Source organism: Gadus chalcogrammus, chromosome 19 (assembly GCF_026213295.1).
Source record: "Gadus chalcogrammus isolate NIFS_2021 chromosome 19, NIFS_Gcha_1.0, whole genome shotgun sequence".
Taxonomy (NCBI): Eukaryota; Metazoa; Chordata; class Actinopteri; order Gadiformes; family Gadidae; genus Gadus; species Gadus chalcogrammus.
In genome coordinates, this window is record NC_079430.1 from 1,946,952 (window position 1) to 2,004,389 (window position 57,438).

A 57,438-nucleotide genomic window follows, 5' to 3' on the forward strand; every position below is an offset into this window, starting at 1 on the left:
TGTACCAAAGAATGGGGCATGGCTTTAAATATTGCTGCTGCAAGGAGTTGTGGGATTTATCTCCCATCCTCCAGTTAAGGATGGTCCAGAGTAACCAAGGCTGAATGAGATGGACTGATCTCATAATCAGCTCTTATCATGGCTGCCACTCGGATACTTCTGGAACCTTTCAACTCAGTTAGTAACCTTATTTAACATAAGGCTATCCCACCGCCGCCTGTAACGTTTGCACTGGAACCATCCGTTTTCTCCTCAGACCAAATTGAGAGAAAAAGACCCTGGGTTTAATGAGTCAAGCCGGATCTTTGAATGAGTTTATGGAAATGAATAAACCATTACATACACAGAAATAATATCAACATTCTGAGCCCATATTGAATGCATTAAATACGCCCCATTATGTCCCCCAGGTTTCTGGTTGTGCCCTGCCTCAGCTCTGCGACGCTACAATCGACTCTCCATTCCACCACACTGGATTTTCCATAGAATCTTTTCACAGCACATGAACAAGTCAAGCCAATCTAGACCAATCAATAACCACTTAACGAAAAAAAAGAAAAAAAAAAAGGACTGGATGGGTCCTATGAATGAAAGGATTTTAAAACATACCAACCTATATCTCGATATACTCACAGCAGTCACTCTCAGTTTTTATGGCTGAGTATCAACATAATTTCTGCAAGATCAATGTTACAGGCAGTCAATATAGATCTACTATGAATGTACATTTATACATTTGTGAGGCAGGCTAGTGTAGCCTAAATAGAGCCAGACATCAGCAGGGTAATGTTCAGTAGGGCCAGGAGGAGCAGGGAGGGGGTAGGGACATGGAAGCTTCCAGAGTTGTGGGGGTCATGTCCACACAGAGCGTGCTCCAACAGAAGATGGGTTTCTTCACTGATGCCTGTCAGAGAGGGGAGACAGAATAAGAACTATTTTAGTAGCTTGAGTTAAGAGTCTCACTGAGATAACAGACACACTGATCCATAACACTGCGGGAGGCACAGTTGGCAGTTGGGTGGGGGTCAGGGAATGGTAGAATGGGTACCAGATGATTATGCCAACTTGACCTGAAGATGAATACAAAACAACCATACAAACCATTGAGGTGCTACAATGTGGAGCATTGAGGTACTGTTTAATGAAAAAGTAAAATACTAACAACTTCTCCTTTTGGTTGCAATGCCACAGTGACCCAAAGTGTTGGCCATGTAATCAATGTCGGCTAATGGCGAGATTGGCCCTGTTACACAACTTTCTATTGTGTTCAGTGAGTCTACGTTAATTATGGGGCCAAGCACAAAGAGTGAGGCCCCTTTTTGTGATAGGGGGGGTTATTGCCAGAAACCCCTGCCCAGCAATCTCCTGAACCCTTTGACCTACAGTCATGACATGTTGTTATACATGAGTGACACATTTGCCTCAAGAACCTATGATGTCCTGATAGATTTACTGAAAATACTAAAATCGCTAAGGATGCTACGCTTTAGACTTAAGGTCAATTCTTTGGTGTATGGAATCTATGGACCAATATATACCATATTGAGAAGGTACGTTTGTATGTTAAGAAGTGCGAATGATGCATGGAAAATTTAAATTCTAAATTTAAAAGTAAAATCACTCATATCAGGACCGACTCATAGGATTTTGAGGGACAAAATTCTGAAGATGTAAACAAGCATTGGTCATTCGGGGTGTGGCATCAAAATGGGCGTGGCTTGTGACAAAAATGACAAAAGTTCCTTGGCCGAATGTTCGATTTTAGCAGAACTAACTTTTTGACGGTTGGGGAGAAGGCTAATTGCTCAGTAAGATGATGTCTATTGACCCAAGAACATGGTCAAAAGACCACCATTTTAGAAGACAAATGTGGGATTAATTTGATCCAAATTACCATAAAATTCAGTGCATTTAAAGTAACATGGATTAAGATTATAATCAGTCCCAGACGTATCCTGATTGGACCATAGGGGGCGCTATAGCAATCTAAAGAATATGCAACCATTTTACAAGAACATCTCCTGACCTTTGATCTACAGTAAGTTAATTAAAGCTGCCTTTAGCTTATGGTTTTGGTGGTAGGCACGGGGCAAAATAATACTCACCATGTGCTGACCATTCATTCCACATACTTCGAGCATCCTCATTATGGTTGTCGCTATGGGGGTCGCTGTGGTGGTCGCTATGGTGGTCGCTATGGTGGTCGTTATGGTGATTCTCATCTGGATGAAAAGCAGAGCTAGCTTGAATAACAACATAATTAAGTTAGAAATAAAGACAGTACTTTAGGGACCATCTATATGCATTAGAATGTGTTAGGAGTAAAATGTTAAGACTAAGATGAACTAAAACTGAGCCAATGGGGAGACTCTTAATGAAATATTTTAGATATGCAAAACAAGCACGAAATTAAGAAAAAAACGTGTCACACCAATTCATTAGAGATGTTGACAAGGGAATTAATTTTGAATAAGCGTTATTCAAACTGTTTCAAACTGAAACAAGTGATGTTCATCTTGCAACAATAAATACAAATTTAAATGAAATACTTAATAAAGAAAATAATGAATTAACTGGATTACATAAATACATAAATCCAATACTCATGTGGATGTCTGTGGTAAATTGAAAATCCCATATATGTTTGGGCTGTATGCACGTTACCATTCGAGTGGTGCCACAGCATTCTCTTGAGCTCTCTGAGGGATTGATGTGAGGTTCTCCAGCTGGTCGTGAAGGTGGATGTTCTCTTCTATCAGAGCATGGATGGTGTCCTGCAGCTCAAAAGTAGACCTTTGTTTCACCAAGCAGAACCAGAGTTAAAAAAAGCAAACACTGGCCTAAATCCTCCCATGGCGCCCACAGCATTGAATATCCCAAAGAGGGGAAAAAAGCATACATCTTCACAAATAACTAGCTATCAATCCCAGGTACATAAAGAATAGAGAAGAGCTGGGTGTCAGCAGAGAAACCATGGGCTATCTCATATCAGCCTCACTCGGGGAGGAGTAGCAAACACGGGTTTTTCCTACAAAGCGTGACAGGGAAAGCCGCCAGTGGCGACTCTGGAATAAATCAAAGGTTTCTTCACCATGGTCAGTCTCTGACCATAAACTGAATCGTTGCCCTTACTAGTTTTGATCCATATTTAATATACTTACAAACAGATTTACAATAAATAACTACCAATGACACGCGAGTCACCTCCCCTCCTATTGATCGATGGTAGCAGAGGGGCATGGCGGCAGATACGGAACATTGTCCAATAGGTAATCGATGGGGACATCTGGATTTAATTAATGGGAGCTGATGTTGGCACGTGGGTCAACGTGGAGGGGAAAGTCAAACCCAACCCCAAGAGTACACATCTAATCATGACCTATCCATATATAGCTTGTAGATTCATATTAATAGATGGCATGCACTGAAAGAGTATATTTAACAGAAGCCATGAATCAGAACGGTTGTATAACTCCTGTATCTTATTAGGGGTCATTTTAGGACAAACACAAGCCAATCATAAAACGGGTCATGGGTCTGTTCTTCTATGTACCTGGGGAGTAGTCTATCTTCTCTAGTGTTACACTTCTATCCGTGCCCTCGGTTACAAAGGCAGACACTAAATGGGTGTAAGAGTGGAGAGAGCTTAGCCAGTGAGGATGTGAGTTTCAAAACATGTCTCATGCTCAGTTAGGAGTTTCAAGTTTTTGATAATGGCTGTGACAGTGCAAAATATGGCAATAAATATGGCAATACTTTAGAAAGGTAGATTGTTCCCCCCTCAAACAAAACTAAACAATTATTTTTTAAAGGTTGAAAAAATGAGGTAATGAAAACATTTCAAGGGGCTCAAACATATATATATATCCTTCTGACCTGTAAATACGTTGTCCCAATCATTTCAGACACACTATATTGGACCATACCATCTTAACCGCACAGTCCCAGGCGCGTGCGCAGGGCACGTTACTCTCACTCACGCCTGGTCCATGGATCAGGTCTTGTCAACCTTGGCCCAATCACCACTAGGCCATCTGTACCGTGCCCTGAGTACGTTTGCCCCCAACGTCTACTCTAGATCATTTGGTAGTGTGGGCACGCCATCCGTACCTACTTGATGCGGCCATGCTGCGGAAGTCCAAGTGCCCAGGGGCCCGATCAATCTCATAATCCGTCTATGTGGCGGGCTGTGCCACGTTCCCAGGCAGGCTCTTGGTTGGCCTTAAAACGCTGTTTTTCCCGACCCGTTACCCCTGGCGAGTTAGCTAGCTAACATGAGCTAGCTGACGTTTGAGTGGTAATGACGCATTTACCGGTAACGTTATGACAATGGATCGCTCGCTAACATCGGGGGCAGCTGGAGTGATACTGCTCTTTGGACTCTTTTTATGCTCTTAACATGGAATATCTCCCAGGGGTTCAGGTTCACCTTTGAGGCTCTTAAGAAGAACCTGATGGAGCTTGGTTCCAACAAGATGAGCTCCAAGATTCGCAAACTGAATGGTGAACTCCAACTGCACACTAGTGTGTGCCATGTGTACAATTAGGCTTTGTGTGTGTTTGCGGCCTGCAGAGTATGGGCACCTGTGCTTTTGTGTCTGTGTATTAAAGGAGACATATTATGGTGTGTTTTCCCAACAATTAAACATAGGATTTGAGTTCCAGAAACATGTTTTTAAAGCTGTTTGCTGGAAATAGCTTTTACGAAAAAAAAAATTGTTCCTACTGCTAAGTCTGCTATTCCCCCCTGTTCCAGTCCCTTCAGAATGAGCTGTTTCTGGTGTCTGTAGCCTGATGCAATGAGCTGCTGCCCATTGACCAATGAGCTGTCAGACTAACCCTACGCATGGAGGAGAAGGGATTGTTGCCGTTTGCTGACTCCTAGAGATCTATATATATATAATGTAAATAATAATAATATTATATACAGGTATTTATATAATCTATCTAATATCACGGCCCAAAAGCTATGTGCGCCTCGGATGATATTATGAATAATAAAGGACTGTCTGACGTCTCTGGTACTTCCAAAAGTAAAGACTCGTAGTGGGGGATATCTCGGCCATGGTTGAGAAGAATTGGGGGGGGAAAGGAACTTTTGCATTGACTCTCTGAAGTCCATGAACCGCGACATGGAGAAGCAAAGGATTGTACTCCGGGAGCTGAGCTGCCGGACTGCCGCACTGCCCCGCGCCGGAGCCTGCCGGCCGCTGTCAAAGCTGTCCGGCCACAGTCCGGCAGATCCGGACCGGCGGTGTCCTCCAGCCGATGAGCAGCTCCGCCTGGGGAAGCCTCGGCGGCAGTCCGGCAGCTCAGCTCCGGGAGGGAAATCCCTTTCTACTCATGTCTCCTCCCTCCCGACTTCCCTTCGGCGGGGTGAGCTCGGCGCCAGAGAAAGGGATTGTACTCCCGGAGCTTAGCTGCAGGGCTAGCGCCCGAGTTCCCCCCGACGGAGCTGCTCGTCCGCTGGTCCACAAAATCTTAGCGATGCTCTGATTGGAGGGGAGTGGGGAAGTGGGAGCTAATATTCAACTGTGCCCCCTTCATACGTAGGAGGGGCGCCGAAACTGACTCGCTCGTTTGGTAGCTGGAGGCGGGCTGCTTCCAGAAATGCGTATCTCACTCAAAAAATCATGTACAGACTGATTTCAAAGTTTGTATGCGTGTGGGAGCACCATCTACCCATAACAACACCCCATATCCCAGGAAAAGTGCTGTTTTCATAATATGTCCCCTTTAACCTGCTAGCCAGCACTTTACGAGGGGGAGAACCTCAGCAGCACTTAGTTGCACCTAGCCACAGGTGCTGAAGCCATTTAAGACTCTTATATTGTTGGGCTTTGAGTGAATGTTTTGAATTTAGTCGTTTGAGGGTCAATACTGCTTCCAGAGAGCAATATTTTTAATTACAGTTCAGATTTGATAGAGCCTGTGTATAGGCTTATTACCATGTGTGTGTTTGTTCTGGTTCATTTGCTTGGTAGGCAATCTATTTTTTACTTGACTTGCATTTCTTAAGATCATTACAGTTTATATCCGTGCTGAAAACACAGCAGCAGATTCAGATGCCGTCTTGATAAAGACTGCCCTTTTAAGGGTAGTCTTTATCAAGATCTGCATCTGGACAGGGAGATTCCAGTCACCAGAGGGTGATAAAGCAGTATACCATGTTGGTTTTTAGAAAACATAGCATCCTGCCCTCATGGCCCTGTCCTGCTCTCTATCCTCTTCTCTCCCGCCTCTCATCCTCTCCATCCTTTCCTGTTCCCCTCTCATCTGCTCCTTTCTCATGTTAAATATGTTACGGTTCATATGTTAAAGATGAATAAATACATTTTAAGTTTGATTGCCCAGGTGTCTTTTATAGTTTGGTTATATGTAAATAAATTAACATGTCAATGCAAACTTTAATTAATGTTAATTTAGTTGAAAGTAAATATAGTTTGGTTCAATAACTGAAATGTTGAGAAAATCATTTGGATCAAGGCTAATAAGGTTGGGTCAAGTACAGTATTGCTGTTTACATCAACATAAAATAATCAGGTCATAACGAGTGACTCAATTTAAATTCTGGTGATAGTCAAATTTATCAGATGTGATATCTGGACATCATTTTTTTTAATTTGAGCATGGTTATACTTTTCAGTGTATATATATATTTACGATCAGTACAGTCCCGTTATTATTAGTAATTCAAAAATTGTAAACATAGCCAAATTGCTCCTACACATAGCAATCTTCGAAACGGCTTGTAATAAAACACAAATGACCAAGCAGTGTTTTCAAAATGTTTTATTTCAGAATTATGACATTTATGCGGTCTTGGCACAGGCCCTGGTGCGCTTTCTTCCTGATCACCACAGGCTTCTGGCTCTTCAGGATGGCACTGGCACGACGCAGAGCGCCTGATGGGAGAGCAGATGTTTTGCATACAAAACACATTTCTAAACTAGAAAAGGGGGCGGCAGGCGAGTCAAATGTTTAAGTTCTTCACTAGCAGGCGGAAGTCTCTTGGTTCAAACCCCAACATCCAGTCTACTGATTTAGGCCTCCTTGAGCCAGTGAACCGTACTTGATCAATAAAGTTGCCATGAATGACATTTCAACTTGTGTCTGGCTTAAAACTACCTGGACATATACAAGGCAGCATTAATTACAGAATACCTGATGGAACACATTTAATACAGATTTCACAGCCCAACGTGTATAGTCTGATTATAAATCCTCCTGAGGGTTATAGTAAACATAGTAAAGTAAACATTTATTTGTGTTTCTGATTATGTTATTTTCTCTCAACTGGATAAAAAAGTAAAATCAATATTTCATTTGCTGGTTTGAAATTCTTTATCCTCTCCCGAAAGCGTCAAATATTTACGACTCATGAAAATTTGATTCAAGACTTAAAAACATATGAACTTGTCGTCAAAACCACAAAGTAAAATATAATAATTTATCTGGTTGCAAATATATTAAGATAACTAAAAAAGTGTTGACAGATTACTGCATGCAATGTTAAAGCTTTGATAACACTGGCCGTGATCGAATTATTTACAATAACGAAACAAAGAAAGCACATTAACCAAAATTGTATTAAACAGGAAAATAATAAGTCTCACTTCATGGGGAATAGCATGCACACTACAGTAGTGCTCTGAAGCACTGAACCCAAACTACTCCCTACAGCTCGATGGCGGAGCCCTGCACTCCTGATGGAGGCGTTCGCCATGGGATCAATTAAGTATCAAGATATTTAGGCAGGTATCCTACTTAGAAGAACTCAAATTGTTTTCACCAATGTTTACATATCAAAAGTCAGTTGAACCGTGTTGGTGTTACAGCCACACTTGAGTTCCATTGGTCAGTTTTTTACCTGCATTTCACTCTACGTTTAAGGACTGGGTTCGGCTTGTTAGAATGTATACCTAATCTCTTTATTTCTGCCTGTCCTTGTGTATGGAAAATCCTAACTATTGAATAATTGTGAATTCTTGAGGCGTTTTATGTTTCTCTGAAAAGGACCACCCATATCCTAATATTGGCCAAGTGTGGAGTCGCTCACCATGCGAAGGTCTCTCCTGTAGTTGTTCTTGCCGATGATGTGCCTGACACTGCTCAGGGTGGCACGGGAGTTCTTGTTAATGGTGATCTTCTCGTATGTGCTGACAGGCTTGCGTTGACCTGTTCAATCAGAAGCAAGTATTGTAGTGTCAACATTAAGAGACAATCTTCAGGATGATAAAAGCCCCCCCCGAGCCTTTCTGGAAAGGACTGCTCACTTACTATGTCTATACTGTCCAATGAAGCCATAATGATTGATAACTGTTTAAAACCCCATATTAGCCACATCAGCTCAGTTTTCAATAGTACATAGTGCCGCTGGAAATAGCAAGATGGCACGAAGCCACCATCGCATTGTCAGGGAAGAACTATATACTAAAGGGCTGATTATGGTTCCAAGTACACGCAACACAAGGACCACGCAGACGCTTCGAGGCAGTCGTGAACCTGTTTTGGTTGTGTCTGGTTTTAGTGAACGGACCAATCACAGCCCTTGCTTCTGTGTCGCCTCGACGGATGGTTACATTTTTGAGAGGCGCATGTCAGGCCCTTGCGGTGGACGAAAAGAGGGTCCGTAACCCCCTTGCGTTGCGTGAACCTGGGACCATCATCAGCTTAACTTTCTTTCAGGGTTGTTAATTTGATTTATATGGCAACAATTTATAAATATCACTGGCTACATGCTGGAAAATCCAGATTCTAATCCTAACCTGCACGCTTCTTCAGGACAACCATGATTCCTTTGCCGTCAGCAGCCGGCTGCACACCCACAGTCTTCCTGTGCACCAGGCCATTGAAGCGGAACGAGTTCTTGGACTTCAGGTTGTTTGGCTCCTGTTCAACAAATATACAGGGAGATAAATATCACAACAGATATAATACACATCAGAATTAAGGTTATAGGTATCATTTTGAGATCATTTATGAATATCCGTCAGAAGATTTTCTAGAAATAGCAAGAAAGGGTTTACAGTAGTAACTAATATACCACTCACGGTGCTGTAGGTCTGTCCGTTCCTCTTGATGAGGAAGCTGGAGCAGTTACGAATAACCATCCACTGCAGGTGAGAAGACATGGCGAATCTAGAGACATGGGAGGACGGCAGACGTTTATTTGTGAGGCTCAGTTGAACAGCACATCAAATAGTCAACCCATCAACTAAGCTGACCAGCGCATGTGTTTATGAATACTAGAAGACAGCGAGCAGCGAGTGCCGTTGTCCACGGACATGAGAACAGATCGGTTGAACCATTTCCTAAAATGATGTATACGGTCATGGTCACATCGAATAAAGATAATCGTTGGTTCAATGTTAAATGCCAGCACTAAATTAAGCAATGCTTCACTCGTTGCATTCAATGCTAACCAATGCTAAGGCCCGACCAGCTCACAGGTTATCGCACATATTATACCATCTCAACGCTTCAGTGTGACAGATGGCACACAACGTCAAAGCAATAATAATATACCCATCAAAAAACGCCTTACTTATAATAGCGAAGTACCAAAAATGGGCCGTAAAGTAAAGGTTTAGAGGTGAGCCTCAAACACACGGAGCGACCACGTTACCTTAGCGCGGAGGGAGAGGAAGAGAAAGGGCGGAAGCCGGATAAAATGGACTCTTGCAAATAGCCCTCCGCATGGACCTGAACCTCTTTCTCGTCATCTCAACCAAACATCGTTCTCTAATGCACTCAAACGTGATGCTGTAAGTGGAATAGTTTGGTTATTTTTAAATGCACATTTTACGAAAAATGGACATTTAAATTATTCATTGTAATGTGGGACTATATTATCGGTCAATTGTTGGAGGAATGTTATTTGACTGCTAGTATTACTAGTGCGCCCCCGGTTGGCCTGGAGTGTGACAGGAATCATAGAGTGGCGAAGTCACGCCCGTTCCGGTAGAGCCCATCGATCTCATAGGACCTATGAGATCGAAAAAATATGAATGGGTTTCAATGGAGAGAAAGTAATTATTGGACCGGGTTGAATTCACTGCGGGTCTCTCTTCTTATATCCACCTCATATCCTTCTCAACACTCTCTGATCTCACTAAAAGGCTAGCAGCACGAAATCAAGGGATATTTAGAATAGAAAAAAAAAGTGATTAATCGCGAGTTAACTATGACATGAATGTGATTAATCGAGATTAAATATTTGAATCGCTTGACAGCAATATATATATATATATATATATATATATATATATATATACTCAACCCATAAACCATTGCGAATATATATATATAGGCCTATGTGTGTAAGGTCTGTCTCACTTGTATTCATTTCACTCTGAAATAACTTGAATGGACCTTTAGATGTCTGGGGATAAGCAGCACTAGCCTGGCACCTCCCACCTACCTACTTCCGCTAAATTTTCATTTCACTTCAGTACTAGGTCTGGGTCTGCTTAATATGAATGCGTTCCATGGAAACCAGATTTCTGGCGGTCCAATCAGCGAACAGAGGGAGTGGCTGAGAACGATGACGTCTAGGTCGCGCGCCAGTTTCAATTGTAGTCAGAGGACGACAATGGAGAAGGATACGAGAGAAGCTATTCGGTCTGTTGTGGGATCGCTTCCGAAAATCGATCAATTAAAGCCGGAGCAAGAACAAGCTTTGCAGGGTTTTGTTGGTGGCCATGATGTTGTGGCGCTTCTCCCCACCGGGTTCGGGAAAAGTTTGATTTTCCAGCTGGCTCCGTTAGTGGTGAAGGAGCCGGTCCCGTCGCATGACATACGTCACGACCAAACGCAATGCGGTTGGTTATGGCAGATCCAGAGTGGCACTTGGCAGATCCAATCATTTTAAAACTTCTACAGACACCCGCCTCCAAGTGAGTAAACGTTTGTCAATTGAGCAGTTCCAGACCTTCTGTACAAATGAAATGAAGTACGATGGTCTGGTAGGACCAGGCTAAAGCAGCACAGCAGTCAGGAAGCTATTTAAATCTATAATAAACGGTTCATTTTGTATACTCATGTAAAGCATTATGAAAAAATTTGCATGCACAATAAAGCGTTTTTTCTTTTTTGCATTTTCTCTCTGGACTAAGCCCCGGAAAATTTCAGAAACCCAGAAACACCCCTGACAGAGATCAACAGAATAGTGACTACAGCCCCCACACCAGGACCACACTCAACCCCACACTCAGCCCGCACACTCAGCACCACCCAACCCCACTCAGGCCCCACACCCAGCACCATTCAGCCTCCACACTCAGCCCCATCAGCCCCCACACTCAGCCACCACACTCAGCACCACGCCACCTGGGTCGCTGCGCATTATTTAATAGCTGAACTGAAATGGGTTTTGTTTATGTTTCAATATTGGCCCGTCCTGCGTGTGGTTCCCACGGGACCGACAGTAACGTGGTGACGTCATCCAACAGACTCCTCCATTTGCGTAACGTTGACCACCCCCTATCTGAACCGCTCTGGTCCCGGAGGTAAATGTCCCATTATTTTCACCATTTACTTTTTGTAAAATTGTTTTATAAAGAGTTTTAAGCTTGGAACAAAGCCAATCGTTCTTCATGGTAGTCGTGACCATAAAACGTTTGATTCAGGGCAAAATAATTTGGAAACTGAAGAAAAGGCAAAGGTACAAGACTGTGTACACTATTTTTCACTATTTGTGGAAGATATTGCCGAGGGGAAGGAGGTAAATGATGAAGAGTAGGGGCCCCAGGACAGAACCCTGGGGAACACCTGAGGAGACGGGGGAGGGGATGGATTTAAAAGACTTTAGTTGGACAAATTGAGTACGGCCAGAAAGATAAGATGTGAACCAGTCAAACGGAGTGTCTGTGATGCCAATGGAGGATAGTCTGTTGAGGAGTGTGGTGTGACAGATGGTATCAAGGGCTGCTCCAGGAGGATGAGGATGATGAGTAGTCCAGAATCAGCTGCCATAAGGAGGTCGTTGGTGCTTCTGATGAGTGGGCGGAATCCGAACTGTAACTGTTCGTAAAGGTAATTGTCAGATAGGTGAAAATGGAGTTGGGAGGCAACTGTCTTTTCCAGGATTTTGGAGATGAAAGGCAGATTGGATATAGGACGGAAGTTGTTGAAGTTGGAGGGGTCTGCACCAGGTTTTTTCAGAATTGGGGTGATGGCAGCAGTTTTGAAGGATGTAGGGACAGTTCCAGTAGTAAGAGAGGAGTGGATGAGTGCAAAAATTAGAGGAATTAGGGAGGGGAGGGAGGACTTAAACAGATGTGTGGGTAGGGGTCAAGTTGACAGGTGGATGGCTTGGATTTCCGAATGAGTTCAGTGATTTCTGAGATATCAGGGAGCTGGAAGGAGGAGAATGAGTGTGTGGAAGGGTAAAAGTCAGCTGAGATATTGAGATGAGGGGTTGATCCAAGGTGCAGGTGAATGTTCTTGATTTTATTGATGAAAAAGAACATCATGGAGTTGCAGAAGGAGGTTGTGTACAAGTGAGGGGGGAGAGAATCCTGGGGTTGGGTAATTTTGTTAAGCAGGGGAAACAGTGACTTAGAGTTTCCTTTGTTGGCCGTGATCATATTGGAGTAGTAGTGGGTTTTAGTGCTGGCAGCAATGGAGTCCTTATAATGCAAGATGTGGTTCTTGTACATCTCTTTGTGAATACTGAGACCAGTTTTCAAATGAAGACGTTCAAGTTGCCGACCTTTGGCTTTCATTAAACGGAGATCGGGAGTGAACCAAGGGGCAGAGACGGAAAAGGAAACAGATCTGGTTTTTAATGGGGCAAGGGAATTAAGGATATTATTGAGTCCATTGTTGTAATGAGAGACCAGATCATCAGGAGTGGATAGATTGTGAATGTCAGGGAGGCAGGGGGGGGGGGTGGATTCTTGAAGTGAGAGTGGCAGGGTCAATATTCTTTATATTACGAAATTAAATAGGGCGGGGATCCTGAAGCCAATTATACATCATACCCTGAATCCCCTTTCTCTGGGGTATCAGCAGCAGGCCACCATTGCCTATAGATTAACGCTCAGGCCTTCAAATAGTGACTAAAACGACCTGCCTCCATGCTAACAGCAGGTCCCCCAACTCTCACACTGTACTCTGCCTCCCTCTGCGGTTTTTAGATGGAGAGAGTGAGTTTAAATGTAAATGAGAGGAGAAAATTGTCAGTTATGGGGAGTTCATCAGCTGTGAGATCAAAAGGGGTGTCACCAGAGCAGCAGATTAAGTCCAGAATGTGTCCTTTGGAGTGTGTGGGGAAAGTGGTATGTTGTTGACATCCAACACTCTAAACAGGAAGTAAAGTCTTTGGTGAGCGGCAGATTGATATTGTCCATGTGAATGTTAAAATCACCCAATATAATTATGCTTGGTGAGAGAGAGGATAAATGGGTGAGAAAGGCAGCAGTCATTTAAAAATTCACTATTCGGTTTCGGGGGGCGGTAGACGGTAGCAATGATGGTTGAAGTGGGACCAGACAACTCGCATGGTATGTATAGTGTTTCATATAGTGTGTAGCGTTGTCCTCGACATGGTACGTTCCTTCGTTCCTGACTGCAGTCACTGCGTTGCTCATTTTTCCTGGTAACATCGAGCTCCGCCAATCAAAGACGTTGTGTTACACTTTAGGATTATGGGTAGTGTAGTGGTTTCAAAGACATCGCGAATAAAACGTGTTTTTCTCAAACCTCGATTTTTACGTCTTTAACTTGTGGCTTCTGCAGGAGCATATACCATCGTTTCACAATATATTGGCACGTGATAAGTATACTTTGGATGGTTACGACATTATGGCTTTCAATCAAAACCTCTATGGAGAAAATTAATGGAACTGTTTTACTTCCGGAACCACACACAGTACGTCGTGACGTCACATCGCAAGGCCCGCCTCCATGTCGGAAACCACGTCGGAAGCACCGGAGCGGATGGTGTGTTGACGGTAGTTGCTGCTGTTGCTTTTTTAGTCACTGTTTAGTCATTCATCGTGAGATTAGTTGTCATTAGGTGGTAATTGTTGTGTTTGAAACTACCACAGTCATTCTCATGCAAGGACTAAGCCAAGAATACGTTGTATATATACGTTTATTTATGGTTTGACGTACAACTCCACTGAATTGAATGGAAATGGCGGAGTGTGGACTAAAACAACGAAACACACAACACACAACCCCATACAAACCCCTGGTGCTCTGGTATGTACCAGCTCTGTAGTGACGAATCCATGTGGACTGTCAGACATGGAAGGTGAGGGAGCCCTGGAGGCACTTGGTGAACAGTTGTATAGTTTGATCTATCTCAAACATGCAGAAATCGCTGGGAAACTCACAGGTGAGTTTGTTTGTTAAGCTCTGTTCAAAGTGAGTTTATATTTTATTTTATGTTTTGTTTGTAGAGGTAGAGTTGTAAACCATGTAACAATCAGGCTATTAACATTCAAACATTAACATAAACATTTAAAACGTGGCTTCTAGTCGAAGACATGGATAAAGGAAAGTGACTACATGTCATGTGTATTTATTCAAGGCATGTTGTATTGTGTGTTTAAGGCAAGTTGTCTTGTGTCTTGAATGCATGTTGTCTTGTGTGTTGAAGCATTGTTGTCTTGTGTGTTGAAGCATTGTTGTCTTGTGTGTTTAAGTTATGTTGTCTTGTGTGTTGAACGCATGTTGTCTTGTGTTTTTAAGGCATGTTGTCGTGTGTGTTGAAGGCATGTTGTTGGAGCTTCCCGGGCCGGCTCTGAGCCAGATGTTGGAGGACGAGGCCCTCCTGGCGGGAGCCTTAGAGAAAGCCCTCAGCGCCTTGGACAAACAGCTGGTGCCGAGGTAGCTATACTCAATATTGATAGTATATGAAGATTTCTTGGGTATGGCGGTTTGCAACATGTTGTGTACAGAATCATTAACAAATGTGAATAAGTATCCAACTTGTTGAATGTGAGGGATGGATTTATTTTGCAGTAATTACAATGATGAAGAGAATGTTTCTGGGTCTTCAGACTCCCTTGGAGATCAACTGTTTGAGCTTGTGGACACCTACAACACTGGGCACTCCCATAAAATAACCGGTGAGCACATCTCCCATGCGTCTGTATGATTGAATCAAAGCAAACTGTTTATAACTCTGATTCTTATGATGACTGGCACGGTTTTACTCAACGCCTTACTTCTGATCTTAAACAGGTATGCTTCTCGAGCAGCACAAAGAAACCGTTTTAAAACTGTTCTCAGAACCTACACTGTTACAAGAGCAGGTGAACCTCTCCCTGAAGACACTTAACGAGTATGTTATCATGCTATTATTACAGTTATAGCTCTACTAGTGTTACTGTGTTCGCAAATGATGACTGAAGCATGAGTACGTCTCCCCCCCCCCCCCCCCCCCCCAGGCAAGAGTTGGAGACCTGTATGAGTGACCCATCGCTCATGGAAGACATGGATAGACTAGGAGAGAATCTGTTCTTGCTGGTGGAGAGGCTGGATTCAGTCCACGCTACTGACATCACAGGTTTGTTATAACAACAATGGCAATGTGATTACAGTGAATTGATATCCCATCTCAAAGGTCCAATCCCTTTGTAGGTATGCTGCTGGAGATGGACCCCTCCACCCTCCCACAGCTACTGAGAGATAACAAAGCGCTGGAAGGGGCGGTTCGGAAAGCACAGGCAGCACTGGAGAATTTCAAGTCCTCTGTTTAAAAAAGGCATCATGATTGTGCACGTTCTTCAAACAGATGAGGATCTTAAGAGATGCTGGGAGCAAGAGAACGGTAAAGGGTGGACCACCGTGGCTGCAGATCATGTGTTTCCAACCAAAATACGTTTTAATTGTATGGATGAGATGATTAGGATCCACAGGGATCTGGGACTCTTAAACACTTAGAGGATACACCCTGTATGCTAGACTGACAAACCCCTTTTAGAAATAGGACATTTGTTCACCTTCGAGGTGTAAGCTGGAATTGTGCAATTTCACATGACTCAATGCAAGTTGAAACTTTGTTTTGTTTTCTCATTATTTCACCAAAATGTTGCCAGAAAAAGCAATTTAATCAATACAATGTGTTTTAATGGAATGCTACAGGCATGCCACATAACATTTGCTCCTGTCTGACTTACTATATTTAATTAAATGTGTTACACGCAAAATACTTACAACTTAAATTGTATGACTATGTATTTACTATTACTCTAATGTCCCTTTTTCCTACACCCTCTGTTTGCGCTCCTTGACTTGTGTTCATGCATACAAGTGCATTAGAGGCATGCATTGTAGATATTTCTATTTTCAATCATTTAATGATTCTCTACACATGGATTCTGACATTTTCAGAAACATTAAAGATCAAGAGTAGGCCACAGACAGGTCTTTGAAAGTGCTAAAGAGCGAAAAATATCTTTATTTAATTTCGTTTTATTCTTTTGTATAGAATCTTACAATAGGGATTTTTCACTTTGGGGTAAATGACAAGTTTCTCTCAAAGGGAGGATTAAAAAAAAATCTGTTACACTGGTCTAGGCCTATTACCAAAGCAAGCCATTTAAGATCATCACAAACTATTGGTCTATCGGGTCTTAGGGAGACGGGACAACAGTTAGCAAAGAAATGTTCTGGGGAAATTAATTTGATGCAATAAGTTTTCATTTTTGCAACTCAAATTAATATGCATAAACTGCAATTGAACAATCAGGGATGCGAATCAACCACTAGATTATGACTAAAACAGATTTCATTCAAGCCCATCAGAAAATAAAATTAGTTGCTCTCAAAACACACATTCAGGACTACGACTCGATAAATACAATCAATCAGATTTACACATTTGGATGGATTTGTTATACCACATTTAAAGAGGGACTTGTATTCTGAATCCTGGTGTTACTGAAGACCAATCCTTGTTTCTCTGAGCTGAACCACCACTTGGGGGGCCGTGTGATAGCTCGAGATCTTGGAGTAAACATCTCAAAAGTTGGAATAACAATCGACAAAAAGGTGCAGAGGTCAAGGATGTGACGTCCATCCTGTGGGTCTGACATCGTCACAGTGGAAGATGCAGTCTGCTCCTTTTCTAATTGACCCTCCACGTCCAGTGCACAGGAAACCACGATATGCACAATTTACATGAATGGTTCAATTCTATTCCTCTACAGTCCAGACTCTGCCCAGACACACACACAAACACACACACACACACACGCTTGCAGTCAAGAAAGCCTGGACAAAAGGACCATAGACATGATACAGGGCCGGTGGGGTTCAGAGTTGAATCTATAATTGGTAGTTCATTTTAAGCATATGGTTTGGTGTGTAAATGCATCCATATTAAAATCTGACGCATTAAGAAAGCCCTCTATAAAAATAGATTGGGAGGAATAAGCCCTTTCAGTGACAGCATCTTTCCTATATATATACACAAAATAAAAAAGCAATGGACTTCCAGTAGGAAACATAAACCAGAGAAAACAAGAGCGGGTACGATGTCAGAGTAGGATGAAGACGGTATTGGTGATGAGGAGGATTAACGAGAGGGTCCTTCAGATGAAAGCAATCTGTCCATGTGCTTCAGTCACTTGCGGACAGGATGACTACCAGCTGTGATGAGTCTGTGGAGAGGGGTCTATTTCACCACTGGGTACTGCCTCTGGCCCCCGAAGCGGCCTTGCCCCCGCGGCCCTCCGGACTGTGCACTGGGCTGCAAAAGAGAAGACAAGGATATGAAGGACTTCCAAAGAAAGAACACCAACAACGACAGTCTGTATAGGTTACATTTAATTACATGAGTTACACCACCCCATTCTTTATAACCAATATGTTTTTCATTGTCGCTTTCCTGGGGTCTTCTCACCTGTGCAAATTGGGCGGGGTTATAAAAGGTCACGCCTCCAGCGGGTGGGGCTTGCTGTCCCTGAAAGGAGACGGCAGCGTTAGACGGTACAGCCCAAATATTCAGTTCACACTGGAGTGAGGATGTGCCATTAAACCCTACCACTAGCTCTTGTGTATCCTGTGTGTATCGTCTGATGTATTTTCTCTTTTCCCAATAAAGTAATGAACACTCCAGATGCAACAAAAATCCTTGAGGCCCAGCAAGCACCGTTAGAACACGACACATTAGTGAAGCATGCAAAGCGTTGTGGCGGTGGTTAGTGTTAGAATGCTGCCATGACAACAATGGGCTGGTCTTTAAACACATGTCTCCAGCAGAAGTCACTCCATGAGCAATGCATGACCAGGCTTTTTGATTGAACTACTTCAGTGTTGTAACTGTACATAACTGGTAGGTTTACAGCTACAAAGTATGAAACACCCTGGTTTCAGATACTGATGGACACTGATGATGGCAGATCATGTTTTGGATCTCCCCATGTCTGAACCACAGGCCTGCTGACGATGGTCATGTTTAATGACTTTAAATCAGAGCTGGTCGGTCAAATCAAAGAGGAGGGATCTATGCTGGAGACCGCAAGAGGGGCAGCTGGTGGCTATCTGGAGTAGCACAGATAACGGAGCCAGATGCCATCAAGCGTGCGATGTGGTGGGCAGGACGGGGTGGGTGGAGGTGCTTGGCAGGGGGGTTGGGTGGGGTTGGGGCTGGTTGAGACTCAGCTATAGGTACCTGGTTTAAATGCTGACTCACTTCACGTGATAAAGAGCTCATTGAGCTAGAACGTGACAGCTACAGACAGAAAGAGGCCACACAGAACAGACAACACCACAGAGCCAGGTTAATTAATCAGAGAACCTCCTTCACTGTAAACCCATTTAGAAAGTACATTAGAAGGATTTCAAAATTAGAGCATAAAGAAAGCAAATTAATGAACAGACAATGGAATTAGCTCATTTGTCAATTTTACTTCCCCGCATGCAATATATATTAATGTTAACACCCGCAACGCAATCCAGAGGCCCCCCGCAGGGCAGCGGGCTGATGGGAGCAGCAGCTCATGTGGAGGGCAGCGTCCTGACGGCTGCGGTCGTTACAGAGGGACGAGACCCTGGATGTGTTCTTACCTCCCCAGACTCAGGCAGGCCATCTCCCCCTGGAGGCATCAGCGTTGGGTTGAACATCTAGAGGAGTTGGATAAAACATCATTTTGTATTCTCTCCGTCCAATAACCTTTTTCTTCCCGGTCTGCACCGCCCCAGCCATCGCATTAGGGGCCCATCAGGTCAGTCTGCCATTGCTCGTCGCCTTTGTTCCTTGTGAGGCGATCCGCCTCCCTGCTGTGTGATATCTCTCCTGGTCAATACTGCTAGTCCTGCCCTGTCATTTTATCAAAACTTTGCACATTGTTCAAACCCCCCATTTGCTCTGTGATAATAGGGAGTACACTGGAGTGTGTGTGGTTGATGGACTCTGGATTACATGGTGTAATCAATGCACACAGTTTAAATCCCTCCATTAGCGTACACACACGTCGAGAGAACTCCTCCATGAATCACCCTCTGCATTTACCACTGTCCTGCAAACGCTATAATGAACAGGTTTCCACGTCATCCCCTTCTGTCCAGGCGCTGGAGTAGCCAGTAAAAGCTACCGGTATAGTGTGAGCAATGCTACATAGGCCTACTCTCATTATTGGGAATTGTGTCTTTGAAACTTTGAGGCTACATTGAAGGTCTGCACTAACCGAGTCAGACTCTGACCTGTGAGCTGACAGCCACTGGTATCCGCTCAGCAAACCTGGGATACTGTAGTATGGCTTTTTGTTTACAGTATAACAATTTATAAATGAAAAGGAATAGGATCAGGTGTTAAACTGATCGATAGATTGCAGCAGTGGTCTCTGCAAGCTCCGGTTCAGGCAGGGAGAGTTACGCACCATGAAGGCTCATTTTATCCTTCTCATTCCAGATTGTTGAGAAGCTTTTTTTCCTCTGGATTTCCTCTGGCTAGCCGTAATGGATAAACAACAACCGAAATGGACTACACTAACACTCTTTCAGCACAGCACAACGCACACATCCAGATTTTAGACACCTACTATACTAGGGGCATCTTAATTGTGGGTATTGGCTATTTTTAGCCATCCTTTAGCAAGCATGCCGACCTATTCTCTTAATCTAATCCAATCATTCTGTGAAGACTAAGACTATACTACTATTATTGGGTTCTACATGTTGTCCACCAGTAGAAGGTTGTCCTCGTTACCTGTGGTGCAGCACCTGCACTGGGAGCAGCCTGCTCCTGGGCGCCTCCTTCACTGGCCTCCATGGGCTGCTGATCCTCTGGGGCTTTGGACCAACAAAAACATTAGTTTGTCCTTCAATTTGGTAGTGGAACTATATATAACTATAAATATATAACTATATCTATATCTCTCTGTGTGTCTGTGTGTCTGTGTGTGTGTGTGTGTGTGTGTGTGTGTGTGTGTGTGTGTGTGTGTGTGTGTGTGTGTGTTTCTCTCATATGTTGTTGCTCAAAAATGCTTTTTAGGTTCGGGCACCGCTCGAAAATGCAATAATTGTTGTGCAAAAAGTGTCATCACGTTGCAGTGTATTACACACACCTGCCCCCGGCACAAACAGGTTGGTTGGCATGGGAGCCAGCGGAGCAAAGATGTCTGCCGGGGCGGGCCCCATCCCCCCGGGCCGCGATGTCTTGCTGGGGTTCAGGATGTCCACATAGCGGCTCTTAGTGCCTGAGGAAACAACCAGCCAGTCAGGCATCAACATACTCAGGATCCCACATCCCTCATTATGATAGCTGAGGACGGTTTCATCTCTCACCTGCTTTCCTGGAGAACATGTTGACCGGGGGCCCCCCTCCAGGGGGCCTGCCGGGCCCTCCAGGGCCCAGCATGGGAGGACCAGTCTTGAATCCAGGAGGAGGTGGCGGGAGGGGTTTACTCTATACATAAAAACAATTCTAATGTCATTTTGATCCAGATGAGGGATGACCTCGTCTCTTAGAGGTTTCAAGTTGTCGATAGAAAGACATTGCTGGGGTAAGTTTAGTTTTTCCGTCAACTACTCAACTTAACAATACTAGAAAACAAGGTAGTAGTACTACTATTTATTGTGGCAAAACATTAATATCATGCAAAAGTAAAAAAAAAAAATAGTTGCCATTAAGCACCATACATCCAACATGCAATGTATGAATTGACGATATTTAGACAATGAGTCCGGCCTGATGGATCAGAATCTACCGTGCCAAATCAAAGTGGAGGAAAGTACTACATCCAATCAAGAATCCAAACTGGATGACCGGCGAGAATTTATTTTGAGATAAATTCAAGTTAAAAGAAAGAGCAAATAACAAACCTCCTCTTCTGGTTCATTCTGGTCCACCCACTTCTGCCTCTTCTCGTCCCACACGATCTAAAACACCATCAGTTACATGTCATGTGAGGGATGCAGACTCCCGTCTCAATATCTTAAATTAAACAAACAGTATGTGGTGCTAGCAATGGTCTAGCTTTATCATGAAAAGAAAATAATCCAACTCACAGATTTGTTCTTGTCATCGGGCAAGTGAGCCTCATTCTTGCCCTTCCTATAGAGCCAGTTCAACCAGCCGCCCCCACCGCCGCCGCCGCCGCCGCCTCCACCCTGTGGGGGACAGAGAGTGGCCGTGTTAACACCGAGATAAAGGCCCAATCCCATTTCTACCCCTTACCCCTTCCCCTCACCCCTTCAAAACAAGGGGGAGGGGTAAGGGGTAGAAATGGGATTGGGCCAAAACCATCAGCTGGAGAGGGAGATGGGTCGGTGGGGGGTACCTTCTTGGGGGAGTGCTTCTTGGCCTTCTTAGGGTCCTCCATGCGGGGCTGCTCAGGGATGGAGGGGGGCGGCGACGAAGACATCTGCATGGCCGAGGAGTTGCTGCGCTCCCGCCCCCCGGAGTGGGTGGAGGACTCGGAGGTGGTCCGGGAGCGGCGGCCGGAGGCCTGGGCAGGGAGCACAACAGGAGAGCGCTAAAGCAACAGCATCTTCTGTCAGGTCAAAGGTTACCTTTTCAATTCGGAGGTCCATATACACACAAACAAACACCCATTTTTGTAAGGTTTTGCCAAGAGAATGTCAACATCCATATCAGAATACCTTTTTCTCAGTCTTGTGCTATTATAAAGTTAACTATAAATAATGCCTGCCTAATACGGAGTATACATTATCATTACATAATTAGCAAGACAAATCATTGCCATAAATCAGGACATAGATTGCAGATTTGCAGGCGTGCAGGTGTATCCACCATATCCTTTAGTGCAGTGGTTCTCAAACTATGGTAAAGAGGTATGCAGAGGATTTAAAATTAATAAAAAAAGTTACGATTAAAAACAGTACTATCAAAATACTATTATGAATGGAAATACATTTACCATGAGTTCATGTTCTCACTTGCTGTGTGTTTATGTGTATGTGTTTCCGTGACTCTGTTCTAGTGCTACCACTTTGTACAGCTGACAGCTAACAATGAATAATATTATATTTAAGAAAAATTGTGCCTCCTGCATGAGATGTGCATAGCTGAATAGGGCCACAGACCCACACTACTGTATGTTGTTATATTTTATAACATCTGTCATAACGGTGGTAGTTTGGGAGAATCTTTTTTTTCTGTGGTGGTACGCGGTATAAAAAGTTTGAGGACCACGGCTTTAGTGAACAGAAAATAGTTAATGTGAATTGAACAGGCAAGTACTCTAAAGCACCCTCTGTAGGATGGTACTATTCATTTACGTTTTTGGTCCTTATTTCTACTTTTAAGTCAGTATGAGGATACAGGCATTGTGGAAGCAAATAATCCAGATACTCTAATTCATAGATTCCCCCCGCCCCCATCTTAATCTTAAAGGTTGGGTTAGATACAGCAGCTTGATTATCTACTAAACTAACCATCTATTTCCCCTTTGTTTGTTTTGTAGTTTCAATATAGTGTAGTCGTCATTAGCGCATCATCATTAGGCCAAAAACAGCTTCATAATGTGGTAGGGGGACGGATCCAAACTGTAGCAAAGGTCTCCTATGAACGCACATTACCAGAAATAATCACTAAAGTCAATTTGAAATAAACCAATCTTACCATGTGCATTGAAGACTGTGAAGAAGTTCTCGATCGTCTCCCGGCACCCTGGCATGAACACAGACAGGGTGATCATTATCATCCCTATCCATGAATCCATGCATTCTGAAGGTAAGGTATTGAGGACTTCAAATGGAACCAAAGCTAGCTTAAAGTGTAAGTGAACCCCCAGTTTCAGCTCAAATTTGAACACCGACATAAAGAGAACTCAGGGAAGGTGGGGGAGAGGTGTATCCCCGTGTTTTACGCCCACAGCCACTTCCTGATACTTCTTTAAGCTAGTGCACATCGTTAAGTCAGAGTGATATAATGAGCCATATGATATTCGCCACACACCGTGGCGTTAGACAGTAGGCATATCCCCTTCTCGGACACAGCCATTAACATCAGCACTGCCCAAACTGAGCTCCACACATCCACACCACCATGGTAGTAGCATCGCTCTCAGAGTTAGAAATCAAGTGTCATCAAAGTGCCACCGAAAAGCCATTTTAACATCACTAAAGGAACAGGACCCAAGTTTGGAGTAGAGTAGAATGCTCAGAGCTCAGAGCAGAGTAGAACTGGCAGGAACATTTGATTTGTCACCAGGTTTTTCTGAAATAACGCCATTATCTTAGTAACGATGACAAAATGGCATTGTGGTGGTACGTGCGACGTCTGGCCTGCAGGGGGAGTATGGGCAGGTTGGGAGCGCACCGGATTGGCTGTGGGGGGGTTGGACCCGAGTGCGAGCAGGTGTCAACAGCACTCAGGCCAATCAGGGAGTGTTTGTACTTATGTGCCTGCTTTGTGTTGTAGTGGGAAGGGGAATCCAGGACGGATCGGGAGCGGAGAGACAGGGGCGATCGCCGCCAGAGATTGCATTGAACGCACCCTGTGACCGCTTTGAGCGGAGTTATCATTTACCTTTAACAGAGTTATGTTTTGATGGACTTTGTTGGAGAGAAAATAAAATGACTTTCTGTTCAAAGAGCAAATCTGGTGTCCAAGCGCTCTGTGAACCCGTTACAGGCATTATTACTATTTTGAAAATCATTGAAGACATACTACACAATTTGGGTATATATATACATGAAATATGGATTCACTGGCACTTTAAGGGCATGAGGTGACACAGCCGTGCATATATCAGGATCTCGTTGCTAACCATGTGAGCGCTTTGGTCGTAAAAGTCCGTCTGCGGTGTGAAAGAGTTCCTGCGCATGGCGTTAGACATCGGAGGCAGGGGCTGACCCTCGGGCTGGCCTAGGACATGCTGATCCATCATGGGCATGTGTCCAGGGGAGGGGGGCGTGTGTGGGGACGGCTGACTCACCGGGTGTGGAGGCATCGGAGTCATTTGATGGGGAGAGGGCTGGTTTACCGGATAAGGGGCTTGGTTCGTCAGATGGGGAGGTTGTTGGTTCATCAGATGGGGAGGTTGTTGGTTCATCTGATGGGGAGGTTGTTGGTTCATCTGATGGGGAGGTTGTTGGTTCATCAGATGGGGAGGTTGTTGGTTCATCTGATGGGGAGGTTGATGGTTCATCGGATGGGGAGGTTGTTGATTCATCTGATCGGGAGGTTGTTGGTTCATCTGGGGGGGAGGTTGTTGGTGCATCTGGGGGGGAGGATGTTGGTTCATCTGGGGGGGAGGTTGTTGGTTCATCTGGGGGGGAGGATGTTGGTTCATCAGATGGGGAGGTTGTTGGTTCATCAGATGGGGAGGTTGTTGGTTCATCTGATGGGGAGGTTGTTGGTTCATCTGATGGGGAGGTTGTTGGTTCATCTGATGGGGAGGTTGTTGGTTCATCTGGGGAGGCATGTGAGAGCCCATGTGTCCCGGGTGAGGGGGCGAGGAGCTGGGCTGCTGCTGGAGAGGTGGAGGGTACATGTCCGAGGGCTGGGGCTGCTGAGGCTCGTAGGGAGAGGGGCCGGAGTCGGGGACCTGCGGTAGGTAGCCTGCGGCCGGGCCGGGGGGCACGGGGTAGAACTGGTGGACCTCTGATGGGTGGTGCTGTGGAACCATGCCGTCTTGGAGGATGGTAGTTGGGGCTGTAAGAGAACATATAGTGTATTTATAACACATATTTAGATTTACATGAAGAAATAACCAATAACTCAATAACTTGCTAACTTCAGTTATATGTAAGATACAGATGGTGGATTTTAAGTATAACACAAACACATACCTCATGATGTGTGCCCATATGAGAAAACGACTGCATGGATTTTGTGTATCATTTTATCCTAGCTAGCTGTGTTGTATATGGGGAAGTGTTGCACGATACCAAGATTATGACTTTGATACGATACCTGCCCGAAAATACCTCGATACTCGATACTGAACTGATACCACGGTGAAAACCTAAAATATCTGGAAAAGAGATGAATAATGGTCCAGCTCGGTCTCACTATGGTTTAACTTCTAGCAGCTTGGTCCTTTCCTGCTTTTTGAGCAAATTACATATTATTAGGCGTATTAATATATATAATACGCCTCAAATCGGAATAGAATTCCATGCGGAATAGAAGAGGTGGTGTAGTCTGCTATAATCAACATGTATAAACTTAACTGGGCTGCCCAGTTCAGACCAAAGATTCCAAACGACTTGCAACAAGATTGTTTTGGAACGTTGCAGGGGAAAAGTTGCAGCAGTGTGAACTGGTAGTTGCAGCGCGGCTGATGCCGTTGCAAGGAGTCGCCAGAGATTGAACATGTCAAATCGCCAGGTCCAGTTTTAGAACACAACGATGTAGCTATTTCTCTTCAGCCAATCAGGACACAGCACAGAACAACTTGTACGTCACGGCCTTACTCCGTCCCGGTCCCGCACTGTCCACAGTAGGCTACACGTTAGCTATAACCGTTGTTATGGTTACATGCGGCCATTCCAACGTGCCCCCATTTTTTAGTTGGCCTACCGCCATTCCGACTATCAGTCTACCAATCAGTGACGGCAACTTCAGGTCAACATTGGGGGATCATAAATATTTCGTTCAAATGTGTCCAACCAAAAAGTAGCCGTTTCAGTATTATTTATCTGTAATTTGTTTGATTAATTCCAAATTTTGGTTGTGATGATGTATGACATAACCCATTCCATCAATTGACAATTGCATTTTACAAGTGTGTTACGAGTGGCGGGGCATGCACTCATTTAACATGCCCTGGGAATGTATAAATATTCTATGAAACTTAAAACTGGACCATTTATTCGTTAGGGTTGGAATTAAACTCAATGCAGGACCACTATTGGAGTGGATTGGACGAAAATTGGAACGAAATTAATTGTTTGGAGTGCTGCGGCAGAACGAATCAAGGAATGGACGCAGTAGCCTATAATATCGGCCCAAAAGCAATAGGCATACAATGCACTTTACAAAGGAGAAAGGTGAGAATATAGCCTAGACCCGTCCCTTTACACACAAATTCTCAAAGGGGATCAATAAAAATAAACCAACAGTTTTTGCCCGTAGAAATCTCCCTACAAAGATCGGCGTAGGCACCCTGTTTCTGCCGCTGAAGTAGGCCTACCCAACGGCTCCATATTCTCGGCTTTCTAACTCGCCGTCTTCTCCTCTTCATTAGGCCTTTTTACATTGTCAAGCCGTTTCGGTTTTTGGCACGCCCGGCGATTTCACCTTCTCATCTCAAGTTTCCTGTATAAAACCGAGGGGCTAAAATCCCCCTTTCGTCACCGCGCAAGCGAGTTAGGCTACTTTTTAGCGGGATGCTGATGCTGTTGCGGCTCTCAGTTGGGCCAGAGCGTTCAGTTGCTATGGAAACCACCTGAAGTCGCCGCCTGGTGCAGCAGTGTGAACTGCCCAGTTTTTAGAATGTCGCAGCCCGTCTCGTCGCAAGGAGTTGCGAGGCGAATCTTTGGTCTGAACTGGGCTCAAATGATTAGCCAGCTGATCAACTGCAACTATCCACTGATCGTGCGCCTGTAATCTAAACAGAGAGGTGTGGCGGGAGTCGCGTAACCATGACAGCAACTGTTTATCAAAATCATTTCAGTGTGGAACGTGGATGCAAAACATTCCGAAAACGATAGTGTGGACGGTAGTGATGCGCGGGTTACCCAATTACCTGCGGGCACCCGCAGGCCGGGTGGGTTGGGTCAAAAAAGTCAACCACGCATTTGTTAACAGTTCTTCAATAAATAATTGCGTAAAGCTGTCGTTGTTGTTGTTGTTTGATGTAGACCTGCCGTTGAAGTTTCACAATAATGCGAATTTAGCGCAAATCCTTCTCATTTAGTTACGTGTTAAATTAGGCATAAGCCTCAGCCCCAGGCTTTTTATTTTATTTGTTGTTATTATTATTTTTATTTTTTTGCGGGTCAAATTGGGAGGGTCGGGCGGGCCGCTTCAGAATTCCCCACGGGTCGGGCGGGGCGGTTTGGAAAATGTCTTGGGTCGGGTTGGGGCGGGTGTTAAAAAAACGCCCTCTCGCGCATCACTAGTGGACGGAGATTGTTTTCAATGCGAATGTGCGTTTTTTATATTTACCCGGGTTAGTGTGGACAGGGCCTCACTCTCACTCGCTCAGTGAACGGCCTGCTGCTGCTGTGGCTGAGTGCGAGCTGAGGGGCACGCCCACTGACTAGCCTCTGTGTGCCAGGACTATGACTGAGAGTTGATGCTTGTTGTGTATGTGCAAGTCCTTTCGTTCAAAGTATTTTTTTTTCATTTTTTCTTCTTCTTCTCATTTTTTTTTTTATAAAAGTATCAATGCTAAAAATTAGTGTATCGTATCGTTTTTTGCATACCTTCTAGCATCGGTATACCGTGCAACACTAATATGGGGAAAGGCTTAACGCAGCGATTGTAAAGTGCATTGCACTTACAATCGCTACGTTAACCCACTGGTTCTATGAACATCCTTACTGTATTGACAGCAATATGTTGTTTCTCCTTCTTACAAATGTACTTAAAAGCATCTGCTAAATGCACTTATTTGTACATTTCTCTGCTCAATGCAGATATTCATGATAGAGTCCAAATGATGGGGGAGCAAATGCAACTCTGGATAGAAGGCTTCTATGACTACGGCCCCACAGACCTGGAGGCATCAGCTGCACGGCCTGGGGCGGCGGCCCGGGCAGCAGGGAGCTCATCAGGGGGTTGTCTGAGGAGGCTCCGTTCATCTCTTGAGGCATGGTGTTGTTGTAGGGCTCCGCTGGAAGGGTCTGCTCCAGCTCAGAGCTCGGGGAAGCACAGTCGTACTGCGTGGGTGTGGCCCTGTCTGCATTGTAGGCTATCGCACCCATCTTAAACAGGAACAATGATAGGAAAAGGATTTAGGTATTAAGAGAAACGGTTTGGATCCAATTAATTTATCAGAGACGGGAGATGTAGCTCATCAGGCCCGTTCCTATGATTGGCTCTTCTAATGAGACATATTGCTGACCGTGTTTTATATTGTGTGTTGGGTGGTGGCATGGTTCTAGGTAACACTCCCTACCCTGATCTGTCCATCCAACTGTCTGAGGTGCAGCAGCCAATCTGGCTCAAAGAACAGCTCCTGCTCCGGCTTCTCCTTCAACTGGGGGTCGTAGAACCGCAGCTTCTCCGACAGCTGGGTCACAACGGTAGAGGAAGGGAGAAGAGCATGAATACAAAGCAAATACTGAAAAATAGAACATAAATAACATAAAAGTATTTAAAAACACAGGATGTATAAGCGATGTAGGAGATGGAGGTAAGATGCTTAAGGACCCAGTGAGGGAGTGATGGAGAGAATGAGGGGTTGATATGTACCTGTATCAGCTGACTGATGATGACAGAGGAGTGATACGAGGGCTGCGTGAGGACACTCTTGGAGATCACCTCACAGTAGTGGAAGGCCTGTGCGCTGAGGCCTGCTTCAGCCAGGCGGCAGGCGTAGATCAACTTGAACACCTGGAGACCAAGGAGGAAGAGAAACAAACAATCAATGGGCGGGAAGGGGCTTGACATCTAAAGGACAGGTCAACTGCAGACATTTAGGTTGATAATCCAGGATCTTTCGGCTTAACCACTAGATAAAAAAATACATATATCCAAAATGCAGAGACACCGTATAAGTATTCACAAATATTGTACAAATAATAAACTACATTTTCAAAGAATGATGAATAGTCCAGCTTGCAGTCTCTACCCCCAGGACAGAGCGGCCAAGAGACAGGGTCCTATTCCCATTAGGAGACAATAGTAATCCATGTTCATTTTGATTGAAGTACCAGTCTATCCCCTTATCTCATATAAATACTAGGAGCGTACCTGGAAGTTGGGCAGGGAGCAGGGCTGGGAGCCCAGGGACTGGGCGTACTCGTAGGCCTCCGTCCTCTGGATCGCCTCGTTGGTCGCAAACTGGTAGAAGGTTAAACTGGAAGAGATCCACAGGAACACAACGGGGAATAGGGTTAACATTGGTTCTTCAACTGTTGAGTGAAGTGGACGGGAGGAACACTTTGTTAAAATACACGCACATTGATGCTTTATATTTACAACATAGCCAATTTACTTTATTCAGTCTGGTTTACAAAATCCACCCGTTAAAGAATTATAGTGGTTACGAATAAATGTGAGTGAGTGATTGTGAGTGTCTAACCTGTGGTTGGACCCAACTAGAACCATCTTGGTGCTCTTCTTGGTGTAAACCCCAAGTCCCACCTGGGCCATCAGGTAGCAGAAGTGAGCAGCATCGACGAGGCCCTTGGAAGCTGACCAAGAAATGAGCAGTATAACAACTTAACATCATGATGACCATCTGCATATAGTTCTGTCCATTGAGTTGGCGGGGCCCCTACCCAGGGTGTCCCCCATGGTGGTGATGGTGCGGGTGTCCAGGTCCGGGGTATGGGTGAGGTTGGACAGCACCATGGCCAGATGAGGGCGCCAGTCGCCCCACTTCTCCTCTCCACAGGACTATAAATAACAAGATCAGACAGAGACCCAATAAGACAGAGACAAAGAGAGGAGGAGACAATCAGACAGCTTTACAAGTCATTTAGCCCGAGAAGAAGGGAAGGAGGAGTGCGTCATACGATGGCGGAGGCGGGCATCCTCCCAGACATCAGCTGGTAGACCGTCTGCAGAGGGTCGTTGATGGGCAGACTGTTGGCAAACCTGAGCACCAACAAACATTTCTAGAGTTAGTCCTCTCTATTAGCGAGGTGTTCATTTCTCTCACTAGGACATTTATATCACATGTTAAGCTCTCTTAAGGGATTGTTTTGGCACATGGTATATATAAATGAAACATTCTGTTTGTATCTGAGGGAAGCTTTAAACCAAATGGTCTATGTCTCAGACCCTGTGTACCTGGTCATGACACGGGCGTGCGTCCGGTTGTCCATCTTACTGGCCAATAGTAGCGCGTGTCCCCACAGACCTCCCTTCATGGCCGCTTCTAGAGCATCCTGTTAAAAAAAAGAAAAAAAAAAAGGTTTCACACTTTTCACACTTACCGCTAGGAATAAAACCCCTCCCTCATCCAGCACTATCCACCACCCAGCGGTGGACCGGTTCCCTGCCTTCTTGCGGCCAAACAGCAGCAGCTCCCGGAAGCGCTCCGTTTCCTTGCCGACGTTCTCGGGCACCGTCATGAAGGTGTCCGACAGGAGGGACAGAGGCCCCGCCCCCGGCTCCTCCTCCGCCCGCTCCAGCGGCTCGTTGTTGAAGTCGATCAGGTTGGCCTCGTTGGGGCTCTTGCCAGGCAGCCACACCGAGCGGTGCTCCTTGAGCAGCAGGTCGGCGATGTCCGTCCCCACCACCGTCTGCAGGGACAAGGGTTGGAACAAAGGTCCTTAGTCATCATGGAGGCCCCTTGGTTTGATGAATCAACTTCTCTGTTTATACTAGGGCTGCACGATATGGGCAAAATATGATATCCCGATATTTTTTGGCTGAATGGCGATATACGATATATATCTCGATATTTTCTATAGATTGGGTTAGATGTTTTTTTTGTAAGTCAAAAGCCAAATGTGAGATGTTGCAAGCACTTTTATTAAAACATAGGTCAGTATTACTGCAACATATGATTTTTTATAGTTATTTTCAACAGGATTGAGTGAACATGTTTAAAAAAAAAAGGGAGGTTTTTCACCTTCTTCACAAAATAATCACCTATGCAAAACAATATAAAGCTGTAGGTTACACACATTAGCTACCATTAAGAGCATTGGCTTCGTCGCATTGTCCTGCGTACTACGGTGAGGGTTTCAGTGCGCCGTAACTTTAATCCCCCGCCCCCTCCCTTCTCCGTTCCATTTGGGAACATGTTTGGTTTCATTTCGCTTGTTTAGTATATTTTAATTAATTAATTAAGAGCGTCACCAGAGGGCGCCCCCAACACATCTGCCGAGCGCCGGCCCTGGTTTCGGTGCAGAAGAAACTATCACGGAGTTTTACGCACGCCGCTGCTGTAAATGGTGGAACAGATTTGTCGTGCTTCCACTTTTAGTCGCAACGGTTTTGCTACACTCTCTACAGATGACCTGCAGCTGCTGCTCATCTGTTTTTTTTTAAACCCGAACTATTTCCACATTATGGAGCCGTTGTTTCTCCTTTTTGAAACAAATTCGTCTCCCGCCGCCGTCTCGTTTTCTTTACGGGTATCATCCATGCTTGTTGTGTTGTGAGGGGGCGGTGGGGGCGGGAATGAGGCGTCTTTGCACACGGCACGTTCGGAAAGACAGAGTGGGAGGGGGAGGGGTCGCGCTCACAGTCTCCAAGGCAAGCGCTGCAGACGCTTGAGGGGGAAACTGACCATTTTAACGCATATCGATATAAACGATATTGTCAAATCTTGTATCCCCTTGGAAATTATATCGATATATCGTGCATAGCCGATATATCCTGCAGCCCTAGTTTATACCCAGGGCAGGTTGCAGATAACACTGAGATAACTCCACCATCATTTCATGAACGCTGTCAAATAAAGCGCTTTAAGTCAAATGTATTTGTGTGGTGCCTCCATCAGGGTCCTGAGCCACGTTACGAGGGAGGATGTACGTATTTAGTGGTACCTCCAGAGAAAAAAAAGAGTCACATGGGAGGAACCAACCCTCCATTCTGCCTACTAAAGTAAAACCTCAGTCCCAGTATGGTCTTAATCCTATTATTCAGCCTTCATTGAAATCAAGGTGTGCATGTAAAGGTGGTCATGAACCTTATTTCTGATTAATAATGAAGTGTGCAGAGTCTCCCTCCCTTGAGCCTACCCCGTTCTGTCGGCAGAGGAGCATGATGAAGTCCCACAGCAGGCAGGCAGAGTCACGGTCCAGCAGGTCCTTGTTCCGCACGCACTCCAGGGCCTTGTTCTGGGAGAACTTGATCACGTCTCCCTTGTGGGTCTCCTCCCTGACAGACAACAGACGGGCATCAGACAGGACCACTCCAGGCTGGGGTCCGTTTCAGGGTGAAGCGGACTCCAGGCTGGGGTCCGTTTCAGGGTGAAGCCGCCATGGCAATTCAGAAGGCATCCCGAGTTCAGAAGTACAGATTAGACTAGTCTGAGTTCAGTTACCTGGTACATAGCAGCAGGTCACATCTTCTTATCGTCTAATTGGTTTAGATGATGGCAACGAACACTTTATATGATATCCAATAACTTCTATTGCATTCCAAGTAGGGGTGTGCCAAATAATCGTCATGACGATGCATCGCGATTCTAATTTTCACGATCTACTGCATCGATTGTTGACGCCAAGAATCGATTATTAATTAAAAAAAATGAATAAAAAAAATAAAAAAAAAGTTTTATAAAGCCTATTCACTTTTTGTGGCATCAGTTTCTCCTCTTATGTTTATGAAATGATATTGTTATTATAATGGCAGCTACTTCCAAAAGGGGAAATGTTTGAATGTTTTCATTTCATTGGTTTAAAGGACCACTGAGGCCATGTAAACGGCACTGATTATCCTTATTTTGTTATTTTAAGTTTTATAGATCCTTAGCACTTCTTGTCAGTGTATCCAGTAATAGTCGTTTCAATAAATACAGCTATGTATGAATTGAGTTGCTTTGAGTTATCAATTGAACACACTATCCAGATCATACACAGCCAGTCAGCCACTGGTAATGGCTTAATTTTTTTTTAACAGTGTTCAGTGAAAATTCGCAATGCATCGCAATGCATCGCAATGCATCGCAATAATTCAAGTATCGCGATGCATCGTGATAGAATCGCATCGTGGCATGTGAATCGTGATACGAATCGAATCGTGACTTCTTTGGCAATACCCAACCCTAATTCCAAGTATGGGTGTGCGATATGAGAATATTGTGAACAATAAAAATTTGACGATCTGCCTTCACAGGGAGATCTTTAATACCGTGCGGTACCATCTATTCTATCAGTTTCAGTTCTATGGATCATACACACATCCAAAGTCACTTTCTTCAATGAAGATTATTACCTTCAATAAGGGTCATCACCTTCATAAGGGTTAGGCTTCCTGGACACCTATAGTATAGCACCATGGTGTTGGTGGATAGTGAAGCTCCACCTGAGCAGTGGTTTATTTTTGGTATCTGAATCCAAGTGAGGGTTAAGCTCCACTAGTATACTTGTAGTATAACGTGATGGTGTGGCGCATTGCTCATTATGACCCTCATTTAGAACCACAGTACTAAAAAGGATCAAAAAGTTTGGTCGCAACACCCACCCTCCTGCCTACAACCCTCGGCCCGAAATGCATAATTTTGGTATTTTATATCTTTTTCACCAATATGCATGAGAAAATAATATTTTTATTTTTTTCTTACATTATTTTATTAAAAAACTATGCACACGCATATTGAATTGAGATCTGAGTACCAACCTAGCAAATTAATGGACAAATATTTGAATATTAAACCCTATTTTGAAATCAACAAAAAAATATAGACAGTGAAATGCTGGTTTGAGTCAGTTCTGGTTTAAACCTGTCCAAAGCTGCTCCTTCGAACAGGGCACTGGAAGTGATTTGAATGGCGTGTGTGTGTTGTAACAGGGGTCCTTACTTGACAAGGGGGCCGGGGAAGGAGCGTAGCTCTGCCTGCTCATTGGTGTCCTGGAGAATGGTCTGCACTCAAAGAGACACTCACATTTAGCATGGTCTGCACTCAAAGAGACACTTACATTTAGCCTGGTCTGCACTCAAAGAGACTTACATTTAGCATTTTTTACGTTTTATCAAAAGCTACAACAAATAACAAACGTTTGTGGTAAACCACAAAAACATAGAATTTAAATACTTATTTCCAAGATTAGAGTGAAAATACTGCAAAACTAAAAGAAACCGAATTTCACCATTAAAATAATACCAAAACAGTGATCTAAAAATCGAAATGATGCTGAAGAAAGGGAATTTGGAACCAACTACCCATCGACCAAATGCAAAGCGGTAGATTAATTAAACTTCACCAATGCACAATCAGACCCACTTACCTCCATGTTGTAGATGTCCACCAGGGCCGGCTGCCCAGCCGAGGGCATGTTGGCCAGCACCTGGACCAGGTGCCCCCCGGGCCCAAAGCGGGCACAGCGGTGGGGCATGATGAACTTCTCTGGGGTGTGTGGACGGGGGGGCGCTGGAGAAGTGGGGGAAGAAGGAGACAAACTTTTTATTACACACACACACACACACACACACCAGAAATGACTACCTGCCTTGCTGTGCGTTCATCAAAAACTGCAACAATTACATCTCCATTTTGCTGTTCAATCTATTATAAATGATTGGCTCTAGTTGTTTAAGGCACTGCTATGTGGCGTTTGAAATGTGCTGCTCATCTATACAATACTTTGTTAAAGTTGTGTTTAAATGATTGTGTTTTATTATGTTGTTTACCATCATAATAAAAGTAAAATCAAAATGCAAAACAACTATTTTAGGCATTTGTTGTGACGATAATCAACGTGTGTTTTTACGTTGCTCAGGTGCGATCCAGGTGGACTCTGTGCTGTAGTCCGCAGGGTAGGTGTACTGGGTGTAGCTCTGGCTGCCGTCCGTCTGGTCCGGGTACTGTCTGTAGGGGTCACTCAGGATGGGTGCGGTGGTGTCGTACACCGTCAGGTCAGGTTGGCTCCGGTACACCTGACTCTGCACGGACACACAGAGAGAATTGGTATATTAGACCAGGGCCCCGTTTCCCGATAACGATGGATCTTCGCTCGTACGATCATTCTCCCGATGGATCTTGCGATCCATCAATAATTTCTTTGGAGCGTTTCCCGAAACTCCTCTTAACGTGAACGCGCATTCGCTGCACTCACGACGTCGTAGGATTGTAACTGTCTACTGACACGGTGCTGAAATGGGCTCCGTAGGAGGGGGAGACGCAGGAAAATTGTGTTAAAAAGGGTTAAAATATATCCCCATCAAGGACAACAGCAGAGTAGCCTACGAAAAAAATAGACTGCAATTATATGAATGCTAAAGACATTAAAACACAATTGATTAGGCTTAAACCGACATATATCAGTCCTAATCCTGAATGCACTGTGCGTTTCACGGCATTTCCCCCCCCTGAAATAATTCCATATGACAAAAAATTAAAAAACAGCTTGTGTGACAACTACATTTATCTTAATGGGCTGATTTCTGAAACATGCTTTGCGCAGCAAAAAGAGCCGACTTAATCTGATTCCGCATAAGGGTTTCCTTGATTGATAATTTGATTGGCTATAAAAGCCCCTCCGGAAATAGGGTAAGGTATGTATTGATGAGGAATACAACGAAGCCCACCGTCTGGCCCGGTGCATCGTTAAGCGCACGATCGGGAGGTGGAAGTTGCGCTTTAGATGCCTTCACAAGTCAGGCGGAGGGCTCCAGTTTTCGCCGGCCAAGTCATGCGCCGTGATATGTGTGACGGCTATGTTGCACAACATTGCAGCTAAGGCTGGGGTGGCATTGCTTGAACCGGAGGACGCTGAGGACGATGAGGACGATGACGACGAGGAAGATCGGTGTGAGGACGGCCTCCCTCATAACTAAGCGGCTGGTTTTCATGCGCGTCGAAGAGTGATTGAGACTTTTTTTTAACCCCCTCCACCCTCCCACATGTCACTAAACATTCCCGTCAACGTGACCAATCCCCACCATATCCCAGCCTTTTGCCTGCTCCTTTGCTTGTTTTTTATAATTTATTTTATTTCTTTATTATTATTTTTTTTTAATTGTTTTAATTTATTTATTTTTTTACATTATTTTATGCTAAGTTTTATGAGTAGCCTATGTCAGTCTGCACAAATCCCCCCACTTTCTCTCACACATTTTGAGTGCCCTGCCTGCGCAAACATTTTCTGGACTGTCCCGTTTTATTTTGGCCATTTTAACATCTTTATTAATAAATTAATTAATAATCTTTATTAATTACCAAACTAAGAACATAAAGGCGCAATGCGTTTTAATAAAACGCATCCAATAGGTGGAATGTCCGATGGTGTCGCCACTGAGGCTATAGCTGACGATGCTCTTAGCGTCCTACGAGTACCTACGAGCACCCCTGGAGTACTCGTTAGCTACGAGCGTTTTCAAGACGTTTGTTCCCCACGATGCTTTCGGGAAACGCGGTGAAAACTCTACGATGCCCTTTCGACGCACTTCACGATCCACTTAGGCTAACGACGCTTTCGGGAAACGGGGCCCAGGACCGCTGTACCGGCAGTACAGCAGATGGGAGGATAGCGGCGAGGACTTCTCAATCTGCTGTAAGCGCGATTCCAGGGTTTTGAGGAGAGGGCAGAAAAACAACAACTATATTTTGAAACGAAAACCCCTAAAGCCCTCTCTCTCTCTCTCTGTTCCCTCCCTAAATTGCTCCAACATTGACCAGTGTTGAATTCCCACACCGGTCATTGACAGGCAAGAAGGATTCCCGAACCAACAGTCTTACCTACAGACCCTTTAAGACGGTTGCTAAAATGCTTTGCAAACCAGGCCATCTCCAAGACCGACAGGCAGAGATCTACCTACTGATAATACAGTCGGTGACGGTATGCATATTTTAACTACAAGTGAGATTAGGAGATAGTTACCTTAACTTGGTCATTATGCTAATACATTTAAAATCTCACACTGTCTGAGACAGACATAGATAGATAAATAAATAGATAGGTTATTAGATGGGGATACACATAGAAAAGAGATAGGAATGAAGATAAAAACACAGACAGAAAGAAAGATATGCAGGTATACAGACAGGAATGGAGATAGACAGACACAGGCAGATGAAGAGATTTAAAAAACACAGCTGTGTCAAGATGAGAACAGAATTTTGACTTTGACTTACTATTCTCAAATTCAATATTGTCAGATCTGTCCTGGCTAGTTGTATGTTCTTGCAAACAACGAATATGTTGACTCAACGTTTCTGAACCAAAAATATGTTTAATGCCAAAGTTAATAGATATGCGTGTCCCAAGGTTGTGTTTTAACTGCTATTGGGTCTTTCTATGAATGTTCTGTTGGGAGTTCTGAGTGAATAGATTGGGGGTTATGAGATCTCTTGTATATATGCATATCATAGCGAAATATTTTTTGTTTTTAATTGCCAGTGTTTACACACCATGTTATCTTGATTTGTGTAAATGACTAATTTAATAATTGGTCCTTGAGGCTACAGGTTTGACTGCATTTCATTGGAACGTGTAATATGAATATCATATTGTTCTTACCAAATATCTCAGAGCGATGTCAATAGTTATATTGTCACTATTGTCACACGATGTCACTCAGTTATAAAAAAACATTATCCATTCCTGTCAAATAAATCATCCATCAATAATTGACACCCAGCTCGGTGAATGTGATAATGTGACATATGATGCTTGGTTTATTCCATGTGGGTACCTGCTGCGACCGGACACTGGATGCGCTGTGTCGGCTGTGCTGGGTGTGGTTGCTGTGCAGGCTGTGGGCTGACATCTCGCTGTGTACACTGCGCCGGTCAAAGTCATCCAAGACGGATTCCTCTCTCCGGCGGTAGTCGTCATCGAAGCTGGCGTCGTAGCCCGGGTAGTAACGCCACTGGTCCTCGTAGCCCTCCGGCCTGAAGGAGAACAGAGCAGAAAGGGCTTAATGAAGGGACACTGGTCGGCTGGCCACACCAAGCATTGCCCAACCAGGCTTCAACAAACATTCAAATCGGTCCAACAGAGGAAGAGCAGTGGGTCATTATTTAAGCACAATGCATTTAAGGCGAGACACGGCAGGCAAAATCATCGATTTTTCAGTCACTGGTCAATTTTGATATTTTGGGCTATTTTGCACCATTAACATGTAATGTTTCGCACAAAAGAAAAAAAAAGTCAAAACGAAACATTTAGGTGTTTGTTTTATTATAGTTTGTCAACTTGCGCCTCTGAATTTTACAGAAGATTCACCCAACGTTTGCTTTATTACGCACCGTTTCAAATTACAGCCGGTCTCTGTCATATGTGTTCCGTGGTATCATTGGAAAGCACTCGATCTGCTGCACAACACAGAAGTGATATCTGATTGGTTGGACTCGATTTCCGACCGGACGATTGGTTCGAATGTATCACGTGGTATGCTCTCAAGCTTGGTTGGCTTTTGCCATAAGAATCTTTAAAGGCCGTTTTCTCAAAATGAGTGTTTTTCCATTTTTAGGTGCACATTTCTCAGCCTATGTAGAACCTAGGTACACCATACTTCCCAGTTTCACACATAGCATTGTTATGAAGACATCTACACATGGATTTATTTATAAATTGTTCCTGGCCAGATTTATGGGTCATTTTACCTGGAAATCATGGCGAAAATAGGGTTTTTAAGGCCATGGATAGTATATTTTGATTTCCCAGGTCATAAAAGCAGATATTCTAAAATCCATGTGAGGATTTTTTGTCATTTGATATATAAACAAAATAAAAAAAGAATTTTGGTCCTGGCTTTATCACAGTTTAAGATTCATGCACCGGAAATATATGCAAAAACATGCATATTTAATGAGATTCAGCCTAATTAGCATAATTAAATATGCAAAATTCAAAAACTTGTAATACATTTTTTTCTTATAATGATGTATGTAATCAACTGGTAAAGTTTCATGGTGATGCCTTGTATTTACAATTTTTACCCTATTCACCTGCCATGTCTGGCCTTAAAAGGGATCAGATGTTGAATTAACTCAATTAACAAGAAATAGCTTCTTCAATAAAAATGTTAACCGTTCCAAGTACATTTTTTTTAGTACTACAAAGAACTGTCTGCCCTTTGGCAGTTAGGACCTTCTATATACTGCTTACCTAGCAAAGGGCTGTTGTTGTTGTTGTGGTAGTTGTGGGGGTTGTTGCAGTTGTTGTTGTTGTTGTTGTGGTGGTTGTTGTTGTTGTTGTTGCTGCTGCTGCTGCTGCTGCTGTTGTAGTTGGGGGTTGTAGTAGGGGTCTCGCCCTCTGTAGGCCTCATCATAGTTGTACCAGTAGGACTGGTCGTAGTAGCCTCTGTATCTGGGATCGTAGGCACCTGAATTGTAGCCTAAGACATTTTGTTTTTAATTGCCAGGCAATCGTTTACATCCATGGAATTGTTCAATCAAATCTTGATCTGCAAGTGTCACAACAGCAAGATTTTGAAGTATGTGTAGTATCAAGGAAGATAATATAGCATTGGTTCTTACCATAGTCATACGGTTTCTTGTAATAGTCTGCATAATATTCCTCGTAGGCACTTCGGTTGGCTCTCTGGTAGTCTTCCGGGTAGCCTTGCCTTTGGATGGAGGGTTTGAACATAGAAGCATCATTAACACAAGTGAGGATTTCATATTGCATTTCATTGATTGCAGTTGGAGGATTTGTCCAATTGTCGACATTATTTAATACCAGATTGTTTGTGGTGAGATTTTTTTATGATCACAAAATGAGCTTGAGAAACGTTACGAAGATGTCTGGAATGGATGACATTTTTAATCAGTGGTAACTATTGCTCCTTTGCCTTTGGATTCTTGCTAGCATGAAGTGTATGGGAACTGATGGCAGCTGTGGTCTCACCTGGATGACGACCTGTCCGAGTACTGACTGGACCGGGAGCTGGGCCTCTCGGGCTGAGGCTCTCGGTACTGGGTGTTGGGATCTCGGTAGGCTGGGTTCTGTCCTTCATATCTTCCATACCATGGATCAAACCTTCTGTATGGGTCCTCCTGGAATACAGCGGCAGCAAGTATTTACAGCTCACCGTTTCGGCAATCATTTGTTCAGAATTCAACTTGGCATGGCTCAGTTGTATTGCAATAAATAACTAGCGTGCTAGACGATCAATTAGACACATAAGTGAGTTAACTAATGAATAACTTAATGAAGTACTACTCATTACATACATGGTAGTAAGGCTGTGCTCTTGGATCCCCAGGCGGAGGATACTGGCCAGGGGGATGGGGCGCTCTGCCATCAGGGTATTCTCCATAGGCACCTGCATGGAAACCTCCGTACCCCTGGACCGGTGCGCCTTGAGCAGGGCCATAACCCTGGCTACCCACAGAGGAAGGGGGACGTGGGGGTGCGGCAGGGTTTGGCTGGGGAGCCCCTGGAGGAACTTGTCCCTGGAGCCCAGAGGGGTAAGAAGCAGCAGCAGCAGGAGGAGGAGGAACCGCAGAAGGAGCAGCAGCTGTGGCGGGACCACTCCCTCCAGTGAAAACGTGGGCTGAAGGAGGTCGACTCACTGCAGGACCCTGTGCAGCAGGTTGGACGTTGGGCATCTGGGGATGCTCTGCGAGCGGCTGCTGGGGGTTTGGAGCTGCCCGTGTGGGGGCAGCTTCAGGTGTGGGGGCAGCTTCAGGTGCATGTAGGGCAGCATTAGACACTGGGGCCTGGGGAATGCGTTCACCTTCCCCCCTTAGCCCCTGTTGAGCATCTTTGGTGACCTGCAGGTAGAACCCGGGAGCGTTACTAGCCTGTGGAGACCCTTGTAGAGGGGAAGGGTGGCCTGAGGCCTGCGTTTGGCTCTGTGATTGGTGCATAGAAAAATCAAGCAGTTCATAATTTGAAAGTTGTGGATTTATAGGGAGAGCAGAGTGGCTCTCCCCATCCATTGATTGAGCCCTTGACAGAGGGAGGCATGCGGCCTGTGATAACGGCAAAGCTGTGGTTTCCCATCTCTCGCATTCCGTCTGATCTCGAGCCAGGTTAAGTGGGCCCTGACTCTGGGCAGTAGAGGGGTTGATCATTGGTAATGCCATGAAGGATTGGTTCTGATCGGCCGATAATAGTGGTGGTAGGGAGATACTGGCCCCGTGCCCCTGTGAGGGGGGTCTCATGGGTGGACTGGTCTGCTGCCTTGGAGCAGCAGTTTGTGCAGTGGGAGGAATCACACTATAATTGGACACCGGAGGAGCAATCAACACAGGCTGGTGAAGCGTGTCGGCCACCAAGAGAGACGCATAGCCCAGTTGACCTTGGGAGTCGGAGAGATCCCCCACACTCACCTTCGGCGGGTTCTCTAGATTCTCTGAGTGCTGCTGTGAAGTGGCATTGGTTCTCTGGGGGGGTTGAAGGTCCAAAGGACCATCTTCAGGGGGCTGTATGACATCGTTAGTAGGTTCCCGTAGCGGGGCAAGGACTGGGGGAGCAGCAGGGGCAAGAAGGATGTTGGCTCCTAAGGTGGAAGGGTCATTTTGAGCCCATAGAGTAGTGGCAGGGCTTTCACAGGGCCGGTGGGCGCCAAACGCACGGGAAGACGGCCGGGAGTGAGACAGCACCACAGGGTGTACGAGGTGAGGAACTCCAGGTCCAGTCGTTAGAGGATGACCGGTTCCATAAATGTTTTCAATATTATCTGGGGGCTGCTCCAGGTTGCCAGGTACAGCATCGCCACCCCCTTCAGCAACCATTTTCGCCCTGTCAACTTCAACGGGGCGTACACCAACTCCATGCGAGCGTACAGGTTCAAAAGAGCTGTTTGCACTGGCCTGGAATACGCCAGTAGGTTTGGGGGGGCTGGGTGTAGGGGGCTGACTGGTATAGATATGCTCCTGGGAGCTATGGTGCGCACCCACATCAGTAGCTGGAGAAGTGTCAATCTGCTCAAAGTATCCCCCAGCAGCCACAGCGATGTTAGGATCCTCAACGAGGCGAGGGCTTTCTTGCTGTATAAAAGTGCCCATGACCCCCTGATGTCGGCGGGACCCAGTTCCACTACCGTGACTTACATTACTGTAGCTTGATGACACACTAGCAGATCTCATTGGTCGTGGAATCGTATCTGGGGTCTCAAGGTTGGGACCTGCTTCATAATGGTCTTCTCCGGGGCCTACCTCACCAGAGGGGCTACCAATGGTTTTACTGGGCAACACTTCCTGGTTGGGTACACACTCAAGATTCTCCACGTGGTCAAGCTGAGGTTCAGAAGGCTTTTGGATGTTCACTGGGCATACGTAAAGGCCCTCATTCATGTACGGTATGTGTGGATTGCTGCTGAAAGAGGCTCCATGGTAATCCCCTGTTGGAGGCTCTGCCTGACTGACGTGGGGCAGTGGAGGCAGTTGTGGATGGCTGTGAAGCTGGCCGGATCCCTGCATACCATTCACAGCTTTCTTACCCTCTCCAGCCAGTGTCTCTTCGTTCTCCACATCACTTCCTCTGAAGAACATTGAGACAGAACCAGATTCCTGTGCATATGGAAGTGGGGCCGCTCCTGGTAAAGGATCAGTAGTTGGGGTACTACGTTGAGGTCCAACTGAGGTGGGCCGGTTTGGGGTGGGGCTCATGCCAATGCCCATTTGGTGGTAGACTGGATCCTGTGACGGCTGGTTAAACCAGGTATCTTGTGTGCCTGCGCCTTGACTGAAGTAGCTCTGAACCTGGAGGTGTGATTCATGCTGCTGAGGTACATTTGGATCTGGCCATTGTGAGCTCGTAGGAACCATCTCCGGGTCCTGGGGAAGAGGTGCCTGGACTTGGGAAGGTTCGGGCTGTGTTGGAGGAGTGGGGGCGTTATGATGAGGGGATGGTGGGTGGGAAGGGTATGCTTGAGGCTGGTGAGGGATGTTAAAGGGCTGCAATGGGGGGTCAGTGGTTGGCTGGAAATAGTTTTGCAATGACGGAGGGCGACTCCCATGATCAGGGGACCAATGAGAGGATGATGTTGTGGGAGGCACTGGCTGGAAGGGCATGGCTTGAGGAGCATGCTCCCCCTGGTGGTCCTGATGGAAATATGGCTGGCTAGGCATTGAGTTTGAAGCCATGGACGAGACATTATGGGTCGTCGGTGGTGGCTGTGCTATTGAATTAAAATAGCCCTGTTCTGAATTTGGTTGTGTATATCCTTGTGTGACTTGCGGCGGTAGCTGTCCTGGGTGCTGTTGAGTAGGAGGAGCTACACCTTGAGGGGTGAAAAGGTTTACTCCGGCCTGATAGGATGAGTGCGGACCGGAGGCAGCAGCTTGTTGGTGATCCACTGGCTGTGGATGCATGCCTGGGCCAGCCTGCGAATACAGGCTATTGGGAGCCATCTGTGGGAAGGGAGCGTTGCTATTGGGTACCATAGGAGGACCTGCAGCAGCAGCAGCCATAGGTGCTGGGGCTTGCATCCCAAAAGCAAAAGGGTCTGTCATTGGATGGTTACTAGATGGGGGTACCATCATTTCAGCTGGGGGTCCCCTCATTGCAACTGGGGGTCCCATCATTGCAGCTGGGGGTCCCATCATTGCAGCTGGTGCTGTGGATGTGTGCTTGAGGGGTCTTAGCCTGCGGAAGACGTTGGGCCCTGCAGAGGAAGGGCCGGAAGCCCCAGGAGGCCCATTCCGTGGAGGAGGCTGCATGGTTCTACCGTAACCAATGCACAGACCAAGCCGGTTATGTTGCTGAGAATATTAGACTCAGGTGTAGCTAGAGAGGAAACAAATAAACAGTAAGAATGAGTATTGAAAAAGGAGGAACCATAGGGAAGGCAAAGCAAATACCAGGATGTTACCATGTTAGATTTCACCACACCCTCCTTTAGCTTTTGTTTGCCATCAATAGTTAAACGTGGCCATTTTTAGTAACCAAGAGCTACACATAATATGGTCAATTAAAAAAAAAAGTTTTTTTTAATATATTGTTGAACGGCCACTAAAATAGAACACACACATTTTAGGCTCTTAATATACAAACTATAACACCTAGTCCCATCTGCACTAGTAAAAGTTAGGAGGTTGGAAATAAAGCAATCAATATTGTGATGAAAGAGAAATGCTACACTAAGGGATATTTTGTATATGTGTACATTTCTTTCAATGACAAAGAATAATAAAAAGTCTACAGTGGATGGTGGATGCAAAAAATACTAAATATTACAACATCATATAACATTTTCAATGAAGGGCCTACAATAACGATGGAAACAAATATTGGGCCAAAATATATATTGCAAACAAACAAGCATGAATGTTTACATTCAAAAGGTTACACGGCATATCCCTTTGTTAAATCGAATTTGAATAGTTTAAGAACACTATCAGGTAGAGCTAGTGTAGCGACAGACCGAGCTAGTGTAACGACAGACAAAGCTGTCGTTAGCTGCCGTTAACGATAGACCGAGCTAGTTTAACGATAGACCGAGCAAGTGTACCAATAGACCAAGCTAGCCGTCTGTTAGCATCGCAGCTCTGTCTGCTCGCCAGTAGTTTGAGACAAGCAACAATAACACGACGTCAGTCATCACAAATTGGTAATCGATTATCTTATTATGATCAGGTCTCAAACTAGTGTCGAGTCTCTTCGACCTGGTCCAATGTCCAGCTGAGAGGAAAGGTCTGGACGGTCTGGTGCTCGGGGGCTAACGGTAACTCACCGAGCCTTAACGTAACATGGCTCTAACGCGTTAGCAGCACATAATACGCTGTTCCCCAAAGTCATCGCTGTCGCCGACATGTCAACACTACTTCTCGTATCGGCTAATCGACGACATGTTTAAAACCGGATCGACTCTAACCTGTGTGAGCATCAAGTGATACTGACCGCTGACATGTCACGGAGCGTTTAGACGGGTCGGCGGTTTGAGCTAACGTCACATTACTGACCAACCGCTGATCAACAGCAGGTTACCTCATGGTTAACACCGAGGACATGGAGCCGTCGGGGCCTTCAGCTATCGGCCGCTATCAGCTAGGTATATTTCCCCCTGTATTTGTAGAAGATATAAGTGAGAAATCCTTACAAATGTGCAGCACAGTGAGCCTGACAGTCAGCCACCATCTTTAACGAACACATCCTACTGGGATACGTGTACAACCTACGTCACAGGTCAAACACCGGCTCGTCATCGCGGGGCCGGTCCATGTGTAGGCCTTTACGTTGTGCGATTCTGCATTTATTTATGTCAGGCAATTATTGACTATACAATTAGGTATGACCTCCAACTTTTCTGTAAGAATGTAGAAAATGTAATGGGTGGTGAATGCAATGGACTGACCATGAGTTCCATATTCAAAACTATATTTCGAATAATTAGAGAATTATGCATTTATGTTACACAAAATCATCTGGCGTTACTTTGCTGTGATAGCATTAAATAAACACAAAATAAATAGATGTCAGTAAATATTAAGTATTTTTTCAGTCCCAGCACTGTACCTGACCGACAGCAGAGGGAGGCAGAGTACAGTGTGAGAGTTGGGGGACCTGCTGTTAGCATGGAGGCAGGTCGTTTTTAGTCACTATTTGAAGGTCTGAGCGTTAATCTATAGGCAATGGTGGCCTGCTGCTGATACCCCAGAGAAAGGGGATTCAGGGTATGATGTATAATTGGCTTCAGGATTCTTTTTTAATTGTTGGGAATTCTGTTTGAAGAAAAGATGATTTTGAGTGGTCACATTGGTACAGTTCTGGATGAATGTAGGAAAGTTCTAGATCTCATGAGGTGTCTCGCTTAATGTGCCTGGGTAGCAGAGAGCAAAATTATACTGATCAGGGCCTTGATTAGACTGTGCTGGACTATGGGTGTTTGGCTTTTGGATCGGGTAAAACACTTTAGAAAAGCAAATCTTTTTCAGGTTTCATCTGTTGCTTTTCACCAGACCCCAGATCATGCACACCTATTGGGCCCTGGGGAGGGTCCTCTGGCGCTGTTATGGATCTTAACGTCGGTTAGGTTAAGAAGTTTGACTGGGGATCTTAATGTCGGTTAGGTTAAGAAGTCGGACTGGGGGTCTGAGAAGGTCGGTTATGTTAAGAAGTCGGACTGGGGGTCTTAGGCAGTCGGTTAGGTAATAAGTCTGTATCGGTATTTGTGAGGGTTGGGGGAGGTCTCTCTGCATATGCCAAAAGACAATATGTTGGTGTTCAAGCAGGAAGCAGGCTGTGACGCTAGAACTTTAGGGGGAGGGCGATGGATACATCTTGGTCCCCTGTACCACAGCGGTTGATGCCTGATATGATGTTTGAATTTGAGATTACCAGGCTTGAGTTTTACAATTCCTAAACAGGGTGTGGTTTGTTTTGTTTTTGTAACATTTAAGTATTTTGGGGGCGTTTATAATTTCTAATATAGTACTGTCCTCCAAACCAGTGGGCGGCAGCAATACGCTTTATAGTGTTCTAGACTAACTTTATATCTAAAGGAAAAAGAAGAAGATGACCCGACAAGTTCACACTACTACAACCTACTTTCTGAAATGTTGCAGTCCCGGTTGGTTTAACTTGACCTCAGTATCAACACCAGACATGCCGGCCTTCATTTTTAATAGGAGTTCAATTAGTACAAAAGTGTCTCTTGAAGTTTTAAAACAAAATTATATGTATGTGTTTTTATCATCATTATTTAGCTGACTATAGCAACACGTGTAATTCAAATGTGTAAGACTGCGCCCCTCCCAGCTACTAGGTAAGAGACTATGAAAATTAAACAATTTGGTGTTCAATCAACTCTAACTCAAATTGGCTTATTTCCATTAGCACTTTTGGCCATAATCGATGAGCTTTGAGTACAGATATGTCAAGGATTTTTAAGCTTTGAGACAGTTGAAAATCTCTGATGATGTAGGTTGATGATGATGATGATGATGTTCCAAATTGTTTTTAACAAAGTATATTTTTTTCACGCAAAGATCCATGTTGCGTGTCTGAAACCCAAATCACACTTCTCAGATAAGAATGCAAATGCATATGCACAAGACACAAAAATAGATCAACCAAATCATCCAGGTGGCCGGCCACAAAATATGGGACTTAATATGTTTGGAGGAATTTCTGAAGCTTGTTTCTGAATCTTTTAGTTCCTTTCACCAGGGGCCACACAGTGTTGCTGACCTTGTAGTGCACCCTGCAGATGTTCTTGTTGTACTGGATTTGAGCACGTTCAACAGACCATCCCATAGCTTCCATGGACATTTTATGGGAAAGATTGTCTGAAATGGAGAGGTCGGGTATTTGCCTGACTTTGCTCTGGTGGAATGCCAGCGCCCAGATCAATATGCTCAGTGATCTCTGGACCGAACAGCCTCATGTTGGGTGTCAGGCCTGTTGAGTTATCTTTTTTGCGGTACAGCAGAAGGTATCATTAGGTCCCAATCCCATTTGTAGTGGCTAGAATCTTCTGCAGGTTGGCATTGACGCCCTCCACCTGGCCATCGGATTGGGGTTTGGAAGGGCTGGTGCACAAGCTCTGGAAAACCTCAGACGTAAGATTGGTACACCAATTACTGTGGAGCTCAGCCAAGTATTAGGTACCACTGTCCACAGGATGGCCCAAAATGGAGGCAGTACTTAGTCTCTTAAGATATTGAATGCCTCCTGACACTCACCAGCTGCACAGACCCATGGAACTGGGTGTACTTCTGGGAGAGTGCATGGAGGGGCCTGGTCACGGTCGCAAAGTCCTTCACTAATCAGCGGCAAGAAGCCATGCCAATATACCGGCGCACCTTGGAAAATCTTTGTGATGCAGGCCACTCTTGAACTTTGTGAACCTCCTTGGGGTCTGTACAACACCTTGGGCCGACACAATGTGCCCCGATAGGTAAGCCGTTCACAGAAAAGGTGACTTTTAGATGGTTTGAGCTTAAAATAGGCCACACAAAGCCGGGCAAAAACGTGGGCTTGACACTCCAACATCTGCCGCAAATCACTGCCCAGCATGATGATATCGAGACACACTAGGCACGTGTACCACTGCATTCCTGCCAAGACACCCTCCATAAGCAAATGGAGCTTAGCCGACGCGATGGATAATCTAAAAGGCATCATGTTCCACTGTAAAAAAAAGTCTTCCTGGTGCTGAATGCAGAATCCCTGCCAGTACCCCAAAGCTAGAGCCAATGTGGTAAAGTGCTGAGGACAGCTTGCCAGAGCCTCCTGGATGCGTGGCAGCGGATAAGTGTCATTAAGAGTCCATTCACTCAAAGCTTTATAATCCAACTAGTCTGTTCATTGAGACCATCCTGATCAAGTGATATCACGTTATGTTACACTAAACCGATCAGTTTGGACATCTAGCCGCCCGCCATCATCGATTTCCAGAAATTACGATGTTATCATGCCCAATCAGGGACTCTGTTGTGGTTGATGACGTGAAGGGGCCAATCAGACACTGCATTGTAGTTGATGTCAAATACAGCCACTGGAAAAACAGTAGTGGCGTCTCCCGAAGCAACAAGCCGTCACGTTAACATTAGTAGTTTAAACTGCCATAACTGCAGTTATTGCAGAAAAAGACAGAATAACAACTATTTTACAAGAACAATAGAAATCTTTCCCTGTTCCTTATCCCTGTGTATTGTGGCAACCCCGATCGTCGGCGGCTGAGGTTTCCGAAGGAGACGGACCAAATAGGGTGTGGGTCTACGGTTTTTATTGCGTATAACCACTTAAAAAAAGTAAAACAAAAGACAACGAAAGTTCTTCCACTTATGCGGTAAAAAGGGTGAGGGATCTCCGGGTCCGGTCCGTCGGTGAGGTCAGCATGGCTCCCGCTCCCGGCTTCTCCCGCGACTGTCGCTCCCTCTCAGCACGAGCCACATGGCTGAGAGAGCCCCGAATGAGTGGAGAAGCAGGCTATTTAAGCTGCTTCTCCACCGGTTCCTCAGGTGCTCCTCATCTTCTTAATTGGCAACGGCCGGGTTGCCACACTCCTCCACCCTTTGTTGAAGCCTCGGGTGGCCTTTCGGAGCAGGGGCGGTCCGGCGCGTAGCATGGCCAATTCTGCTGCCGACGTCTCTTGCGGCAGCGGCGTCTCTTGCTGCGGCGTCGCCGTCTCTTGCTGCGGCGCCGCCGTCTCTTGCGGCAGCGGCGACTCTGGCTCTGGCGGCGACTCTGGCGGCGACTCTTGCGGCAGCGGCGGCGGCGTCTCTTGCGGCAGCGGCGGCGGCGACTCTTGTGGCAGCGGCGGCGGCGACTCTTGCGGCAGCGGCGGCGGCGACTCTTGCGGCAGCGACTCTTGCGGCAGCGGCGGCATCTCTGGCGGCGGCGTCGTCTCTGGCGGCGTTGTCTCTCGCAGCCTCGTCTCGGGCTGCGTCGTCTCGTTTGGGGTACGCCAAGGGATCGCGTTGCCCGCATCCTCCACCACTGTGGCAACCCTGATCGTCGGCGGCTGAGGTTTCCGAAGGAGACGGACCAAATAGGGTGTGGGTCAACGGTTTTTATTGCGTATAACCACTTAAAAAAAGTAAAACAAAAGACAACGAAAGTTCTTCCATTTATGGGGTAAAAAGGGTGAGGGATCTCCGGGTCCGGTCCGTCGGTGAGGTCAGCATGGCTCCCGCTCCCGGCTTCTCCCGCGACCGTCGCTCCCTCTCAGCAGGAGCCACATGGCTGAGAGAGCCCCGAATGAGTGGAGAAGCAGGCTATTTAAGCTGCTTCTCCACCGGTTCCTCAGGTGCTCCTCATCTTCTTAATTGGCAATGGCCGGGTTGCCACAGTATCTACTGAGAAGTGCACCGTTATGGCGTCACATGTTTTGTTACGCTGATTGGCTGAAGGACTTTGTCTGTCAAGTGCATGTGTGGTTGCGTGATCTGAATGGTGTCCAGGCTACGTTTGATGTTCTTTCGCTTACCTTTTTTTTTTTTCAATCATGTTCCGACCAAGCGTTTATCTCAACTGGAATCAACCTGATCAGCGGTACTCCCAAAATAATGCCTTACATTGATTGGAAGGGACAAGAAATTCTGTCATAAGGTTATATAACTGTTGATTATGCTTTCATGACTTTAATCTTTCAAAAATAAATCAATTACTACTAGGCAAAAACTTGTTTGTAGAACCAGACTACACCTTCACTTTAGAAGAGTGAACGTGTCCTAATGACCTCAGTCTCATTAGTAATTGCTTTATTTATATCACTTCAATCAAGTCAATCGACAATCGAGTATTATTCTAAAATCAGTCACAGGAAAATGGTTTGACTTTTGAAGTCATTGCCAATCAGGGTGCACCATGATCTGGAAACTTTTTGACATGACTGGTGATCTTGACCTCTGCCAAATCATCAAAAGCATACTCAACAACAGGCGCTTCTTCGTTCAACAAAACGATAAGAAGAGAAAATGGAAAGCCCAAAGAGCACAAGGCAGCGTATTGGCCCCCCTCCTCTTCAACATCTACACCAACGACCAACCACTCCCCCCACAATGCTGCTGCTTCATCAATGCTGACGACCTCTGCATTACCACCCAACAGGAGAACTTCCAGAAGATTGAGCATGATCTGGAAAGCGCCCTCCAAGAGATGACAACCTACTACAATAACAACCACCTGCAACCCAACCCATAAAAAACCCAACTATGCAGCTTCCATCTTGAAAATCGAGATGCGGGTAAAGAACTGAGCATCTCATGGGATGGCCACAAACTCTCACACCACTCCCACCCCGTGTACCCCGGAGTCACACTTGACAGGACACTCTCTTTCAAAACCCACCTCCAGAACACCAAAGCCAAGGTCAACACCCGCAACAACATCCTGCGCAAACTGGTAAAATAAAGGTGGGGCGCTGATCCGTCAACCATCCGTGCAACTGCCCTAGCCCTGTGCTTCTCCACAGCCGAATGCGCGTGCTCAAGCTGGAGCCGCACTCATCACACCAAACTGGTTGACACAACCCTCAACGACACCTCGCATCACGGGATGCATAAAGATAACGCCAGTTCCGTGCCTCTACGCGCCCTCGCTGGCATCCCCCCCCCCCCACATCATACGATCCATCGTCACCAAAGACGAGCGGAGAGCACAGTAGACCGATACCAGGCACCCCCTGCACGGACACACAGCACATCCACCCCAACTGAAATCCAGAGCCAGCTTCCTGCATACAGTCCCACCTCTCCAGACAACCAAAGAAACAGCAAGGACCAACGTCTGGAAAGATGAATGGAACCAGCTCTACGTATGAGCCCATGACTGGATTGAGAGAGGAATCACCCCTATGGAATGCCTCGCCAGTTGGCACAACCTCCCATTGCTATCCTGGAAGACTCTCAACAGACTATGAGTGGAGCAGGGGAGGTGCAAATCACTTATGAAAGCAAGGAGCTACCAGCCAGAAGACACATGCAGCTGTGGAGCAGTACAGACAATGTCCCATCTACTGGAGTGTGATGACGCCCCCCAGTGCAGCCCCAGGACCTGGCTGAACCGACCCCATCAGCTGTGACCTGCGCCAGATACTGGCAGAACGATATCTGAGGTTGCAACAGACTCGAAGAAGAAGAAGAAGAAGAAAAAGAAGAAGAAGAAGAAGAAGAAGAAGAAGAAGAAGAAGAAGAAGGGTGTCCCTCTCAAACAACATATGTTTTAGGTGGTGTGAATGCTCAATCGAATCGTCCGTATGGGGTAATTATTTTATTTGCCGGACCACACAAAGTTGTTGTGGCCCCATTGTTAGTGACCACAACAAGGAAGCGTGGTTAGTTTCCCTCTGATTTATGTCTGGTAGATGAGCTCCCAGTCTGACCTCTATACCCATGGTTATGTTATTGGAAATCATGAGGGTGATTTACAAGAGGAAACTCAATTAGCCCTTCAATAATACATGTTGCCGCAGGGCTCAGAGAGGCATGTCTGCATGCTGGCCTGCTAATCTTTGTGTCTAACATAGGGTCATCTGTATACACGTGTCTGGGGTACTTATAAACACTCAAGAATTGGATGCATGTGAACTTCTTTACTGACCAGACAGTTAAGCAGGGTTCTGGAGAAAAGATCAGCTGTCAAAATGGGATAATCACTGTAATTGCAAGCAACTGATTATATCTCCATATCCTACAGAGCCTTTCAACAGGGCTTTAGCCCCATCATAGGGCGCTGGTTCTTAGGAGCTCAAGTGCAGGACACTTTTTTGCCAGTAATTTGGTTGTTTAGGCTGGATTTCCTTGGGCTACTTTGGTGTTAGGGTCAGGGATGGCTCTGACACTGATGAGGGCATGAGGTGCAGATGGGAAGATTAACAATGATGCACTGGTGAGGCCAATGAATTTATTGGACAATTCAAAGGCCATCTGGTGGACAGAGAACGAACACTAAACAACAAATGACCAAAGTCAGATCATGACAACATGAATGTGAACGAACATTATAAAGATAAACACCTCCATGGCAACCCCAGTCTAGTCGTAGTCTTGCTGGGCCTGGCCTGTTCATGTCATGATCTAACCTCGGTTCTGTTTCTGAATTATCTCACCAACTTCTACTACTGTTGATCTTCTGGGCGTCCAAATGCTCAATCTGTGTGATAGAGATTACTACATCACAAACTGCCTCCTGATTCGCCATTGGTCTCTGCCATCGACCTTCTGCCATGATTTACAACATTGAGGGTGTGGTTCCTGGCAGCCACACTGTTTACTGTTGTAGGTTCTGAGCTCTGCCAAGGGAGCTCTCCCACGATGGGTGTTCCATCACCAGCTGCTAGGGTTTGGGAGTTATGGAAGTTCACAGAGTTGATGAGTATCCTGCCTGAACCCAGATAGTGAGGAGTGCTTAAAACAGTGTTGTATTTACGTTCAATTCATTCAATACATGTTCAACACCTTCCACTGTAGTTCACTACTTAACTAGATAGTTAATTAGCTAATTAGCTGCTTATCTGCTTAAGTTGAACTTGAATCTAAAAGTATAGATATGTTTGCACTTGCTTGAACTTTTTCTTGAGATCCAGTGAACCCACTGTTTCCACTTTGAACACTATGAGATTAAAACAAAGTTTTTGGGGTTGAGAATTTTAGAGAGGGGGTTGTGTTATCCCCATGGTTACAACCATGGCAACTTTGTACCGTCGTGTGCTTTATGAGCAATGTTGTCAATGTGCCACACACAGTAGTGTTAAATTATAGGTGTCCGGAAAGCCTAACCCTCAGTCGGATGCTGACATTAAATCCACCGCTGCTCAGACGGAGCTTCACCATCCACACCGCGGGGGGTTATACCATAAGTTTCCGAAAAGCTATACTTTCACTCGGACGCCGCAGTCTGACGGCTCGGCCGCCCCAAACATGGGGCCTCCCAATCACTTTGTATTGTCGGGATGGACACATGCTCGCCTAGCGCTAGGAATTCTGGGAAGGCTCTTGTGCAGGCAGGTGATCGCGGAAACATGTGGCACGCCCCACACTCCCTCTAGTGGCTGCTTGTGGGAGTTTACCACTTTAATCAAGGAAAGTGCCTGAAAGGAAAAAAAGTGCCACGAGTCCGTACACTCCGCTAGTACTCACTGAATGTCAATTTTCCAATTGCATGGCTGAACATGCTGCAAGACATGCTCATTTGCATAAAGTTAACCAAAGTACAACTTTTGTCCCTCCCCTGGCGCCGCCATTACACCACCCCCGCACGCCAGCCTTTTGGTGGCGCCGAGCCCTAAAGGGGAGGGCCTCGGAAAAGGTAGTCTGACATCACAAAAAGAACGCCACCTGCGTACCACCTGCGTACATCCTGTTTTGGGTTGAATGACAAAAACATTATTTTAGTCAACGTGATTAAATGAGTGTTGACAATTATATGACCACGTCTAAAACCAAAACAAACCAGGCTTTCAGTTTAACCTGAATCTATAACTATAGATATGCTTGCACTTACTTGAAATTTCACATTGTGCAACATTTCTTTTTCAATAAGTCAAGAAAAAGTCAAGAAGTCAGAAAGAATTTGCATACACACACGCGCACACACACTCACACATAAAACACACACGCATGCAAACACATGAGCAGCCTGGGCAGGACAGGCTCCACATGGAAGCTGCTCTCGTTCGCACACCTCCTCTCCGTGAGCCTTGCTGGGGCTTGTTTACCGAAACTCTCCATCCCAGTGGATCGTGTCTTGAGACTGGGGGCCGCGGGCAGGTTGGAACACTTCAGGTTTACACCTACGCTGCTCAGCTTGGGAGAGTCCCGTCCTCTTGGCACGGTCACACTCTACTGTTGAATAATGCCTGTCACGGTTCAGGAACACCATTTCAACACAGAGCTTCCATAGCACAGTTTTACAAATAGGAAAATGTATTAAAAAGTTATGTCTGTTGTTTTTTTCTAATCTGGAAGGATTGCTTAAACATCAGATATAGAAATATAGACATTTTATAGCTTGTATACAGCTTAGTCAGATGTAGCACTTGCTGTATTGTGCCTTGCTTGGATTTTCCAAGTGACATGAAGGTGTTAATAAAAGCATGTTTATCTGGTATAATAACTTGTTAGCACCAAAGTGCAAAGTAGAATCTGGCTGTGAGAGGGCACATTTGATTGGCTCTCAGAATCCCAACTCCCACATCACATTTGAGGACACCATATAATCTTGCATCAGAATTCACTATCTGTTTTTATTACATTAGACATGTACAACATAGACAACAGCTGGTTCTGGGGGGCCAGCTTCTCTGTATGTGTGTGGTGTTTTCATGTCGTTCCCGTGTTCAGGTTACCTCTTATCTCCACATCTATCATGAGAAATAAAGGATGGGGGGTCTTCATGTTCTGCATGATTACCATCATGTCGGAAAAAATATACGCTTTTCCATGGCAGTAAATATTGTTGAAAAAACATTCAAGAGTTTCTACAAAAGCACTGACAGCAAGAAGTCACTGGATTATGTAGTACGGTAAAATAACCTTGGTGTAAGGAAAAAAAGAAGATACGACTCAGGCATGGATGGGAGATCATGGAAGATCTCACATCTGTTCCCACCACACCCCCTCAGGGTCTGTGGGAGCATGGGAACCTCAAATAGGTTTCAACAGGCTCTTCGGGAAAAAAACCTGGAGTTTCGATGGGAGAGGGAAATGAAAGGGGCAGGTCCATTTGATAAAGTAGTGATCGTTTGACATGTCGAGTAAAATGTAGATAGGATCAGGTGTCTTGTGTTTTTTCTCTTATATCCAAGATTAAATCATTGCCTCAAAGGTGTTTTTTGATCGGCTTGCGTGACGACAACAACCAACAACCAACAATGTGTTTATAGGAATAATAGTGCATAAGCAGATCTCCTGTGTTTAGAGTTGTCCAGTTTGAGGTCTGCTCAATCCCCATTTGTAAAAGGGGGTGTTAGAATTCTCCACGCACGCTCTCCAACCACCGCTCGGCTCCCCAGAAAGACGACCACCTCACTTTATTAGGCCCATTTCACAGAGGTCGATTTCCCTTCTCCACGGTGTCAGCTGAAGCGTCTCGGTCGTCCCCCTCAGCCTCCTCCCCACCTTAGACTCCCCCACGCCCCCTCCAGCCCCAGTTGGCATGTGTTCAACCCAGCGTTGTTTACTAGGATTGAGCATTTAGTGGGGTTAGCATTTCACATTGGCAGCTGTTGGCACCATGTGCCTTCCCCTCGGGCGGCTGGCCGACAGCACGCAAGCCTCCGCCCCGCAGACCCTCCGGCATCCCCCCCCCCCCAGACCCTCCCCCATACCTCCCGTAGCATGTCCCACCGGAAGACCCCCATAGTAGCCCCTCTGTGGTCCAGTGTGTTGCAGGGTGAAAACATGGCCCTGTCTTCACTCAAGGGGCCACTGCTGTTTTCTCTGCAACCTGTGACTTGCGTGGAGAGTGTGCAGCTCTACGCCTTATAACCGGCTTTCGTGAGATAATTGACTGCACACTTCCTACTATCTGCAGGATCTTTAATCAAATAGTTTGTAACAGAGATGAATCATATCAAGTGAGACAGCTGGGAGGCTGTATTCGGACACACCATGGTCTCGTCTGTCATAAGGTGGATTAGGAGGACCTGTCTGCAGCAGCCCCCCAGATTCTCTCTCAATTGATTGGGCCTTACAACTTGTAACACAACTAACAGGGCTGTCGGGAGGCAGCACTTACATGAAACCTCATATTCATGCAGACTGCTGCTGCTGTTGTTTCTATGTTTAAATGGAAAAAGGATATGGTCGCGATGCAGATACTGGGGGAAAGCAATGGAAGGAATTGTGTAATATGAGTATAATGGGGGGGGGGGGGGGGGGGGGGAGGGGGTAATACAGCCAGGCGGAGATTGACCCTCGGAGAGATGAAGCGGAGATGGTGCCTGATGTCGTCTATCAGAAGGAAGAGGCAGAGATAGAGAGTACTGAAGGGGAAAGTATGTTGGTATCTGTGGGACATTCACAGAATGGCAGAGATTCAGGCGCGGTTCACTAATCAGCCGTCGTACTCGCCCTGCCCTCACCTCTCAGTGTCATTCAAGGTTGATGAGCATGGTCTCTTACAGTCTTGGGCAACACGCACACTACCACACAGAATGGCATAAACACACACCCACACACAAACACACACACACACACACACACACACACACACACACACACACACACACACACACACACACACACACATCCACATCGTCTACACTTACATACACATATACGCACATTCTCAGAGGCCCTGGCAGAGACATACTTTGAAAGGTTAGCATGCTAACTTCTTCTGAAGCCATCCTCATAATCCCTCTCAGAGCCGTCCCCCGCCTCCCTCTGTGGGATTGACCGTGGGATGTTTTTAGGAGAGAGCTAGGGAGCGAGTCAGTTAGAGAGTGTGTTAGAGAGAAAGGGAGAGAGAGAGAGAGGTTGTTGTCTCGTCCCTAACCCCATCCTGGAGATGTTCTAGTCTTGGAGGGAGGGGAGCAGGGTGGGCATGGAGTGGAGAGTGGTGGTTGTCTGCCCAAGCAAGGTCAGGGTGACAGTTGTCAACCCCCTCCTCTCCTCAATACCATTTGGAAGGAAAGTGATAGGCCAGACAGCTGATACCGCCCCGGCGCTCTCCGGGTTCATTTGGACGAGTCTTTACGTTGACTTTGCTGCGGAGGATCCATAATGAGCGTGGAACCCAAGGGTGCATTTAAATCTCATCGTCAATGTCCCTGTTCTGCCTCTCTCTTTCTATTTTGCTCTCACTCTCACTCTCCCTCTCTCTCTCTCTCTCTCTCTCTCTCTCTCTCTCTCTCTCTCTGTCCCTCTCTCTCTCACACACACACACACACACACACACACACACACACACACACACACACACACA

The 57,438-nt window shown here is 45.5% G+C and overlaps 4 protein-coding genes across 8 annotated transcripts; 1 reads left to right on the top strand and 3 right to left on the bottom strand.

The window, feature by feature from the left end:
* Nucleotides 1-754: 754 nt before the first annotated feature.
* LOC130372193 (histidine-rich glycoprotein-like) lies at nucleotides 755-2,749 on the bottom strand. Its single transcript, XM_056578034.1, has 3 exons — nucleotides 2,665-2,749; nucleotides 2,106-2,222; nucleotides 755-904 (listed from the first exon to the last, which is right to left on the bottom strand). Exons 1-3 carry the CDS (start codon nucleotides 2,684-2,686, stop codon nucleotides 759-761), a joined length of 285 nt encoding a protein of 94 aa, XP_056434009.1. The 5' UTR covers nucleotides 2,687-2,749; the 3' UTR covers nucleotides 755-758.
* A 5,265-nt stretch (nucleotides 2,750-8,014) lies between these two features.
* Nucleotides 8,015-9,653, bottom strand: LOC130372192 (60S ribosomal protein L28-like). Of its 2 annotated transcripts, none has more exons than XM_056578031.1 (4): nucleotides 9,629-9,653; nucleotides 9,054-9,141; nucleotides 8,769-8,892; nucleotides 8,015-8,178 (listed from the first exon to the last, which is right to left on the bottom strand). In XM_056578031.1, the coding sequence occupies exons 2-4, from the start codon at nucleotides 9,132-9,134 to the stop codon at nucleotides 8,030-8,032; spliced, it is 354 nt and encodes a 117-aa protein (XP_056434006.1). In that variant the 5' UTR covers nucleotides 9,135-9,141; nucleotides 9,629-9,653; the 3' UTR covers nucleotides 8,015-8,029. The 2 variants fall into 2 exon arrangements, with proteins under 2 accessions (XP_056434006.1, XP_056434007.1); XM_056578032.1 differs by having other exon boundaries at nucleotides 9,548-9,640.
* A 3,753-nt stretch (nucleotides 9,654-13,406) lies between these two features.
* Nucleotides 13,407-16,379, top strand: LOC130372187 (uncharacterized). 4 transcript variants are annotated; one of them, XM_056578018.1, is made up of 7 exons: nucleotides 13,407-13,508; nucleotides 13,878-13,958; nucleotides 14,727-14,841; nucleotides 14,977-15,083; nucleotides 15,199-15,298; nucleotides 15,405-15,523; nucleotides 15,598-16,379. In XM_056578018.1, the coding sequence occupies exons 1-7, from the start codon at nucleotides 13,475-13,477 to the stop codon at nucleotides 15,714-15,716; spliced, it is 675 nt and encodes a 224-aa protein (XP_056433993.1). In that variant the 5' UTR covers nucleotides 13,407-13,474; the 3' UTR covers nucleotides 15,717-16,379. The 4 variants fall into 4 exon arrangements, with proteins under 4 accessions (XP_056433993.1, XP_056433995.1, XP_056433994.1 ...); XM_056578020.1 differs by having other exon boundaries at nucleotides 13,435-13,508; nucleotides 13,878-13,947; XM_056578019.1 differs by lacking the exon at nucleotides 13,407-13,508 and having other exon boundaries at nucleotides 13,889-14,347; nucleotides 15,598-16,376.
* A 41-nt stretch (nucleotides 16,380-16,420) lies between these two features.
* Nucleotides 16,421-45,249, bottom strand: LOC130372775 (protein transport protein Sec16A-like). The gene is made up of 31 exons (XM_056578936.1): nucleotides 45,164-45,249; nucleotides 40,347-43,851; nucleotides 40,021-40,169; nucleotides 39,651-39,739; nucleotides 39,280-39,508; nucleotides 37,862-38,060; nucleotides 34,939-35,110; nucleotides 34,456-34,598; nucleotides 34,029-34,090; nucleotides 32,245-32,383; nucleotides 30,553-30,795; nucleotides 30,341-30,438; nucleotides 30,064-30,145; nucleotides 29,827-29,944; nucleotides 29,628-29,739; nucleotides 29,297-29,402; nucleotides 28,796-28,936; nucleotides 28,500-28,613; nucleotides 28,098-28,305; nucleotides 24,198-25,084; nucleotides 23,048-23,095; nucleotides 21,744-21,911; nucleotides 21,472-21,573; nucleotides 21,286-21,342; nucleotides 20,749-20,869; nucleotides 20,529-20,660; nucleotides 20,171-20,253; nucleotides 19,030-19,086; nucleotides 18,635-18,694; nucleotides 17,864-17,923; nucleotides 16,421-17,710 (listed from the first exon to the last, which is right to left on the bottom strand). Exons 2-31 carry the CDS (start codon nucleotides 43,782-43,784, stop codon nucleotides 17,636-17,638), a joined length of 7,692 nt encoding a protein of 2,563 aa, XP_056434911.1. The 5' UTR covers nucleotides 43,785-43,851; nucleotides 45,164-45,249; the 3' UTR covers nucleotides 16,421-17,635.
* Between the last annotated feature and the right edge of the window lie 12,189 nt (nucleotides 45,250-57,438).

Excerpts from the sequence above, each read along its gene's own strand:
- LOC130372193 (XM_056578034.1), bottom strand. The coding sequence starts at position 2,686 with ATGCTGTGGCACCACTCGAATG. Across the intron at positions 2,223-2,664 it reads GCTGTGGCACCACTCGAATG|ATGAGAATCACCATAACGAC; the intron begins GTAACGTGCATA and ends CTTTTCATCCAG. Across the intron at positions 905-2,105 it reads GAATGAATGGTCAGCACATG|GCATCAGTGAAGAAACCCAT; the intron begins GTGAGTATTATT and ends CCTCTCTGACAG.
- LOC130372187 (XM_056578018.1), top strand. The coding sequence starts at position 13,475 with ATGATGGTTGAAGTGGGACCAGACAACTCGCATG. Across the intron at positions 14,842-14,976 it reads GACAAACAGCTGGTGCCGAG|TAATTACAATGATGAAGAGA; the intron begins GTAGCTATACTC and ends TTTATTTTGCAG. Across the intron at positions 15,299-15,404 it reads TCCCTGAAGACACTTAACGA|GCAAGAGTTGGAGACCTGTA; the intron begins GTATGTTATCAT and ends CCCCCCCCCCAG.
- LOC130372775 (XM_056578936.1), bottom strand. The coding sequence starts at position 43,784 with ATGCAGCCTCCTCCACGGAATGGGCCTCCTGGGGCTTCCGGCCCTTCC. Across the intron at positions 21,343-21,471 it reads CCGATGACAAGAACAAATCT|ATCGTGTGGGACGAGAAGAG; the intron begins GTGAGTTGGATT and ends ATGGTGTTTTAG. Across the intron at positions 20,870-21,285 it reads AGAATGAACCAGAAGAGGAG|AGTAAACCCCTCCCGCCACC; the intron begins GTTTGTTATTTG and ends TTTTATGTATAG.
- LOC130372192 (XM_056578031.1), bottom strand. The coding sequence starts at position 9,134 with ATGTCTTCTCACCTGCAGTGGATGGTTATTCGTAACTGCTCCAGCTTC. Across the intron at positions 8,893-9,053 it reads ACGGACAGACCTACAGCACC|GAGCCAAACAACCTGAAGTC; the intron begins GTGAGTGGTATA and ends TTTGTTGAACAG. Across the intron at positions 8,179-8,768 it reads TGTCCTGAAGAAGCGTGCAG|GTCAACGCAAGCCTGTCAGC; the intron begins GTTAGGATTAGA and ends CTGATTGAACAG.